This window comes from Bidens hawaiensis, unplaced genomic scaffold (genome assembly GCF_021521415.1).
Source record: "Bidens hawaiensis isolate Kalapana, Puna unplaced genomic scaffold, B.hawaiensis_p1.1 tig00026817_1, whole genome shotgun sequence".
Taxonomy (NCBI): Eukaryota; Viridiplantae; Streptophyta; class Magnoliopsida; order Asterales; family Asteraceae; genus Bidens; species Bidens hawaiensis.
The window spans coordinates 46,949-119,037 of record NW_027494309.1 but is presented as its reverse complement, the minus strand read 5'-3'; the positions used below and the strand labels follow the sequence as shown (position 1 = coordinate 119,037).

At 36.6% G+C, this 72,089-nt stretch overlaps 2 protein-coding genes across 2 annotated transcripts; one reads left to right on the top strand and one right to left on the bottom strand.

Annotated features, from left to right (window-relative positions):
- Positions 1-26,184: 26,184 nt before the first annotated feature.
- On the bottom strand, positions 26,185-31,367 carry LOC143573980 (FACT complex subunit SPT16-like). Its single transcript, XM_077058726.1, has 2 exons — positions 31,224-31,367; positions 26,185-29,483 (listed from the first exon to the last, which is right to left on the bottom strand). Exon 2 carries the CDS (start codon positions 29,476-29,478, stop codon positions 26,284-26,286), a length of 3,195 nt encoding a protein of 1,064 aa, XP_076914841.1. The 5' UTR covers positions 29,479-29,483; positions 31,224-31,367; the 3' UTR covers positions 26,185-26,283.
- A 26,979-nt stretch (positions 31,368-58,346) lies between these two features.
- On the top strand, positions 58,347-58,882 carry LOC143573982 (calcium-binding protein CBP-like). The gene is made up of 3 exons (XM_077058728.1): positions 58,347-58,486; positions 58,549-58,724; positions 58,816-58,882. The coding sequence occupies exons 1-3, from the start codon at positions 58,418-58,420 to the stop codon at positions 58,865-58,867; spliced, it is 297 nt and encodes a 98-aa protein (XP_076914843.1). The 5' UTR covers positions 58,347-58,417; the 3' UTR covers positions 58,868-58,882.
- The last annotated feature ends 13,207 nt before the right edge of the window (positions 58,883-72,089 follow it).

Genomic DNA, 72,089 nt, shown 5'->3' with positions numbered 1-72,089 from the left:
TGGTGCGTTTGATTGATATATATTACGGGTTCTTTAAGCTAACAATCAACCTATCAAATGTTAATGGATTTCACTGAGAATCATTTCGTTTGTTTAGTCTTTATCATTTGTATAGATCTAGGGATACTAAACGAGCCAAACAAGTGTTTCGTTATAAAACGTATCTTTAAACGAATCGGTTTACAAACTCGATCTAGTCTTGATGTAGGTTTTTCTCATCACGATGCTCTAACGCCCACCAGTTCGGGTCTTTTCCTTCAGATCTTGGTTCGGGATATAGGAGGGCGTTTGTGTGTGTTTTTGAGAGTGTATGGAGGCTTAGAGATAAGAATGAGGGTTTTAGGGTGGTTTAAGGGGTTTATATACCCTTAAGGCTCATCACCATCCCTTATTCCATCTTCTTAATGTCCAAGCCGACACTCAAATATTTCATTTATCTAAACTGAATAACGACAGTAGGATGTTACATTATCCTTGCTCGTGATCATGTGATCTTCAATACTAGATTCGGAACATGAAAAAATGAATGGGGATATATTCAGAGTGATTAGAAATGGCCATTATCTCATTTTTTTCTCTTAAAAAGTCATCCAAACTAAGCTAAATACAAAACCCTAGAAGTTGGATTTAAATTGTAAAGGATCTCCAAAGATTCGGCCCAACGACCCTAGGCATGTCATACACTGCCAATCACGGTATCATATGCCAATTCCATTCTTGATACGCATCATGTATTTTGTATCTCTTTCACTTAAAAACTCGTTCAATCAAAGATGATTTCATAACCCTAGCATAGTTGGATTTGAACAGTGGGAGATCTCCAAAGATTCTTCTGGCCAACCAACGTTTGGAGTATCATACACCAGGTCCACATAATCATATGACAATCCAATTCTTGATACACCTTATTTTATTTGTACATAGTGCTCCAATATGTCACCAAATAAGTTGCCAACATACCAAACGTTGAGAGTGATATCATACGATACGTAGGGAACCTTTTGTTCGAAGTTATTGGATTGAGCAACACGAACTACATCGATAATTTTGTGCTAACTCACAACTACTCTTTCAATATTATTAAAAACGAAAATCGCACTTTACACTTACCCTAGGCCATTTATTTGTATAGAAAAACTACACTAATTAATTAATTAATTAATCCTACTCAAATATTTCTCTCAATTCAATCTAGTACTAACATAATCTCTTACTAATTAATCTCTACTAATTAAGTCAAACTAGATTACTCGAAACATTATACGACTATTAAGTTAAACAAAATTTGCACCTAACCCCTTCAAGGTTCTTTTAACTCGTTTAAAGATAACTATTATCATCCCCCCTTAATTTTTAAATTTATTGCACTCTTTAACCCTCTTCTTTGTAGTTTACCCAATTTTCCCTATTCACTGTTGAACTATTAGGATAAACCCTTCATCTTCCCCCTTGATCCTAATGTGTTCCTCCTAAGTATTGGATTCCAAGTGAAGCTCGTCTTTTATTTTATCAACCCACCAATTAAAATAATTCAACTTCTTGCACCTGACAACACAAAGCGTCACTTTCTTTTCATGTAGGCCTATCATAATTGCTAATTGCTTCTCTTCTCTGCTTGAACTACTTGGTACATACTTTGAACTAGTACTTATGACATTAAAATGCTACCGGTGTTTGTTTCAAGTCTCTAATAAGCTGATCTAAGAGATTTAGATAATCTCAAATGGATAAACCAACATAATCCTCTATTCTAAACTAAAACTTCACCTTCTAAATTCAGGCGCTTAGACGCGCTACCACTGCTCAGACCCACACGCGACTTCCCAGACGCCTTCATCTTTCTCGGTTTCATCTCCTCTTCACTATCCTAATCAACCCTTATGAGCTTGAATTTCATTATGTTTCTCTAAAATTCAAAAGAATTTTATGTCGATAATTTTGTTAAATATAATATCTACTGCATTATACTTTTCAGTTCTATGTTAGGTTTCAAGTTTACTCTTCGCCTTCCATGTTACTTGATTTATTATAGTACAAGGCCATAAAAATTAAATACAACGAGATGAAAAAGAGCTCTACATAATTGTAGAATACTAAGCATATAAATACTAACAGATAACAGATTATCAAATGACATAAGAACGACGATAAAACTGAAATTTTCAGGGTTCTCTAGTGCAAGTAAATTCATCCATTCATACAAACTTTATTGTTGTAAATATAATTTTATTTACCGGATCTTGAAAAATCATAAAATCACATTTTGTCCCACGTGTTGTATCACATTCATTGCTAGTTTCAGTATCACACTCAGTTTCACGTTCTGTATCACATTCAACGTATATCCTAAATCACTCGAATAATCTTAGAATTAATTCATATTTTCAAAGAGGAAGTATCATACCTCCTGCATGCCTTCTTCCTAAGTCTGAGCTTCACCCACGTTTTTTGCTAGCTCTCGAACATGTGTTCGTTCACGTTGTGATATATTTAACAAACATATATAAAATACAAAGATAATCATAGCGTCTAAATTTAATGAATGGATTTCAAAATGTAGGACGCAAGACTGTTGGGTCAATTGTTGTTTGGTCCAAGTGTAAGGCCTAACCCAAAAATTAGGGTTTTATTATGTCTTGGCTAACAAGTTATGGTTAATCTATATAAACCGAGTTATGGTTAGACATTAGAGAGGGTGAAGTTGGTGTAACCGAGTTAGGGTTCATCAAGAGTCAAACCGAAGTAGGGTTTGAGAGATTGTAATCATTTTTTAGAGTTAGATTTTCTGATTAATATAAACGAGAGTTATTTGTTTAATTCGTGTGTTGGTTATCGATACGGGACTTGAAAGACATCATGAATCCAATCATCATAACAAAACCAAAAAATTGTACGGAAAAAGAACGATAAAAGACTTTAATTTCAGTTTGGGTCTATATATCGATTTGATACGAGCAACGCGACATTCTTAGAACGACATAACCCTAATTTCTAAGTAATTTGTATCTAATTACAATCTTAACGTATTTACAGCTAATTACAAATGTACGATAGACTTTAAAACATATTAAGTTAGAGTAGATATACCTCATGGCCTAAGGTGCTTCATGTTCAACATCATCGGTGTGGATCAATCAAAAAGAGTGTTTTTGTATAAGTAGCATAGAAAAGCATCTACGTGATCTCTTAGTTCGTAATTAGTTTTTATGATAAAAGTGTAGATTATATTTTCAGCATAGCCACTTTTGCTATTCTATGTGATCTCACTTTTTTTAAACGTCTATAATTTTTTCTTAAGACATTATTATTAAAAAAAATTGCATCATAAACTCGAGAACTTTTATATATCTTTAATTTGAGTAACATATTGCTACATAAAAATAAAAATTAAAATATACAAAAAGTGGGGTTTTTCCTATGTCGTAAACATTTTTGTATTGAATTTTTTTAACTGATAGCTCGCCAATGGTGGTCTAGCCATGAGAAATTAACGAAGAGACCAAGGGCATGCATAGTTATTTAATTTCCTTTATTTCTAAGTGCTTCATGTTCATCGTCATCTGTGTGGATCAAACAAAAAGAGTGTTTTTGTATAAGGAGCCTAGAAATGTGTCAATGTCTCTTAGTTCGTAATCAATTTTTAGGATAAATGTGTAGATGGTATTTTCAGCATAGCCACATTTTCTATTTTTTTTCAAAGTCTCACTTTTTTTTAAATGTCTATAGTATTTTCGTAAGAGATTATTATTAAAAAAATTGCATCATAAACTCGAACACTATTTTTATCTTTAATTTGAGTAACATATTGCTACATAAAACTAACATACAACGAGATGATAAAGAGCACTACACGTACAATTATAGAGTACTAAGCATATAAATACTAACAGATTATCAAATGACGGATATCCGAACCTTAGTCATATAAACGACGATAAAACTCAAATTTTCAAGTTCTCTAGTGCAAGTAATTGCATCCTTTAATACACACTTTATTGTTGTAAATATAATTTTATTTACCGGATCTTGAAAAATCATAAAAATCACATTTTGTCCCACGTGTTGTATCACATTCATTGCCACTTTCATTATCACACTCAGTTTCACGTTTAGTATCACATTCAACGTAAATCCTAAATCACTCGAATAATCTTAGAATTAATTCGTATTTTCAAAGACGGACTTTCATACCTTCTCTCGAATAATCTTAGAATTAATTCGTATTTTCAAAGACGGACTTTCATACCTTCTTCCCAAGTCTAAGATTCACCCAAGTTTTTTGTTAGATCTCGAACATGTGTTAGTTCACATTGTGATATAGTTTAACGAACATATAAAAATTCAAAAAAAAAAAATCGTAGCCTCTAAACTTAATGGATCCATTTCAAAATAGAACGCACGACATCGTGAATCCAATCATCATTACAAAGCCAAAAAAAATTGTAGGGAAAAAGAACGATAAAGGACTTTAATTTCGGTTTGGGTCTATATACCGACTTGATCCGAGCAACACGACATTTGTAGTACGACATAACCCTAATTTCTATGTAATATATTTCTAATTACAATCTTAACGTATTAACCATACAACTTTACAAGTATACGATAGACTTTTAAACATATTAAGTTTACAATAAATGCTTGATTTTTCATCCCGACTTGAGAAAAAATTAAGGCCAAAATGAACCAGCCAAAACAAATTGATCGGCTTCATTCAAGGGCAAACGTCTCATTTAAGTAAACAAGTGTTTGGCGATAATGAAAATGGTGTTTTACACAAACGAACTTTCCTATTGTTACATGTATAATACGCATTATTAGAAACTATTACTTTTAAGCAATCACATAAATCTTCATAAAACACTATTTAAACTCTAGTTCACTAACTGATGAGACGAATTTAGATTCGTTAACAAAATAAACTTATTAGATGATAAATGTAATAAAAGAATTCATTAACATTACCATGTGCAATCAAAAAGCATGTGATTCACACTATAAACAATCAGCATGTTACGAACCATTAACAAGCACTGTAAAGAGCTAATAACATGCCGATCGTTCATGGCGAAAACACATCCATTTTTTACTGCATTTGATGATGTTTGCGGATTATTTTATTTGTCGACGACTAGAGAAGAATGAAAGATGAGTCAATTAGGGATTTATTTGTTAATGGTGAAGTTTTCAATTTAACATGTTGCTAGCTTTATTTGTCATATTATATAATTACTGCAAAATATATTGTATAATTAATTCATGTTTTTGTTGAAATAATAAGTAATTAATGCATCATTTTATTTATAGTATATGGTTAACGCGTCTTTCATTATTACATCATTTTAAATTTGACCACTCTTTTTCACATATAGTTATTTAATTTCCTTTATTTATAAGGATCTTCATGTTCATCATCGGTGTGCAAAAAAATAAAAAGAGTGTTTTTGTATAAGTAGCATAGAAATGCATTTATGTCACTTAGTTCGTAATTAGTTTTTAAGATAAAAGTGTAGATTGTATTTTCAGCCTAGCCACTTATGCTAATTCTTTTGTTCAAAGTCTCACTTTTTTTAAATGTCTATAATTTTTTCGTAAAAAATTATTATTAAAAAAATTAGCACCGTAAACTCGAGCACTTTTATATATCTTTAATTTGTGTAACATATATCTACATAAAAAATAAAAATTAAAATATACAAAAAGTGGGTTTTTTCCTATGTCGTAAACATTTTTGTATTGAATTTTTTTAAATGGAAGCTCGCCAATGGTGGTCTTGCTATGAAAGATTAACGTAGATATCAAGGGCATGCATAGTTATTTAATTTCCTTTATTTCTTATGTGCTTCATGTTCATCGTCATCGGTGTGGATCAAACAAAAAGAATGTTTTTGTATATGTAGCATAGAAATGTGTCTCTGTCTTTTAATTCTTAATCAATTTTTAAGATGAAAGTGTAGATGATATATTCATTATAGCCACTTTTGCTATTTATTTTCAAAGTCTCACTTTTTTTAAATGTCTATAATTTTTTCGTAAGAGATTATTATTAAAAAAATTTCATCATAAACTCGAACACTTTTTATATCTTTAAAATTGAGTAACATATTGCTACATAAAACTAAGATACAACGAGATGAAAAAAAAAAAACACTACACAATTATAGAGTACTAAGCATATAAATACTAACAGATTATCAAATGGCGGAGATCCGAACCTTAGTCATAAGAACGACGATAAAACTCAAATTTTCAAGTTCTCTAGTGCAAGTAATTGCATCCTTTAATACACAGTTTATTGTTGTAAATATAATTTTATTTACCGGATCTTGAAAAATCATAAAAATCACATTTTGTCCCACGTGTTGTATCACATTCATTGCCACTTTCATTATCACACTCAGTTTCACGTTTAGTATCACATTCAACGTAAATCCTAAATCACTCGAATAATCTTAGAATTAATTCGTATTTTCAAAGACGAACTCTCATACCTTCTTCATGCCTTCTTCCCAAGTCTAAGATTCACCCAAGTTTTTTGTTAGATCTCGAAGATGTGTTTGTTCACGTTGTGATATAGTTTAACGAACATATATAAAATACAAAAAAAAAAATCGTAGCCTCTAACTTAATGGATCGTAGACTTTAAAAACATATTTAGTTTACAATAAATGCTTAATTTTTCAACCAGACTTGGGAAAAAGTTAAGGCCAACATGTACCGGCCAAATAAATTGATCGGTTTCATTCAAGGGCAAACGCCTCATTTAAGTAAACAAGTGTTTGGCGATAATGAAAATGGTGTTATACACATACGAACTTTCCTATTGTTGCATGGATAATACGCATGATTAGAAAGTATTACTTTGAAGCAATCACACAAATCTTCATAAAACACTATTTAAACTCTAGTTCACCAAGTGATGAGACACGAATTTAGATGTGTTCACAAAATAAACTTATTAGATGATAAATGTAATAAAAGAATCCATTAGCATTACCATTTGCAATCAACAAGCATGTGATTCACGCTATGAACAATCAACATGTTATAAACCATTAACAATCATTGTTAAGAGCTCATAACATGTTGATTGCACATAACGAAAACACATGCCTTTTTACTACATCTGATGATGTTTGTGGATTATTTTATTTGTTCACGGCTATTGAAGAATGAAAGATGAGTCAATTAGGGATTTACCTGTTGGTGGTGAAGTTGTCAATTTAACATGTTGCTAGCTTTATTTGACATATTATATAATTAATGCAAAATATATTGTATAATTAATTCATGTTTTTGTTGAAATAATAAGTAATTAATGCATCATTTAATCTTACTAATATATTAAATCAATGCAATTCCTCCACATATCCTTCTACTAGGTAGTCCATCTAGTCCTCCAACTCACCATGTTTCCATTCTCATGGTGTCTATTATGCTACCACATGTCATTCACCACACATCAAAAAAAACTTATTTAAACCTTAAGATTTTTCCACTATAATTATTTAATCTCTCTCTCTCTATCTCTCTTTGCGCTTACTAACTCCACCATTTTCTATATTCCGGTAATGTGGATCGAGATTAATCATTTTCCGGTAAAGTTATATATTATACTCTACTGGCCAACAATGTTATATGACCTTCCGGCAAGGTTATATCTTTTTCCGGAAACATCATATTTTCTTCCGGTTATTGTAGATCTAACATTTTTATCTTTATTTTCATTGTTAACTGATTTTTTTAAATCAGTTTAGGTTCTAAATCAAAAATGGCGATGAAGCTAATATTTCTACGTATTTACGGTTTTCTGGTAAGTATTGCCGGTAAGTTTTTCCGGCTATGCGTTATACCTATAACAATGATTGTTTTATATTTGTTTGAAGTTTTATATTTGAGTGTTTTTTTTGTTTTACATGTTATTCTAGATTCTAGATGAAAAGTCGGTTCATCCATCGACGGTATCTTATTTCGTTTTTCCGATAAGCTACATGTAAATTATCCGGTTATAAATTGTAATTATAATCTTCCATAATATCAATGTTCTAACAAACCTTTCTTATTTCAGGTTATTTACCCGATTAATTTACTGAAGATTTCATTTTACTTTGTTAATCAAAATCGGAGATACAATGGTTATTGTCATTAGTTGTTATTTTCCGGTAAGACATTCAAATTTTCCGGTTAGAAATTAAATATCAAATGTTCAATAATATCAACATTAATATTCTACTTTATTATTTTAGGTCAATGTCCAGACTGATACAAGATCATTTCTCTTTAAATTCTACAAAAAAAATCTGAGATTCCATGGTCATTCTCACAATTGGTTATTAATTATATTTTTTTTAATTATAATTCAAAAATCCATAATATCAATATTAATTTTCGATTTTATTATTTCAGGTTATTGTCCGACTCATATAATATAATTTCACGGATCGAGTGACTTTATAAGATGTATTTTTTATATATATTCAAGTATATTTACTTTTTTGAATATTCATGTATATTCAATTTCATAAATTTTAGTTACATGTAAATATTCATGTATTTCGGAGACTAGTTTGAGGCCCGTGTATTACATGGGTAATTATTAAAAAATTTAAACTTTAACTATGAAGTGAATTACAGTCAACAAAATCATCATTTATTGTTTATACAATTTATATAAAAATTACAGAAATTACATAAATAAGATTACACAAATATGTTACAAATAAGCAAAACTTTTATTGTACACTACATTTGTGATTGTATTGGTTGGAATACATTGTTTATCAAAAATCAAAATCTTTAGTCCATGTATGCTTGTAACTCTTGTTAAGATAACATATATGTCTGCTTATAACTCTTGATATAGTCATGTATAGTTATCTGTGTGACAAATAAGGTTATTCATGTACATACCGCGACCCTAAATAAATGATAATATATATCCATGATACTAACAAAAAAGATATTCATACACATAAAATGTCATACCTTTTGATCAATTAATATATATGATGTCATTTGAGATCACCCGCTCATGTTTATCCAAAAAAACCCGATTATTCCAAAAAAACAGATTACCTGAACTTTGATGATATAATCATGCTTAGAGTCTTCAGAATCTGAAATTGATTAATCATGATAAATTATTTGTTGTAATTAATATACTGCATATGACAAATTTTAGTTAATTTTATATATTAAAATTAACAATTATATAATCAAGAAACATATAAAACCCAAAAATTAAATTTAGCAAAATGATTTGTTTCATTTCATATGAGTGGAAAATGACAACGAAATAATAACCTTAAAGTCATGTTCAACTAACAGTAACTTTTTTTAAAAAAAAATTGTGATAGCTTTATTATTTTGAATATAAACTTTAATAGACACTTTAATTATGTATTAACCAACATGTAACAATAACATAACCTCAAATCGTTGTATTTGTATAAAAATAAAATTACCAAGTTAATATAATATTGAAATGATGTAAATAACTGATGAAAACGATATTCTAGGTTTCCATATCCTAAATGATTTTTGGAAAGCGAAAATAATGGAAAATGATTGAAACATATTTTTTGGTTTAAAAATTTGAATGCTTTTAATTAAGTAATTTGTCTTATAAGACATATTAAATTAAATATATTTGAATGTATAAAAAAAGTATAAATCAAATAACCTGGAACATTTCTGTATGAGTTATGAAAGAAAAATATTGAAAACTAAATATTGATCTTCTTGTTGCTAGCCATTTATACTACATAAAAAAATTATATAAATAAATGATAGATAGTTCATATAGTAAATCATTATTCATATGGATTATAATTATAATATTCAACTTCAATGATTTAATGCTAAACACCAAAATATATAATAATTCTTCATGTTTGCAATATTTATATAAAATGTTTGGAGAAATTAAGAAAATATATATTTTTTTGAGTTCAAATACGTATGAGAAAATTTTAAATCCAAATTTGAAACTAATCTTATGTAAAAAAATTATGCACTACTGCTCCAATCCCAATTTAAAAACAAGTTATAGTTTGCTATAATTTTAATTATCTATGATTTTAAAATTTGTTCTAATAGATCTGCAACTTCAGTTTTGAGATTTTCTTGTTTTCTTATCTTTCACCGTTATTATTAATGAATTAATTGAATATGATTTACGTTTAATAAAAATTAACTTGAATTCATATATTGAAATAACTTAAAATATAAGGATAATATGTTGAAATGTTGAAAAATGGTGAAGATGGTTATGAGAGTGACAAGTGGCAAAAATGAGTAATTATTTATTAGAATAGATAGATACCTTGATGTATATTTTTTTTCCGGCGTGTTATAAATGACTCAATTAAGTATCTTATTAATACAATTTAGTTCGTTTGACTTTCCTAATTTGTTTAAATAACCTAATTAACATGAATATTGTAACTTTTTTGATTGATTGATTTGTTAGATGAGATTGGGATTTATAGATGGTCAAATTCAAATTCAAATAAGTTATGATGGTCAAACTCATATTTATAGTACTTTGTTACTACCATTTATAATATAATTATTGTATTTCAAGTCAAATTTCACCCAAGTCAAATTTAATCAATCTCAACGAATTATAAATTAATTTAAAATCATTTCACCTAAGTCAAATTTAATATGAGTTTACCGTAATTGTATATAGTTTTTTATATCATAAAAACTTAATTTGAAATTAATTAGTCATAATTTACATAATAATAAGTTCTCTAAAATTAATGGTTCATAATCGATACATAATAATAAGTTGACTAATTTATATTTTACATAAATAAGTAAATGAAGATCTCGAATTTGTCTAGGACATTTCTCTACATTTTTGGTGTATGATTTAAATTTGAATTTCTTATTAATGTCTATAATAATGGCTTGACTAACATTTACATAAAATATATATCAACAGGCTTCCTATTTAAACCGTATTTTTATTTAAGGAAGTTGTACTGTTTATACATAAATTGTATTTTTATTTGGAATATATATGTTTGACTAACATATTAATGTCCTGTTTATACTTTCCAACATTTTTGTATATCCAACTGTTTTTCCAATATTATATTTATGTGAACAAAAAATTCTGATTCAGATTGTGTTAAATTTACAAATTATTAAAATTATAGTTTACAAGTATGCTATTATTTATATTTTTGTTACAAAATTACAACTTAGCGTTCATACTATTACAAATTCAAATTTCGTTCTAAATATTTTAAAAGTACTACTTCCTAAAATAAATTCACGAAACAGAAATAAGGTTTCAACATCTATTATGCAATGCAAGTCAAATTTTGCATATGATTTAACCTTTAATTTATAAGCAATGATCCATAATAATGATTTGACTAACATTTAAATGGAATATATATTCTCTTTACAATAATAACTTATATACATTTAAATTTTGATTATAGTGTTAAAGATGGTATTTGACTAACTTTATTAATGTTTAAATGTTACTCATTATTAAATATGTTAATATGGTATACTTAATTTGGATACTATTATTTTATTATAATTTCAGGTGGTGAAGTAAAATGAGTTTCTTTTGATATAATGTTTGAAGAAGTTGATGGTGGTTTAATATGAAAGAACATGTTTATGTCTTTTTTGATGTTTTTTGGTTGTTCGATGTACATTAACTTATTGTAATTTTTAACTTTTAATATCTAGACAATGTAAATGGTTAACGTTTTGATCCGAAAGTTTGAAGAATTTTTGTTTTGCTTGAATTTGTTGTTTAAATTTGTTATGTTTGTTGACATGTTTTTTCACCCGTGCGTAACACGGGCTATACCCTAGTTTATAGTATATAATTAATGTGTCTTTCATTATTGTATCATTTTAAATTTGACCACTCTCTTTAACGTATAAGTTATTTAATTTCCTTTATTTCTTAGGAGCTTCATGTTCATCATCAATGTGGATCAAACAAAAAGAGTGTTTTTGTATAAGTAGCATAGAAATGCATCTATGCTTCTTAGTTTGTAATTAGTTTTTAGAATGAAAGTGGAGATTGTATTTTCAGTATAGCCACTTTTGCTATTTTTTTTTCAAAGTCCCACTGTCTATACTTTTTTTGTAAGACATTATTATTAAAAAAAAATTGCATCATAAACTCGAGCACTTTTATATATCTTTAATTTGAGTAATATACTGCTACATAAAAAATAAAAATTAAAATATACAAAAAGTGGGTTTTTTCCTATGTCGTAAACATTTTTGTATTGAATTTTTTTTAACCGGTAGCTCGTCAATGGTGGTCTTGCTATGAAAGATTAACGAAGAGATCAAGGGCATGCATTGTTATTTAATTTTCTTGGGCTTAAGGGAGTATAAATAAAAATTAGGTGTTTGAGAAAATAACCCACAAAGACACACTTCTCCAATAGTTATTTCAATTTCTATCCATCTCTACACCATAGACTACTCCTTAAAAAACACACACTTCTCCAATTCCCGTGTTTGAGAAAATAACCAACAAAGACACGAAGATTCTCGGATATCTAACCGTCGGATCGGTCTCAAAATTTAACTGAGTGTTCATGGCATATAAATAAAAATTTCTACCAATCCGATCTTCGATCAGAGACCTGAAAGTCTGGTTATTATCAGCAAAACCGTAACTGCAAAAATGGATTTTTTCCGACGATGGTTTCAGTTTTCAGGAAACTGTAGTGGCAGCCTCTGGTGGAGGAAGTAGGCGGCTTTGGTAGATCTCGGCGAGACGGTTCTGTGGTCGCTTGAATCACTCAAATCCGAGTTCGTTTGTTATGGTTTTGGTCTATTCTAGTGAATTCAAACATAAAACCCAAAGGTACGTTTTCGTTAAAAAGGTTTACTTTTCGTGTACGGATTTACATGAAAATTTGTAGGATGATAGAACGGGCCACGATTATCGATAAAGTAATGAAATTGCGAGTAAACGGGTTAGTTGGTTCGTTTCGGGTAAAACGAGTAGTGTTTGGTTTGGGAAAAGGACGGGTAAACGAAGTCGGTTTTACATGAAACTTGGTGGGGTAGTAAATCAGATCTTATTATGTGAGAAAAATGTAAACTTGAACATAAACAAGTTGTTTGGAACAAAATGGGTTATACGGGCGCATATGTTTGGACGCATATGATGTTAGCGTATAAGTGTGTGTACTCGTATAAGTCTAAGCAGCGCAAAAGTAGAAGAGACCGTATAAGTATATAAACGTATATGTATGCATGCGCCGTGTATGTATATATGTAACGAATATGTATGCATGCACCGTGTAGGTATATAAACGTACATGTATATATGTAGCGTATATATATATATGTATGCACCGTGTATGTATATAAATGTATATGTATATATGTAGCGTGTATGTATATAGACGTATATGTATATATGTAGCGTATATGTATGCAAGTACCGTGTAAATATATATAGACGTATATGTATGTGGGTGTATATGTACGTATGCTCGTATATGTATATAAAACGTATATGTAAGACTTTAGCGCTAGACGACTTAAACGCTGGATGACTTACACGCCAGTAAGGACTTACACGTTAAAATGATTTTCCAAATAAACGAAAGATAAACAGAGTACGTACGTAAACGATAGATATGCACTTATATGATATATATGAAGATAAGTAATTAATTAATAAGGAAATGTAACGTTTATAAAACGGGAAATATAATATAATTATGATTATTTAAGTGATACTTATTAACTGATACACAGTTAGTCGTGCACAGCTCAAGAAGGGCATAAACGTAAATTCAGAAAGGAATCTCTTACATGTGAGTTTACGTATGTGGTTATGTATAATTTTATCTTCTTCCAAGATAAAGAAAAAAGAATATACCACAATATCGTTTACGTCTTGAATGCTTGTATGATATTAAACGTGCTAACTTTAGAGCCCGTGTAATACACGGGATGTCCAAATAATATATATATCAATAAAGTTAAACAATAAGTATATAATACATATGAAAAAATATATTATATTTATACTTCTTATTACTAAAATTACAAGACTATTTTCCAAACACAACTTTTTAAACGTTTAATCATATGGTATAATAATTCTTTTTATATGAACCAATCTTTTTAAAATTAAAATGCCTCCATTTCATCTCATTTCCGTTAATAAAAAGATTCAATTATAATAAAGAGGCAGGTAAATAGGCAACAAGCTTCGCGACCACCCCTTTTTGAATGGCAAAACCGATCTTACTAAAATCAAAGTTATCGTTCTTCGGAGTCGTTGAGTTACTGTGCATGACCCGCTGAACTCTTTTCAGAAATGTAGCCGCATCGGGGGAAAGAGACCCAACTGTATCGAAAGCAAAAGGAATGAAGGCGTGTTGATTCTCAACACACGTCTTCTCGTGCTTAGCAATTTTTTCTGATTATGCCTTTAACATAGCTGCCTAGCAACAAACCCGGTGTCCCTAAGCCCAACAAGGGGGAACACCCTAATAAGGTCCACACAAGCATCCCCCCCCCCCCAAATGCTAGAATGTTCGCTGGTCGGAGGGTAGACCTTGTTTCACGCGGATCTGACAAGAAATTCACATGAGCCTCTTTTTTTGCTGAGATTCCTGCCCGCTATAACACATCACAAAGGGCATCACTGACCAAATCATGTCTATATTTATACATAGGAGTTCTTTGCAATGAACGGTATCTTCAACAAAGTTATCTGAACAAGCTTTACGGCAGACCGGACAGGGTTCATCAACTGGGAACAGGGGATCATTAAACGATATTTAAGAATGGCCCGGTACTCCGCTGCTAACATGTGTTGACCTAACCCTTCAATGGGGATGACAGTCAAAAAGTCTTAAGCATAAGGAGCTTGAAGACATTCTAATACCGCTCTGTGGCGAGGGGCCATACCAAACTTTTCTCCAAAAATTTGGACAGTTTTACTATAAAGGGAACTCGCCAAAGCATATTGGGCTTTAGGGGGCGGAGTCCTAATTAGCGAGCCCGCCAAGATCAAGATCGGAAATAGAGTTGTGCAAACAATCCAACACACACCCAAAATCGAAATCTAGTCCATCAATACCACAATCACACAAAACGTGGTCCTGTAACATTGTCTCGTTTAATGCACTTAGCTAAACTATTGATGCTTATTGGGGATAGACTCCTATGCTAAGTTAAGTTTCTTTGTTTAGTTTTATTTGTTATGATGTGTTTAGTTATTTGGTTGGTCTATGTGTGTCGGTGTATGTAAGCTTCCTATTGGACGATGACTTTACAAACATATATAGAAGAAGTGGAATGCCCACCCCCACCCCAATTAGTTATGCCCAACATGTCACATATAAAAACACAATAAATCAAGCCTCATTAATCCATAAATACTTGCATTCTTACATTTTACAAAATGAATCTCTTTTACATTTTCAGTTTTCTTTTCAAACTCCCACGCACTCTTCGATGTCATACATGAAAGAAATGTACGTATGAGCTAAGTTCAATGAGCAATAGCAACTACAACTACAAAATATTCATAGACATAAATTGAACTAAAGGTACCAAAATCATAAAATATAGAAATTTTAGTATCATATTAAGTACTGAAGAAGCACGGATCCGAACCGTGAATGTGATTAGATTTATGTTCCACTCAAATACAGGTTTAGGAATGTGGTTCAGTCAAACAAGTTTTAAGCAAATCCGGACCCTGCAAAACAAACCATCATGAGCACGTTACGAGAAGGACAAGATGGGGAGTCTACTCGTAACCACCCTCTGGAGTGAGAATCATTCCACTATTTTTAGAGAGAGAAAGTCAGGGGCGGACATACCTTAAGCCGAGCCATAGCCTCCGCTACGGCTCAAATTTTTACGGGTAGTGTAAAAAAAATTGGTCGTTTTTCGTTTCGTTATGGCTGGAAAAAATAACGTTACCGCTAAGATTTTAAGTCAAACTAATATATGTTTTAAACCCAATCAAAAGATAAATCCCAAACAAAAAAACCCATTAACAATCACAAGTTTTTTAAAACTATTCCTGGAAGTTGTTGAGGTGCTTCAATCTATTAATAGATGGAGATAGTGTGCAACAAAAATACAGTGAGAAAAGGTATTCTATTATATTTTAAGACTCTTGAATTTGTGTTTTATATACACTTGTTGGACGAAATTTTAGGCCTCACAAATGCTTTATCAAAACATCTTTAAAAAAAGAGTCAAGATTTGTTGGAAGCGTCTAAGTTGATAAGCGGGACAAATCGAGCATTGAATAATCTAAGACAAACCAGATTTGACAAAATGTTGGCAAAAGTTACATCTTTTTGTGAAAAAACAAGATTAAGATGTTAGATATGGAGGAAAGTTATGGTAATCAAAGAAACCGGAAGTATGTCATTACTAATCGACATCATTTTGATGTTGAAGTTTTTAACACGGTCTTGGATATGCAAATTCAGTAACTTGGAAATAGATTTAGTGAGGTCTCAACTAATTTGTTAGAAATTATGTCGGGTTTAAATCCTTGTGATTCGTTTTCCAAGTTTGACATATCTAAGATAGTGGTTTTTTCATAAATGTATCTGAATGATTTTACTAACAAAGAAAGAGGGTGTATTCTGGGTGATCTTACGACCTTTTATTACACTTTAAAGGAAGATGATAAATTTGCAAAACTTGGTGGAATGGGTGATCTTGCTCGTGTAATGGTGGAAACCGGAAAACACACAACTTTTCCTTTGGTTTATCGGATATTGAAGCTAGCATTGGTTTTACCGTTTGCAACTGCAACCTTTGAAAGATGTTTCTCTAAAATGAAGCTTATCAAGACGGATTTGCGCAATCAAATGGGTAATGAGTATTTGAACAATGCTTTAGTTTTTGTGGTCGAAAGAGAAACGTTTGATAAAGTAAATGAAGAAGATGTAATGGCTCGGTTTCAAGGTATCAAAAACCGAAAAGGAGATATTTACAGCATAATCTAGATCCGCCACTGTTGGTTCGTTAAGGGGGTTAGTTTAAATTTATTTGTTGTCGTGTTTTTTATATTTGTTTCGTTAACATTGTATTAAATATGGGGGAAAACAATTTGAGCTCTACGGCTCGGTTTCGAGTCTAGATCCACCACTGGAGAAAGTACTAAATGTGAAGTGATGTAATTTTGGGTGTTGAGAGAATGAATACCTCTTAATAAATATGAGGGTATTTATAGCCAGGGGTGGAAGAAAATGATTTGTCAATTTGTCATAGTCCAAAAGATGCTTTTGTTCACCTGGAGACACACGTGAACGATTTTGATAGGAATTAATAGTTGGCCATGTGTTTGGCCATCAGGGAATGTCGAGCTGGCTCTTCCTTATTGGTTACATCTTCACGTGCTCTTTGTTGAGAGGGTTTTACCATCTTTTTCGCCTTACAAATATGAAGTCATTCTTTCTTTTGCCCATGGGTGTCCTCCGTAGGCTTCTAAAAGAATTATCAGTACTTATTCGTTCTTCCGCATGCGAGTGTCCTCTACATGCTTCTAAAAGGATTTATTTATGTCTTGGCAAGTGCCTTCCACGGATACTATTCTTTAGCAGGAGTGATCAGTGGAAGCGTTTATTGGGCTAAGAGCTTTTGGGCCTATCTCCTTGATTTATGACCCTACCTCTATAATTAAGTGACACGTTCAGTATCACATTCAATATCATGTTCGGTATCAAGTAATTTATTATCACATACAGTAACACTTTTAGTATCACATTCGATAACACGTTCAAGATCAGTTCATATAGAAATATCAATATGTAACATCCCAAATTTCCGTTCGGTTAATATAATAATATTTGATGTCATAAGTCGGGCTAGTGTTGGGTTAAATGGATATGGTAATGGACTTGGGTTAATAAGGAAGAAAGATGGACCATGGGCTCAAGCCCATGACCCATAATATATAAGCCATAAATCACCCATTAATTCATTCATTCTACACATATTCCATACACCACCCAAAACACACTTAGCTCTCTCTCATCCTACTTTCTCTCTCTAGCCGAAATAGAAGAAGAATTGATTTCCGACACGAGGTAATGATAGTATGATATTGTAGAGATCTAAACCCGTTAGATTTAGTCACGAAACTACGAGCCGACACCGTTAAATCGTTAGAGTCACGAGATCCGGTGGAATCGGGTATAAAACGAACCTAAGATGAGCTTAGGGGTCACCCTAGCTCAGATCTGGATCAAACGGGATGAAAAACAGTGAAAACGGTGGTGAAACGGTGCTGAAATACGTTTTTCCGGCCACCGCCCGTTTTTCCGGCGATGGCGGCGCCGGGAAGTGTGTACGAGGTAAAGGGGAATGTCAGAGAATGTTTCTGACATTCTCTTACCTAACCCTAATTCATTACCGGGAAGTTAACGAATTAGATGTAATTCGTTAACGGGGAGTTAACGAACAAAGGGTGATTCTTCATGTGGTTCGCTAAGGGAAGCTTAACGAACTAGCCTTAGTTCGTGTCCCAGTTCGCTATGGAAAAGATAACGAATTAGACCCAATTCGTTACAGTGATTCATTACAAAAGATATAACGAATTAGAAGGTCAAATTCATTACATGGACTAATTCATTATGTGGACTGATTTGTCAATGGATCAGTTCGTTATAAATTCCAGTTCATGTTAAGGACCAGTTTGTTATAGGGTCCAATTCGTCAGAAGGACCAGTTCGTTGTAATGGTCAATTCGTTATAAAGTAACGAATGGGTCATTCATTATGTAGTCCAATTCTTTAAGGACTTGATAACGAACTAGAAGTTTGGCAGAATTGCAGAATGGTCCCTGGACTTAGAAAAGAATGATATAATTACATAATAGCCCTTGGGCTTTGATAATTTATGAAAGATACCTTTAAAGGTTAGCGAGTAACGATTAACTAACCGGGTAATGATTCAATGAAGTAAAACCGACCTAGACGTGTAAGACTAATTAAGTAGCAATGAGAATGTCTTAAGCGGTAATTAATATATGGTATTACTAAACAGTCAGTCGCGCACAGCCGAAGGAGGAATAACCATTAACGCAAGAAGTAACCAAGTTCAGGTGAGTTTCTAGCCCCCATTCCTTGTTATGTTTTCGGGGCTGTGTGCATACTCGATGTGATAGTTAATACACTTACCTTAAATGGTAAGTGTATGCCATGTACGATATATGTGATAGATACAAATGATTGCTTGTCGGTACGTGAACGATCTTCGGATATTGCACGTACTGCCAGGTTATAAATAAAGATATGAATATTGTACGTAATGTAAAGATGATTGCTTGTCGGTACGTGAACGATCTTCGGATATTGCACGCACTGCCAAGTTATATATAAAGATATGAATATTGTATGAAAAGTAAGGATGATTGCTTGTCGATACGTGAACGATCTCGGATATTGCATGTATTGCCAAGAATAGTGATTGTCTCCTTATATGGATATTAAATTAAAAATTATGTACAGAGTTCCTTCTACGGATAATATATAGAGTGTTCCTTTAATGGAAAGTATAGTTTTCCTTTAATGGAAAGTATAGTGTTCCTTTAATGGAAAGCACAGTGTTACTTTAATGGAAAGCATAGTGTTCCTTAAATGGAAAGCATAGAGTTCATTCTATGAAAATATATAGGATGTTCCTTCTATGGAAGTATATAGGGTGTCCTTCTATGGAGAATTTATATAGAGCGTCATTCTATGGAGAATATATAGCATGGGCAATAGCCATGGTCCTTTAATAGATATTACGCGACGTTCCTCTTATAGATATTTATACAAGGCTAAGATATTAATAAGTATCTTCGGATACGTATGTAAATGAGGCCATGGCTTTAGGCCTCCATTTTTAGAGGGCCTCCATTTTAAATCAGAGTTATGTATTATGAAATTTTGAAATTAGAGTTCTTCTAGAATTAGTAACTCATTGATAGGCCATAAGCTAATGAGGATTGCTTTATATCCATTATCAGTGCATATCATTCATATTTTGTAGTTCTTGTATACTCTCTAGCGCTATACACATAAAGAAAAGAAAAGAAAAATGTCTCACACATTTTAGTTAGTTTTAGGCCTCCGAGGACGTTGAGTCGGCCCTGATGGTATGATGTATGATTAACTAGCATTCACTCAGCGTAGCTGACTTTTAGTATGCACGCAGGTAAAATGAGTTTAATGGGCTAGCAAAAGGAGGGCACATGGCATGGATCGAACGGCTGGCATTTGAAGATGGGAGAAATGATGTTTTAAATATGGTGTCGTGTATTATGTTTTAAAGAAAAGATTAAATGTTTTGCATTGAATGATTAAAGTTAACATTTTCGCGAAAATTTTAATAAACTCGGATTTGTAGGACTGCGTTTATGAGTAAATCCAACGCTAAAGTAGGGCTACCGGGAATGAGGCCTTACACAATATGATAGTAGTAATGTAAAAATTTTAACAGCACGTTGTGGGTTCTCTAACATATATTTAATAACACCATAGTAATTACTAATTAGCGACGCTGTACTCGTTACACATTTACATCTCATGCAAGACCACTTCCTAAAACATCAACTAAAAGTTTCTTGAACAAGAGAAAATTAATTTTCTAAATAGGACAAACCTGGAAATAAATTATTATTTTTCCTAAAACCATGAACATTTTGTGACAATTTGATAACCATATTTACAGAACCGTGACATGTTTGTATTATTGTATATCAGTATATATGACCTCGATAACCACATTTACAGAACATGTGCTTAGCAGGACATAGAACATGGGTCCGAACGAATACCTAACATCAAAGTCTTGGTCCGTTGATCAGTCACTAAACTTGTCGATTGCAATGCATAGGTAGTTCGTCAATGGTGGGCTGGCTATGGCAAATTAAGAGATTGAGAGAACACATGTTGATCAATTCCTCATGGTGATAATGGAAAACATGATAATATGATAAACCCATTAATCATATGCGTACATATTATAGCATGGAGAGTAGTAACCGCATCGGAGAATGATGTAGACGACATAGTTGTCAGCTTGATCGAGTTCCCCTTTAGGATGTATAGTTAAGGATGGTGTTAAGGTTCTTGAGAGGAACCCGGTTTAGGAGAGAGTAGGCACACAAAATTGTTATGTGTGTGAGATTAGGTAATGATGTTAATATTTATCTCTCTTTATATACACCCAATGGGAAACCCTTTATTAGTTATTTAAAGGTAATATGGTCCATCAACAATTACCAAACTAATATATAATAAGGTAAATTAATATTTTGATCTAATATTATATAAATAATAATGATGGCCATATAAATATATATATATATATATATATATATATATATATATATATTATATTTATTCTTACATTCTCCCACTTGGCCGAATAATCATTTATTATGAGTATTATATTAGTCTGATCAGAAGTTAATACTCATTTTAGCTTTAAACTCAAATTGGAGCAGAGAAATACAGTCATTGAATTGAACACTAGATCAGGACTCCCATTAATCATATTGCGGTCCTAATTTAAAACCTAAGTAGTTATGATCAAAATTTTCAAGTAAGCCCTTCAGAACGTTTGATTTGTATATTAATTCGTCTATATGTCATTATGCATGCAGAACATATTAAGAGACGTACAAAATCAAAACTGATGAGGAAATTTAATAGATAATCATTCATATTATGATATGTAGTTGCGCATAGTCATCAATAACCCGTCATTATTGTAAGCTTATTATAAGCGCTTTCATAATATTTATGGGCGAGACTTTTAGTTATCGGATCCTTAAGCATATCATGAATGTATTCGATACAAAAATTTAGATTCCTCAATTCGTTCATAAACGAATAATTAGTTTCAAATCGAAATTTAATGCAGCACCTCTCGAACTGTTACTGTTTAAGGAAACATGGTAGTTGACTTTATCACAGTAAGTCTTCAATATATAATTTATATAGAGTTAATAAACTTATGAGTCCACTGATAAATTTTCAACAACATTTATTGCTAATTGCGTTGTGATTAATCAACATATTATGTCATTATAACTTAGATTGTTGTTATTAGCTCATTATGACTCCTCAATGAGATAGATTTATCTGCTGACATAAGAATATATCCCGAAAATTACATTATGTTATCTTTGAATATAACAAAGTTTAGTGTAATCAATCATTTGAGTTCTCACTTCATTTTAAATTATAGTCTCTCGTTTCCTTTAAAGATATTTTAATACTCTTTTAGATGCTTCACATTAGCCTAGACATATCTAGTGTGTTGCAATTTGAGTAATATCCGAAAGAGTATAGACTTGAACCTACATGAGGCTTCTACTTAATGAAATCATAAGGTAATACTCTCAATGATCATTTATCCTCTAAAGGAGAGCAATATTTCTTGTTACATGTGAAATGACCCATTTAAGCTAAAACTTATGGAACTAACTAACGTCCATTCGGGTCTATCTCAGAATCTTATTATATCTATTACGTAAGAGATATCTCTGAGATCTATCATATCAAATTATGTACGAAATGCTTTGACTTATGTAACATATACTTGTCAGAAGAATGTCAACTATATAAGGACAAGTTTGTTTTTAGTTGCTCCCACTCATCTTGAGGTAAGTACATTAATCCACTTGGTTTTTGATGAAAATATTTGTATAAATATTTCATCACATTTTGACGTTTCCATTAACCCATATATGGATTTTATTGATTTACATACTAAATGTTCTTTGACCTTCAGTTTATAACTTTTAGGTTTGTTTTATGAACATATAAATATGTAAGCCGATTGAAAGTTTGTTTTAATGTTCATCTAATATAGCTCTGAACTACTATAAGCTACTAGAACAGTAATGATCCTTAAAGAAATCTTTTGTAATATAGGTAAGAAGATTCTTTGATAATTGATTTCTCTTTGAATATAACCTTTAACAATCAATCGTGCTTCTTAGTATCTTAACTTTTTTTATTGGGATTCAGTTTAGCTATGAACACTCTTAGGTGATTCAACCAAATCTCAAAAGTTATTCTGACTTATGGAGTCAATTTTGCTAGTAATAGCTTTATTCCATTCAGAAGATTGATTGATATTAATGGTTTAATTAGAAGATGTATGATCAGTAAAATTTCCAACATCCATTTCAACTTAGTTAAAGAGGTTACATAATCATCGAAGTTAGTTGGCTATAAAACCTAGATAACCTCTTAAGTTGATTATTGGGTTTATTAGAAGTTTCCTTGGTTAGGTTGCTATCATTTTCAGGATTCTAAGTGTGTAAGATTTTGTGCAGTATGGTGTACAAGAGGTGTGATTGGAGTTAAATTTGGAGTAAAATTTAATGACTTTCTTCCCCCTGCCTCTTGTAATTTTGTCAAGTCATTATAAGGACTTTTACTGCTCCCACCAGCCTTAGAAACCTTTAAGAAATTAGCATGCTTAGGGTCAATATTTAAAGATCAATAAATTCTAATAGAGAAACAAGTTAATAATATAAGTTGTTGCAGTTTCTCTTGGTGAGGATTAGTTTAGTAAGAAATCTGAATTTGCCCACGTTTAAGCAACAATGAAATTTTTGTAAAAGTAGTAGTAAATTCTAAAGAGATAAGTTTTGATGGAATAGTGTTGTGATGGAGCAGTGTCTTGTACAAGAGGTGTAATTGAGCTAATATCAAGTTTTCACTCCCCCACCTCTTGCAAATCTTGTAAGTTATGATTGAGACACTTAAGGCTCCCACTGATCTTTAATATCTCTAGAAAAAACTACACAATGAGTTTCAGTGATGTACGTGATATGGGAATTTCTCATATATATGTTAGGCTTGATTTGATTTCAATAACGTCCAGATGTCATAATAAACTTACGGACATATTTAGAAGAAATCGTATTAGGTATATATGAATTGATCTCTTTAAAACCATGGGCCATAGAAGTCACATTAGATACAAGTAAATAGCATTTTAAATGATAAAAGAATTATGTCTGAATATTCCGTTTTGAATAAGTTCCACGAATGTCAGTAAAATATAACTTATGGTGGACCCACACTTATTCCTTAAGCCAAATAATGTTTAGGGCATCTAACACATGATTAAAATCTCTAAGAATGAGATTAGATGAAAAAAAACACCCTCATTAACCATGTCATGATTTCTCATGAAATTTAGTTTTAATGGATGAATTTTATAAGTCTCATTTGTATTTTGTTAAATTCTTATTTGCATGATAACAAAATTTTTGAAAGTATCTAGCATCATCTAGTTCTATTTTATAAATGTTTCAATCCAGATATTGATAACAAATAATATGAGAGTTTAAGGTAAGAGTGACTTTATTTTAGCTATGAAAACCTCACAACTGTCATAATGTAGCTTAAGTATTGATACAAAATGCTGATTAATCTCCAGAATATTTAAGGTATCATAAAACGTAATTAGAAGATAGTTTTTCATGGTTATAATAGCCTTAACATTTAAATTTTGTCATTAACCCTCATGTTAGTTATTTGTTGATATATGTAAAGAAACTTATAGAACTAGACTCAACCTATCATGTGTTAATTGGAATATTAGGATTAATAGACTAAAATATCACTAATATACTGTTTTAGCCAGATATTCTTTTGAATTATGGATAGCATTGTTACTGATATCTAATATAATGGCATATTTTTACAACGAGACTTTTCCTTAGAAAACTTAAATCTGAAAGTAATACTTGTATTTTGTCTATGAACCTTAGAATTATCCTCTTTTAGGTTTTAATAGTGTGAGTTGAATAACATCTTATTTCAGTACCATACATTTCTTTTCTTGTACATATGTTGCTGATCAACACGCTTATTTTCCTTTGGTACTTCTAAGTGTTATAGTTGATTCTTAAGGCACCAAATTGTACTGCTGAAAATTTTAGTATATAATGTACTATAAAATTGTACTTATTTTCATGTTTGAACCCTTAAGTTTATGGGTAATGGTATTGTACATTATGATGTATTCAGGGATACCATTTAACCTTATAGTTAGATTTAGAAAGAATGCATGCATCTTAGGAGTTATTTTAATTATTTTATAGATATTAGATTAATTTTAGGAAAAACTAAATCCAGAATAACTCTATTTGATAGCATGAATTTATTGATTATCATAAGAGACATTATGTTTGACTCATCTCATTTTTCATGCTCTAAGTTTCTTTTTTATTACTATTATTAGAAGGAGCAACGAGATGGTCATGTCTTGAGGATAATCAAAAAACAAGAAGAACTAAAAGTTAATGAAACTCTTTATGAAACAAAACATATTTGGGTTTGAGATTAGAGTGAAAGAATTGAATGAGATAGTTATTTATAGAAGAAAATTATAGTGAGTAATGTTATGGGATATCAAAATAATAAATATTAAAATTTATGATCATTAGATTAATGAAGGATCATTAATGTACAAGAAACTTTTAATAATTTAAATTATAGTATAAGATCTCCAAATATTCGAAACCCTAGGGTTGGGATTTAATAGTACAAGATCTCCAAATATTCGAGCACCGAATCATATGTTGATCCGATTCTAGATACACCTCATTTATTTTGTATACGATGCTCCAATACATCGCCAAATAGATTACCATCATACAAAATATAGTGAACGTATCATAGCAGGGCACTTTTCAGCATCCAGCTTCTATAGCATTCAAAACATATACTTGGCATCCAAAGACATGGATACCATCTCAAAGTACCAATATATATAATTAAGCATGGTACTTGGGATAAAATAGCACGGTCATCAGAATTCAATCACCAGACTAATCGGTTGGGACGCATAGGTGGTCTTTTACGCAGCCTAGTAGTCGTAAATGGAGGCGTGGCAACGACGGTAGAACTAAGAGGTCGAGCGAAGACAATGAGAGATGAATAGGTGGACTTCCAAGTCAACTTATTAAAATGTGTTGTCAATATTTGTAATATCCAAAATTTCTAGTTATTATAAAAGATAATGCATACACAAAGTTTTTATATTTTATTTTAGGATAGGACTGACTTGAGAAACAGTCAGAGAACTAAAAACCGGAATCGACCGACCCGACCCGACCCGACCCGGCCCGCCAAATATACTGAAAGACAAACCATTTTAAAAACTAAAACAAACACCGTTTTCCATACAAGTCATACCAGATCCAACTACCAAGTTCACAAAAGACATTCCTACCAACAGATTCCCACCATTCTAAAAGCTATAACCTCCTCACCTTCTAAACTTCGGGCGCTTAGACGCGCTACCACCACTGGGACCCGCACGCGACTTCCCAAACGCCTTCATCTTCCTTCGTTTCCTCTCCTCTTCACTATCCGACTCAGCCCCTTTCTCCTTATCTGCATTACTCGCTTCCCGCTCCAACTCTTCCCAGGTCTTCCCTTCTTCCTCTTCCGAAGCATCATCATCCGATTCCGAAGCGTCATCTTCCGATTGCACCAATGACGCACTATCCGACCCTTCATCTTCCGACTCCGACTCGGGCTCCGCATCAGACGGTTCATAACCCTGGTCCGACTCTTGTGACCCGTCTGACTCAGAATCATCCGCTTCCAAATTCAAAAACTCCCACCCGCCTTCATCTATGAAGTTTTGTGGGTCATCGGTTATCGTCTTCAATATCGCTCGCCAGCTCATATTCAACCTACTTTCATAATATTTAATATCAGTCGTGTCGAGCCACTCCTTAATCCCGTCGAGTGACGTGGACGGGATTGAATCGATCCGGAGCACGTCACGTTTAAAATCCTTGAACACAATCGCCATGTCAAAATTCTTCTGGCCCAACCCGACACGTTCGAGATTCACGATTTCAATCTCGCTTAACGTGACCACGAGAAACGGAATTTCGAGAAGCTCGACTAAACAGGTTGAAGTCGGGACGATGAAAGCCGAAGCTTTATGTGGGACCCCGTGAAACCCAAGCTCTCGTAACGGCTGGTCAAACTCAAGATCAAATGCTTTGAATTTCGGTTGACACCATAAATCGTTAACTCGGTTGACAAAGTTTTGGAAACCCATATTGATTTTGTTTTTACGATCACGTTCTCGTTGTTCTTCTTCGATTTCGTCCGGGTCATACGCGGACCGTTTACCGCCACCTAGTGTTTGCACAACATCCATAACCTCAACAAAAAACTGAACATCTTTTGATTTTTTTTTTCCAACCATGATGTGGTTGTGAAGATGAAAATGAAGTAAAGTTATCATTTCCTTCTCGGCTGCTTGAAAAAACGCGTGTTTAATATTACCAAACAGAATATCAACACGCTCGTCTGATCGAGATGTCGAGTATCGAAACCCATTGTCGTGAGCTTCCAAGGTACCCGGGAGCTTCCGTCCACGGTTGAGAAACGTGGGACGGATCGAAAGGTCGGTTAATCGTATCGGTTTGAACTTGTTACCGGCAAGCACGAGTTTCTCTTGTGTAACGAGTGATGCACGTTCGGCGCGTTCGGATTCTCGAGAAACAACGTTTCTTCTAAGCGTTTTGATTTGTTGTACCACCTCGCTTATATGCCTCGAGTCCTTCGAACGAAACGATACCTCTTTCAAGAAAATATCTGTTTGGTTTTTTAACGAATTCGGGTCTTGAGACGAAAAGGGTGTTCCTGGAACATTAAATATAATACGAATATAGCAGTTTCCGCTCGTGTCAGCTTGACTCGACACAGTTTTCACAGTAGCAATGTGAAACGGTACCATACTTCCATATAACGGGATTAGAATCGCTTCGTTTCTTTGGTCAACTAGAATCATCAAGTCTCGAGGAGGTGGCAGGTCGTTAATATTCTTGTAAGCGACTAAATCGTTAGAAGTTCTTGAAGACGATCTTCCATAACCCGTTGCGTTTTTCCCGCCCGCTAACCGTTGCGCGGTTTCTTCATTCTTTTGGCGCGCAAGTTCCGCTTGATGTTGTCTTCTAAGTTCTTCTTTAGACATTTCATGGTTGTCAGATCTTAAAGTTGCTTTAGAATACAACGATTCATTAAGTTTAGGACCCACTTTCACTTGTGGCCTTTCGTCTTCTTCCTCACCATCATTAAACGAATATGCAACGTCTTTAAACGCTTTCGAGCTTAACGCCGTCACTACTTCATGACCATTAGCGGTTAGAATAACCGTATCAGCAATCAATAAAGCATAGTTTTGACTTTTTTCTTTGCTACTTTTAGTCTGCATGTTTTGAAACCCGAGTGAAACATTAAAAACCATACCCGGTTTCAAGACTCGTTCGTTTTTCTCGTTTAGGTTCAAACCTGGCTCGCGAAACTCGAGACCAATCCCAGTCCCAGCCGATTTGGTCAAATTTGAAGTCAATTCTGGAGCTTCTTTTTCAACAACTGTAAACGCAGCCTTGTAAACGTCACTCGCTTTATTACCGGGCTTTAACGCACCAACCGCAGCCTCATGGGCTTTTAAAAGAACCTGATAAGCTTTACTCTGAGTCGTATTTGAATCGATAAGAAATGTTCTCGCCACATTGGCACAATAACTGTTGTACCGGGACCCGAGAGCACAAATAATCACACTGGCTGGATCATAATACAAATGTTCATCATTGCTTGAGGCGCTCGGTTTAAGATCAAATTTCCCACCACTTTGGAAAATTGGCGGGTAACAAATATCAACATTATCTGCTTTCAGTTTCACTTTAATCCTAGCTGGCTCCAAAATAGCCTTTTCGGTTTCATCCATCAAAAACGAATGAGCCACTTTCTTTTCTTCATCAATTACCCTTTCAAGCTTCGGTACAACAAACTGTTTCATTGCAGATGCAGTTAAATAAGCAGCTTTTTTTACGTTTATCAACTCACCAGGATCCTTAGAAGCAAAAAGATCTGCTAACCCATTTGTGACATCACTAAGCGTTAAACCCGATGACTTAATCTTCTCAGACCATGTTTCTAGAAGCTTCCCTTCCGGAAGCTCTTTTGCTATATACCCAAGAACAGGTGAGTCAACAGAATCAATGGAGTTTAGAATGGCCTCCATTTTATTCACCCCGTTGTCGGTTTTGGCTTTAGCATGCATCACAACTTCCACATTTATAGCTTCTTTAGCTGACTTTTTGACAACATCAAGAAGTGATGCTTTTTTCTGACTGCATAAGAAATGGATTTGTTTTTCTGAGAAAACCATGATTGTTTCTGGAAACTCGTAACCGAGAAGCCAGATGTTTAAAGCTGATGACTTTAGATAGCGAAGATCATCAGATGGTGGTGGGGTGGCTACTGCAAATGAGGTACAAGATCCCCACAATTCGTCTCGGTGGGCCCGCCAATGAGAGTATAGTGATTGTAACCGTTTGGTTAAAGTGGTTGCATCAATAGTGTACCCACCCGAAGATCCAGCTGCAGTCTTGCTGGCAGTTGGGTGGGTTCCACCGTTTCTATGATCAGCCATTTCACCTGTTCAATGTAAGTCATTAGTTCCAATACAAAAAGATTCATCAATTTCAAAATGAAGACATAAAAGAAGTTATCGACTAATGAGGATGAATTCATCTGACTTTATAGTAAGCCATGTTTAAAACTAACAAATGTAAGCACTTTGAAACATACAAAAAGCATTTTGCACCACAAGCAAATAGCATTGAGACAAATCATTATAAGAATTAAGAAACGTGATTTCTAAAGCTTCACTTTTTCAATGTAACTCAACACAGATTATTAAGATAAGGCTTTAATTGTGTCCACACACCATAAAACATTTACAACTGCGTATGCGTGTGCATGCGCATGTGCGATAGAGATAAACAATCACACCTACACTGAAAAAGATATAAACATAGAAGCGTATGCTATATTTATAGCAAGTAACACAGATAATTAAATTAGGTATGTATCATTTTTTACATATGTCAAAACAATAAACCATTTTCATACCTAATATCTTGATATGACTGGTCATTACAGTTTATCATAATCGAATGTCTACAATTTATCATTGCCTCTACATAATCAACTTGACCTAAGCTTTCATTTACATCTCATGCTTGTTGATTATGTTATTTGGTTCTCTTTTTTAACAAAATTCACAAAATGCCAAACATTCAGCATAAGAATTTTATTAGTAACTGAGCCACAAAACTTCACCAGTTTATACCTAATTTTAAATATACAACACATTATTATGCTCAAAAGTGCAAAATCATTATATGTTCGTGTTAATTGGTTCCAATGGAAGGTTAGGTCAACTACGACTACAAAACAAACAAATAATTAGAAATTTTCACCTCTCTTGCATGCAGTAGGTGATTGGAGCAAAATTAGGGTTTCCAGAGGCTCACACATTTACTGGTTAACCGACAAAAACCTATTGAAATTCCTAACCGGTTCCTAACTTATGTTCGGTTACCCGGCTTCTATGCTAAAATCCCTAACCGGTTCCTAACCATCGATTAGTCATCAATTTCTCATACACCAGCTATTAACCAGTTTCATAAGGTTACGGTTCGATTAGCAAGTTACGATTTGCACCTCTAACTTGAACACCACTTTTTCAACATTCGAATAAAATCCATATTCAATAGCAATATCAAACTATCAACATATCATACGAATTCTGTGAGTAATTGAGCCTCTAAATTTAACGAGTTTATACCTAATTCTAGACATACAACACATTATTAAGTACAAAACTGCAAAATCATAATACGTTCGTGTTAATTGGTCCTTATGGAACATTAGGTCATATACACGACTACAAACAAACAAATTGTTAATATCATGCAGAATTATATACATAGCAATTTAATACTAACAATTTAGTATACTCTCCTACCATTAGAAATTAAACTTTTTTGCAACTTAAAACACTAACATTAAACACTAAAAACTGACAACACCTAAAAAACTGATATCGGGACAATCGGTGATAAATCGGTCGAATATCGGTCAATATCTCCAGCATTATCGGTACCGATATTCTGCTAGAGGTCCGATATTAACATATCATACGAATTCTGTGAGTAATTAAGCCTCTAAATTTCATCAGTTTATACCTAATTCCAGATACACAACAACACAGCACATTATTATTACGCAGAAAACTGCAAAATCATCATACGTTCATGTTAATCGGTCGAAATGCAACATTAGGTCAAATACACGACTACAAAAACGAACAAATTGTTAAATAATTTGTACCTCTGTTGCGTTGAATAGTTGATCGGAGCGTAATTAGTGTTGTATTACAGCCGCCGTTAGGGTTTCGAGAGGCTGAAACATTTACCACGGAGGAGACGTGTGATTTAGGTTATTCGTACGGCGGACGGAGGTTCCAATGCTCGTCGGAAATCGTATGGAATGAATGATATTATGATTGGAGATGAGAATGAGAATGATGAATGAACATATATATGAATTGTGAATTAGGGTTCTTAATTATTGGTTATATTGTTAAGTTTGTTTGGGTACGGGTTGACCCGGGTTGATTTCTTCTCGAGTCGATTACTTTTCATATGGAAACGGTAATGACATAATCACATAATGATGAGTAATTAGAGGGAGTAATTACTTAATAATTGTCTATTATAATGGCTCATTTATAACAGTGTCCCTTAGACATGTTAATTTAAACATGTTAATGTGTATCATATATTACGTTGAGTTATAATAAAAATATTAGTATTTTTTAAAAATGATAGATAATAATCTTGTCTATTTTTTTATACTTGGATAGTTAGAGATAAGATTAAAGAGAAAATTAAGTGTAAAACAAGGGTAAGGGCATAATAAGGATAACACATTTGTTGACTTTTTCTTACCAAATGCAAAACACATGTCAAATTCCTCTATTATTTTAAAGCGTTCATAACTTTTTATACGATATTTTTTTAAAATCAATTTCATCTTAATAACGAATGTTTTTTTATCTTTTATATGAGTACCATATTGTTATATAAAAATATAAAACAAAAATTCGGGGGTTTTTTACAAATTATGTTTTACCAAAATTGTGTTTTACAATTGTGTTTTATTTTTTCATATGTTTTTTGCATTGTGTTTTTTACATTGTGTTATTTAATTGTGTTTTTGTCATTGTGTTTTTATTTTTAAAGTGTTTTTTTCATTGTGTTTTTTCATAGTGTTTTTCATTGTGTTTTTTCCGGTGGCCATTTTCGGTTTATCATTTCCGGTAATTGTTTTTTGGTGAATTTTCGGTAAATTTTTCAGCAATTTTTCCTGTGAAATTTTCCGATGATTGTTTACCGATGATTTTTCGACGAATTTTCTGGCGAAACTTCCCGACGAAATTTTCGAAGACTTTTCCGGCAAAGTGGTGACGGTGGAAAATGGTAGCTGTAGGAGATGAGTGAAAGTTTAGGTGGGTTTTAAAATTAAATTTAGTGCATTTTCAATATTATGATAGTAGACTAAAATACTTTTTTTTCTAGTTTTATTAGGAAAATCAAACTTCTTATTTGAACCCAACTTTCATATATTATTAACATAAGAATTCAAGATGATATTATATCGGTACTGAAGGACCCACATAATAATTTTTTGTAAATATGCAATATGTTTTTTTGTAACTTAGGTAAATAAGGGTTTTCTCATCTTTGATATGTTTTCCTTTGAGAGTCAATGGTTAGAATGTTAGTCTATATTACTTGATATATTTTTTATGATTTTTTCGATATCTATATTATATATAATACATGAAACATTAGTAAATTAAGACACATATTTTTAAGTAATTTACAACTTGAAAAGCATAAGGTGCACATTTATAACATGTAAGATAAGGACAAACTTATCAATTAGAAAATATGTATAGAAATAGTTACAACATTGCCACCTCATCTTTACTTGACTTTTATAAATTTAAGAAATATTTATAACTTTGAACATTTATCTTTCTCATGTATTCTTTTTAGTTTTAATTGGAAACCAACTTCTCACCAACGATTTTCCAACGGCCGTAACTTTTTCATACGTTAATATATTTTTTAAAAAATTACACCATAAAACTAAGAATTTTATTATCTTTAATTTGGGTATGATATTGCAATAGTTTTATTTTTCAATTTAAAAAAATTAACATGTTACGTATGGGTATTCACACTTTGGTTTTAACGGTTTCTAAGTTAATCGTGAGTCAAACCGTTAGTTTGATTTTTTTTCATTGAAAACCGAAACTGAACCTTTAAAAACTTAAACTGAACCATTACAAATGGTTTTATTTCACGCATTGAGCTTCAATAATAAGTTTACCATCCGGTACGGTTTTACATAGCTGATTTTCGATATAAACCATAAATCAAACCGTTTGCTATGTTTGAACATTCAAAAACCAAGTGAGTAAAAGTGGTGGTTGGTTTAAACGTTTTCAATGTTTCAAACGAACCCTAAACATCCATAATTATTACATGAAAACTAGGGTTGTTATTTCCCGCAGCATCGCGCGGGCACGTGTCTAGTATTATTACACCTTAGGTTTGTGTTTTCCTTTGTCGTAAATTGTTCTGATAATGGTAGTCATCTCATCGACCTTTTCATTTTGTTTGTGCATGGTTTATGCAAGCTGCTTTAATAACTTTTCATTTTCTTCTCTTTAAGTATTAATAAATTTTACTTTTATTTCCTTAAAGTATTAGTAAAATACAATATAACCCTTATGTTTGAATTTTAATAAACGCTATACTTTATAAGTTTATATTGTCTTGACTTAGTTATTCCTTTTTACGGTAATTCTTTTATGTTTTGATCTAAAGTATGCGAGTTAGAACGTCGCAATGCATTAACATGGTTCAACGTTTTTACATCTATTTTATGTGTAGTTTAATGGCCCCATCACTTCTTTTTTATGTTTTACATTCGGTCCATTTTTTATGAGTTAACGTACATATGTGGTTTAACATTTTTGTGAGTTAATGTAAATGTATGGTTTAACGTTTTTTACTTTTCTTATATAATTTATAACTTCTATAGTTATCACCAATTTTTTGAATGTTCAACTTCTGATAATCTACATAAGTTGATCCAGCACCTATGAACCTATGAATAAATGCTAATCTATATTCTATATTACATTATAATACATATAGGCAACCATTTAACTCCCTTCACTCTCTCACTTGAAGACGCCGTAATATTCAATGCCCATAAAGATCTCCGGCATATTCTCAATGTTTTCCGGCGACATCAATCAAACGACGACTGTTAGTTTATCGCAAATTGAAACATTAAATTATGGTAATTAACCAATTCAGGGGGAGACACCGTTAAATTTAATGCTTTAACCTCCGGTGACTTTCCAACTCCATCTCAGGCGACTCACAATAAGTAAATTGATTGCCCAATTAATAACAAGGATTTCAATCATGGTGCAAATCAAGACTAACTTTACCTATTTAGGCGTTACAATTCATTAGCGGCTTATTGACAGGTACTTAATTAATTTCGTTGTTGGTATTCTTAATTGTTTTTTTAATCCATTTGTTGCTCCCGATTAGGTATGCTCTGATGACAAATATTAACTTTTTCGGTTGATCTTCAATATTTGTCTCTGATTCTGTCTTGCATCTTCATAATCCTTTCGTACGTATGATGTTTCTAATATGCAGGTGCGTTTGATCATTATATTTGATTAAAATATCTTACTCCGGTACCATTGAGGTTCAAAATATGTTGCCTATAATTATTGATTTGTAGTGACTCAGATTGATTCAGTTAGTTCATATTTGTTTAATGACTTGATAATACTACCTCTATTCCAATCTGAATTAAAAGAATATAACATTTCTAAAACATGTCATTCTCAGTCAGAGGGCCTGAAGAGGTATGCACCCGCCTTAACATCGAGCGGGGCAGGTCAACCCACAAGATATAGACAAGAGGCTTGAAATCAAGATGTCATTAAGGCACAAAGCCAAAACCTATGCGCATGGCGCATATCACATATGCTCACGCATATCACATATGCTCACGCATCACATATGCTCACGCGTATCACATGCTCACGCACCATATATGCTCACGCATATCACATCTGCGCGTGGCGCATCTGCGCGTGGCGCATATCACATATGCTCACGCATCATATATGCTCACGCATATCACATCTGCGGGTGGCGCATTTGCGCGTGGCGCATATCACATATGCTCACGCATATTACATATGCTTGCGCATGAAACATCTGCGCATGAAACATCTGCGAGTGAGAATAAAGAGAAGACCTCGCGCATCCTCAGGATAGGCGCATATCACACATGCACATAATCAACCTCGTCCTTATCCAAATCAGGATAAGGACAACCCTGATTGTGCTCATCAGACAACCTTCCAGAAGGTATCCTTTAAGGAATAAAGAATATGCTGATGTTGACAGCTGCCAATGAAAGGTGGACAACTCAGCAAAACCCATGTGCTACCACGTGATTGCACATGGGTCAGGTGAAATACCTTGGTCAGAGAATAATCAATAAAAAAGCACCAGGTGTCCTAAGGACACGTGGCGCGAAGCAATAGGAGGAGGCCAAAACGGCCCTAATTGGGTCTGAGCCCAATCATTGGAAACCCTAACACTATAAATACCACACCACCTCCACAAAGGGAGGTAAGCAAGAAAATACACTCTAAATCCTTACTCACTCTCAGATTATTATTATCTTCTTCTACAATCTCTTATTCTCACACCGGAGGGTTAAGAGGACCCCTCTGTCCCTTTCTGAGGGGTAAGTTCACGGTGCTGCTCATTTTGTAGGTGGAAGAATTCATACTCCGGAGAACCATCGGTGATATAGCACACTCATACCCGAGGAAAGTTGATCGTCTACCAGTGAGCTGATCCACGTTTCTTCATTGGCGCCATCACCTGTTACAACGGCAACAAAACCACTATCTCATCAGTTCTCTCTAAAAATCTTCACCATGGTTTCCGGTGTTCGAAACAGCGATTAAGTTCTGGAGGATAATGAGCTTGAGGATGTTAATGAGGGACAGCAGTTTCTTAGGGCGCCGCGTGATTCTGCGCGCACCACCAGTAACCATCTCTTCATCACAACTCCTCATAGCCAGACTGAAACTCCTCCAGACGATCTCACGTTCCAAAATCTGACGGGCGCAAAACAAAAAGGACCAATGGGTCTGGAAGTTGAAAACAATGACCCTAAAGAATGGCTCATAAACGAACAATGGCGTTTAATGGACAAATACAATGAGCTGGTCAAACACAAAAAGTTAGCTGACTTAACACAAAGGCTCGCATTTGACAAACAAACCATTCAGGGGACAACAAAAAGGGCGCGCGCGCCGGAAGATGGTCACTCTGTTCACACCGAACACGCTGATTTTAGTGATGAAGAAGTGCACAGCATGAGGAAGACGCGAGATACTCATGCAGGAGGCTCACAGCTCCGCGCGCACATGAACATAGCGCCTGGAGCCAAAGCCGATATGGATCTATACACACCGTACAACCCACCAGCGAGAGGGCAGGTGGACGTAACCACACCATATAGGCCAGCCATCTTGGTGAAGCATTCAAAATTCGCTCCCATTCAACACAAAACCAAGATGCCAAGTGGTTTGGGCAAGTACGATGGCACAACAGATCCAGACGATTTCTTACAAGGTTTTTACAACACTGGAAACCTAGAAATCTGGACGATGCCAACATGGTGTCACATGTTTGCTCGCTGCCTCACGGGCGCAGCGCGTGTCTGGTTCGAAAGCTTGCCGACTGGACAAATCGATGGGTTCGAAGAGCTATTGGAGAAGTTCCAGGCTCACTTTGTACAGCAGCGCAGACACACGCGCGACCCCGATGACATCATGCACTGCGTGCGCAGGAATGATGAAACCATTGAAGACTACATAACCCGTTTCAATCAGGAATCTCTTGCAATTGGAGGTATCACTGAGCAACTCTTGCGCGTGGCCTTTATACAAAGTGCGCGCAGTGATCAACTCCGCAGAGCTCTCGTGAGCAGAGATGGCATGCCAACCACTTGGGCTAAGCTAATGGAAGCATCGCGAGTCTTCGCGCGAAATGAAAAACAAATTGCCCAAGATAGAGCAAGAGATAGAGGGCATCAAACAGAAGCACCACGCAATAATAAAAGGAGGGGCAAACAAAACTCCGTATGGTCCAGGTTGCAACGAACCAGTTTTTCTCCCGCAGAAAACCAGGCGCAACCAAGTTCACCCCAGCCCCAAAAAGACATTCGTAATCGCGGAGAAAGTGACAAGAGGGAAGGCGGCAGAGAGCCTAACAGACCTCTACCAAGAATATGGACTCCCCTCACTAAAACGCCTTCACAAGTGTTAAGCACAGAGAATGTCCAGTTTAAAAGCCCCAAGCCATTACTCCATAAGGGACCACCAAACAGTGGCAAGTATTGTGAGTTTCACAAGTCCACAGGGCACAACACCGATGCATGCCACCATTTGAAGGATGCGATTGAAAGAGATGTGAAATCAGGCAAGTTGGCTCACCTGGTGAAAAACCCAAGACCAGAGAATGAACAACCAGATGGGGCCTCAGCCAGTAAAAAATTCAAAAGAATCTGTGTAGCCGAGGGAGGAAGGCAAGGGCAAAGATCGAGAAAGAGAAGCGCGCAAGTCCAAGGAGATTGGCGCGAGTAACAAGTAATCTTCCCAAGAATCAGAGGAGGCCCGTCTATCAGTAGTCCTCTAGTCATCACTACACACATTTCTCATTATGAGGTGTCAAAAGTCCTGGTGGACACCGGCAGTGAATCAGACATCATGTATGAGCAATGTTTCAGGAAGTTGGATCCAGCAGACCAAGCAAGGCTCGAAATTGTGAATGCACCAATCTCGGGTGTCTCAAATGAAATTATTCACCCCCTAGGTCAGATACAATTCGAACTAACTATGGGGGATGAGAAACACAAGCGAGCTGAAATTGTCAACTTCTTGGTCTTGCCCACCACTTCATGCCATAATATGATCTTGGGTAGAGGAACGATTGCCCAATTCAACGCCATACCGTCACCAGCGCACGGCGCGTTGGGGTTCCCAACACCAACAGGTGTAACATTTGTATACCGAGATCATTTGTGCGCAGTGACAAGTATACCGCGGGAAGGGAGAATGAAACTTCCAATGGCAAACAACGCGCCAGAGGAATGGATTCTCAACCCAAAATTCCCAGAGCAAACAATCACAATTGGAGCTACGATATCAGACGACACAAGGTTGAGAATGAAAAGATTGCTCACAACGTATATGTCGGTCTTCGCGTGGCAACATTCTGATATGACCGGGGTTCCGCGAGACCTGGCACAACACTCTCTCAACACGTTCAAGTCTGTAGAGCCAATTGCTCAAAAGAAGAGAGTCATGGGGGATGAGAAGGCAAAGGCCATGAATGAGCAAGTAGAGGACCTACTGCGCGCAAATATCATCCGCCCAATACGATACCAAACTGTTGGGTTTCTATGGATATTTTAAACTTAGTTAACCATTTAACTAGTCATTAAAATGGCGGAAGCGTGATATTTACAAACTAAACATATGTATCCATGTGTTTATATATGTATATATTACAAGTTTATATAAGATGTGTTCATGAACAACCTAGTTTATTCATGTCATAAGATTACCAATAATCTATTTAATAGAAACCCGAAGCAAGGATCAAATGATACGGAAAAACTAAACTATCAAAGCTATAAACACTTACATTCTTAACCCTTTAAGAGTGTAGTTGATGTTGAAGAAGATGATGATGTTGATGCTAGACTTTCAAAAGGAAAATCCTCAAACAGAATATACCCCGAGCCTCCAACACACACCGAGCTATGTTAGGAAGCTTGAACACGAGAAACCGAGACCCGAACCTCCTTTCTTGACTTCCGGCCGAACCAAAAAAACAAGAAAGAAAGAAAGAAAAGTGGTTGTGTCTTTTGAAAGTATGTTGAACCATATGTTTATAATATGAGATCATATCTCAATCAAGTTCAATCAAGTCCATGTTAGGTTTTTGGTCAAGTGTAATCACACTCAACCTCCATCCATTCTTTACCAACTTTGACCAAAACTTTTGGGGTGTGGGGCCCACCCAAAACCGGCCCCAAAATATATATATTTTTTTTTTATTATTATTTATTTATTTTATACTTTATAAAATATATAAACACCCCATCTTTTATAAACCATTTTATAAAAGAACACATAGTTAAATAATCATTCCAATAATAATTATTTGAATAAATGAATTAACCAATTAATTTATTTAACACTTTCAAGTAGGTATTCAGAAACCCGATTTTCTGAATGTATCGTGTTCTGTATTTGTCTCATAGATCTTATCTTAACAAATACATAATTGGTGTGTGTCTAACTCGTTATTGGGTATGACCCGACTTGGATCAAACACGGCTAGCCACATTAACCTAATTATGTATCTCGGGCATACGGTATTCCAACAATCTCCCACTTGCACGAGACTCATAGGAAGTTAATGCTAATAGTGAATACCGCCTAACAACAGGTCACCACCCCTAGTGTGTTTGACTAAGTGCCATTCAATAACATCATCCCCTTCAAGTCCATACTTGATATGATATAGGTAAGTCTTATCATTACATCCCTTTATTACTAGATGTCCTGTCAAATCGAAGAGACACAGAGTGATCATTCTCTCAATGATTTAACTTAACAGGCTTTAGACATCTAAACTCTCAACACATAAGAGGAACAAATCCCATCTTGACTGCATACATCCTCGTTGACATCTCATATGATATCTGAGCTCTTTCTTACACGTCATCGTGTTACTGAAATAACAAAGAAGAGAGTCAAGATATCAGACTTGATGAAAAACCAGATCCAATATGCATCTCAGGTCAAAGGACGCAATGATACTCGCCTTTACTCAAGGATTACTTATGATCAGTTGCACTAACTCCATGCAGTGATCCTTGAGAGCGGATCATGTCCAATATTTGTATCCCACAAATATCTATGAACCTTGGTGGCAAACCTATGCCCTATATTCATCACATGAATATCAACCAATCCGGGTTCATAATAGTCTTACCTTCATACTTGTTCCCACAAGCATGATCGACTACGGACGTTTAGAACAACATAAGTCATTCATGGATTAAACATGAAAATATAGAACATAACTCATTGAAAAATTAAAACATAATTAATTATCCTAAGATACCCATTACATTTGTTCTTATACAAACACTAAACACAGATTAAATCCACTCACTAGAATACCGAAGTCCTAATGCACAAACATGACCCTCATGCTTTGGCCTATCGAGGAGCTTCGTGAGTGGGTCCGCAATATTTTGATCGGTATGAACTTTATGAATACATATCTTTCCCTTTTCAACTTCATCCCTTATGTAGTTGAATCTGCGCTCAATGTGCCTCGTTTTCTGATGAGCACGAGGCTCCTTGATCTGTGCAATAGCACCCTCATTGTCACAGAATATCTCTAGGGGCTCCTGAATGGTAGAGATAATCCCTAGATCCATGATGAACTTTTTCATCCATGCAGCCTCTTGGGCTGCCATTGAAGCGGCGATGTACTCAGATTCTGTAGTGGATAACGCGACAACATCCTGCTTCAAACTCTTCCAAGAGACAGCGCCTCCATTCAAAATGAAGACATATCCCGACTGTGACCGAGAATCATCTCGGTCAGTTTGGAAACTCGCATCCACGTAACCCTTTACGACGAGTTCCTCCTCACCAGACCCATATATTAAAAACATATCCTTAGTCCTTCTAAGGTATTTTAATATATTCTTGACAGCCATCCAATGACTGTCACCTGGGTTGTGCTGGTATCTACTCGTTATGCTTAAAGCATACGAGACGTCCGGTCTGGTGCACATCATTGCATACATAATAGATCCTATTGCCGAAGCATAAGGAACATGCTTCATCCTATCCTGCTCTTCCTTAGAGCTAGGACTTTGGGATGAGCTTAACACGGTTCCTCTAGGAATAGGTACCAAACCTTTCTTAGAGTTTTCCATCCTGAACCTTTTCAGGATTTTATCAATGTACGCACTTTGATTGAGTCCGATCAATTTCCTTTGTCTATCCCTATAGACCTTTATTCCCAAGATATATGTCGCTTCTCCAAGATCCTTAATTGAGAAACGACTACTTAACCACGCTTTAACGCTCTCCATACTTGGTATATCATTTTCAAATAAAAGTATATCATCGACATACAAAATAAGGAACATGATTATACTCCCACTAGCCCATTTATACACACACGCCTCATCACCGTTTTGGACGAAACCAAACGCTTTGATTTCTTCATTAAAACGATGATTCCACATCCGTGATGCTTGTTTCAACCCGTAGATTGATTTCCTTAACTTACATACTTTATCAGGATTAGATGGATCGACAAAACCTTCAGGTTGAACCATATGGACATCTTCCTCAAGATATCCATTAAGAAAAGCGGTCTTGACATCCATTTGCCATATCTCATAATCAAAATGAGCTGCAATGGCAAATAATATCCTGATCGACTTAAGCATCGCGACCGGTGAGAAGGTTTCATCATAATCAATCCCTTGAGTTTGCGTGAAACCTTTTGCTACAAGTCGAGCTTTGTAAGTATCTAAATTTCCATGCATATCGGTCTTCTTCTTGAAGACCCACTTACATCCAACCATTTTGGAGTTAAGTGGACGATCAACCAATTCCCAAACTTGGTTATCGTGCATGGATTGCATCTCGGCGCTCATGGCTTCAAGCCACTTGTCACAATCAGGTTGTGACATAGCATCTTTGTAGGAGATCGGTTCATCCGAATCGACCAAGTAGCAATCATCCACAAGAAATCCATATTTCTTGGGAAGTCGACTAATCCTACTAGATCTGCGAGCAACGTGTGTATGATCAACCATTTGATCACCTTCAACATCCTCGTGTTGAAAACTAGTATCGACCAACTGTGTATCATCCAGTGATTCTTGAACCTCTTCAAGTTCCACTCTCTTTTCACTAGGTCCTTCCATAAGGAACTTAGTTTCTAAGAAGTATCCTTTGCGTGAAACAAACACTTTTTGTTCACTAGGATCATAGAATATATATCCTATATCATTCTTTGGGTATCCTATGAAGATACACCTGATGGATCGAGCCTCAAGCTTATTTGGGGTGTCACGTTTAACATAAACTATGCATCCCCATACCCTTAAATATGAAAAGGATGGAACCTTTCCATGCCACACTTCATAGGGTATTCGATCCACCTTTTTGGTCGGGGCCATATTCAAAATACGAGCCGCTGTAAGTAGCGCATATCCCCAAAATGATGGCGGTAGTGAGCTTCGTGCCATCATTGATCGAACCATGTCCAACAGTGTTCTATTCCTCCTCTCGAATACTCCGTTATGTTGAGGAGTTCCAGGAGGAGTGAACTGTGAAATAATTCCACAATCTCTAAGATGACATTGAAAAGCATCACTTAGGTATTCGCCTCCTCTATCGGAGCGGAGTACCTTGATTGTTCGGTCGAGCTGATTTTGTACTTCATTTTGAAATTCCTTGAACATTTCAAAGGCTTCATATTTGTGTTTCATTAGATACACATACCCATATCGACTAAAATCGTCGGTAAAGGTAATGAAGTACCTTTCACTATTCCTACTAGTGGGCTTGAGAGGTCCGCATACATCCGTATGTATGATACCTAACAAGTCCTTAGCCCTTTCATTTGTACCTTTAAAAGGTTCTTTGGTCATCTTGCCTTGAATACAAGATTCACACTCATCAAACGAACCTAACTCATTTGTTTTCAAAAGACCATTCTTTTGGAGAGTATTTACACGATTCTTGTTTATGTGTCCAAGACGACAATGCCAAATGTAGGAATCACTCAAATCCTTTTTGAGTCTTTTAGTGGAAGTTTGATATAATGAGCTATTTGAGGTATTGTCATGAACCAATTCATAAATACCGTTGTTTGGTACAGCTTTAAAATAAAAGATACCATTAGATGATACATGCATTTCTGATTTTACAAATTTAAAGTCAAAGTTACATTGTCTAAGAAGGTGCACGGAAATAATGTTCCTAGTCAAACTAGGAGCATACAAAACATTTCTCAAAACAACTTCCAAACCACTTGGAAGCGATAAAGTGAAGTCTCCTCTAGCGACCACGTGTACCCTTGCACCGTTGCCCATGAAAAGACTCACTTCGCCCTTCTTTAAGTCTTCATTCCTTTTGAAGCCCTGCAACCAATTGCAAATATGAGTTCCACATCCGGTATCCAATACCCATGTGTTAGAAGAAATAAGATTTAGCTCAATATTAATCATAAAGACATTACCCGAGGCATGCCCCGCATTCCTCTTGTCTCTTAGCTCTTTTAGGTAGACCGGGCAATTGCGTTTCCAATGTCCGGTCTCCCCACAACCAAAACAAGGATCATCCTTATGACCCCTCGGTTCCACAACCTTTTGTTTCTTTGCCATAACCGGTGATTTGCCCTTACCCTTAAGATGCACAGGAGGACCCTTTCTTTTTGCTACCTTAGCCTTAGAATTGGGTTGAGATCGATTCTTGGATTTACCTTCATTGATCGCAAACACGGGTAAAACCCTTTTACCCATGCTCGCCTCGGCTGTTTTAAGCATTGAGTGAAGTTCTCCAATGTTTTTGTCCCACCCATTCATGTTATAATTTAATACGAAAGTGTCGAACCTTTTCGACAGGGAGTTAAGGATCAAATCCATTGCTAACTCTTTTGAGATGGGACAATTGAGCTTGGCGAGGCGATCAATGTAACTTTTCATCTTAAGTACATAAGTTGAAACTGGTTGATTATCATCCATTCTACATGCATGCAAGGCTCGAACCGTTTCGAACCTTTCAACTCTTGATTGCTTAAGGAACATTTCCTTAAGTTGAGTAATCATGTCGTACGCATTATGGTTTTCGAAATCCTTTTGGATTTCGGGAACCATAGTCGCCAACATGAGGCATGACACTTGAATGGAATCTTCCGTGTGTTGGACCCAATTCATATATTCGACCTCACTTCCCTCTTCCGGTTCGTTGGGGATAGGTGTTTCCAAAACATGATATAATTTTTCTTGTTTTAGAACAATCCTTAAATTTCGGAACCAATCCGAAAAGTTATTGTGGTTAAGACGGTCTTTAGCGAGAATAGATCGGAGAGATACGTTTTGGACGTTAGGGATTATGTTGTCGTCGACGTGTGCGGCCATCTGCAGAATTTTAATTAAGTTCATTTTAGTGTTTTACTTATTTTAATTATTAATACCCTTTAATATATATACCAAATATAATTAATAATTAAAATCTAGAATCCAACGATAAACCCGACTCCGGTTAGGTGACCTTTTTCCTATTGTCGGTTTATCAAGGTAGTTATTCATAACAATTGCAAACCCTTTTGCAACTTCCAGAGTTTATGGGACCGGTTCGAAATCATATTTCGTGTCGGCATGTTTATCCCATCAACACCTATTAGACCCCATGCTTGGGTGACCCTCTTCACATGGTTCCAATTTAAGTCGTCCTACTTGTATCAACTTGTAATATTAACATACAAACGGTTAGGTGACCTTTTTCCCATTTATATGCCAATATTACCTCAACATATTAATTTACTCTACGCAGTTAGGTGACCTTTTTCCCACTAAGAGCTTACTAATATGTTAAGCATTATACAAAAGGATGGTGTTTAACTTGTTATCCTTAATTTTAAAAGGGATTTTTAGTTTTAATAATTCTAGTTGTAAAACTTTAAATCATGTTCTAACATGCATTTAGTAACATGATTAATTTGAAACCATTTTCAAAATTCTAATTTATAATAAAACCATTTTATTATGGGCGTGAGACGGCTAGTTAATAAATCCATTTTATTAAACTACGTGTCACGTAATTACCGATAATTATTAGAACCCGTTTTATGCTTTGTTAATTAATTCTATGTGACGAAGTTGATATCCTAATATCTAGCAACCACATAATCAAACAATCATTAACAAGCATACACAATTATACTAGACACGAGCCACTAAGTTAGACCACACTTGTTAGCCGAAACAAGTGTGTGTCTTAGGTCCGATCCTAAGGGACACATGACACATGGATGTTGTAGCTCCCACTCGATCCCGCATCCAAAAACGTCGAGCATCTTCTTCAACCCCTTTTGTGATCCAATGGGCTTGTAATTTGGACCTTAGCTTCCAATTTTGCAACCTTCTTTAATTTTACAAAACAAATGTCCTAATACATTTTTCTACAAAATAAAGATATTGCAAATAATCTATTTATTACATACCCATATGAATAAATAATTACAAAATTGCCCCTAATTAATTATTACAAACCGAAACTTTGAATAATTAATCACAATCACAACAAACATCCATTTGGTCTACGGCTCGGTCTAGTTTTAACAAACATAACCCGTTATGTCTTAGGAACCCGTTCCAAAACCCCTTGACTTTATCGAGCCTAGCCCAACCCATTTTGGGCTTGACCCAATAACTTGATTATGAGCTTCGGCCCACATGTCCAAAACACATGGGCTTCGGCCCAATGAAAGTTCTCATGGGCTTCGGCCCATTCAACCAAAATGGGCTTCGGCCCATTTCACTTTCTCCCCTTTTTTTTTCGGTTAGCCCAATAACCAAAACAAGTGGGCTTCGGCCCAATATCATCCGAATTGGGCTTCGGCCCATTTACTCGGTTTTATATTTATTATTATTTTTTTTATTTTTTTTTTTGAACAAAGCCAAAAAATATAACAAGATTAAATACAAAAAAAATTATGCATGTTAATTTTTTGTATAAAATCTTTCAAGGGGAAAATATAAAACCGAAAACCCGAAGCTTAGTTTCCCGTATCCCGGCTCTTGATGCCATTTGTTGGGTTTCTATGGATATTTTAAACTTAGTTAACCATTTAACTAGTCATTAAAATGGCGGAAGCGTGATATTTACAAACTAAACATATGTATCCATGTGTTTATATATGTATATATTACAAGTTTATATAAGATGTGTTCATGAACAACCTAGTTTATTCATGTCATAAGATTACCAATAATCTATTTAATAGAAACCCGAAGCAAGGATCAAATGATACGGAAAAACTAAACTATCAAAGCTATAAACACTTACATTCTTAACCCTTTAAGAGTGTAGTTGATGTTGAAGAAGATGATGATGTTGATGCTAGACTTTCAAAAGGAAAATCCTCAAACAGAATATACCCCGAGCCTCCAACACACACCGAGCTATGTTAGGAAGCTTGAACACGAGAAACCGAGACCCGAACCTCCTTTCTTGACTTTCGGCCGAACCAAAAAAACAAGAAAGAAAGAAAGAAAAGTGGTTGTGTCTTTTGAAAGTATGTTGAACCATATGTTTATAATATGAGATCATATCTCAATCAAGTTCAATCAAGTCCATGTTAGGTTTTTGGTCAAGTGTAATCACACTCAACCTCCATCCATTCTTTACCAACTTTGACCAAAACTTTTGGGGTGTGGGGCCCACCCAAAACCGGCCCCAAAATATATTTATTTATTTTTTTTTTATTATTTATTTATTTTATACTTTATAAAATATATAAACACCCCATCTTTTATAAACCATTTTATAAAAGAACACATAGTTAAATAATCATTCCAATAATAATTATTTGAATAAATGAATTAACCAATTAATTTATTTAACACTTTCAAGTAGGTATTCAGAAACCCGATTTTCTGAATGTATCGTGTTCTGTATTTGTCTCATAGATCTTATCTTAACAAATACATAATTGGTGTGTGTCTAACTCGTTATTGGGTATGACCCGACTTGGATCAAACACGGCTAGCCACATTAACCTAATTATGTGTCTCGGGCATACGGTATTCCAACACAAACATGGGTAGCCAATCCTGTGATGGTAAAGAAGAGCAACGGGTCATGGAGGATGTGCATTGATTTCAAGGACCTCAACAAAGCATGTCCAAAAGATTGTTACCCCCTCCCAAACATTGACGCGAAGGTGGACTCTGTGGCGCCATTTAAGCTCAAATGTTTCCTGGACGCCTATAAGGGCTATCACCAAATTCAAATGGCACCACAAGATGAGGACAAGACTGCCTTCAGAACTGACAAGGGTGTTTTATGTTACACAAAAATGCCCTTTGGTTTGAAGAATGCAGGAGCCACTTACCAAAGACTCATGGATGCGGTTTTCAACGAGCAAATTGGAAGAAACTTAGAAGTCTACGTGGATGATTTGGTTATTAAAAGCAGGGAGGAAAACAAATGCTCAAAGACATCGAAGAAACCCTTTGGCGCCTAAAGGAAGTAAACATGAAGCTCAACCCGAGCAAATGCACATTCGGCGTAGAAGAAGGGAAATTTCTCGGTGTAATAGTCACCAAGGATGGTTTCAAGGTGAACCCAGAGAAGGTGGAGGCTATCCTTGACATGCCCTCACCATCCACCATGAAGGAAGTTCAAAAGTTGAATGGTAGATTGGTATCAATTAACAGGTTCCTAGCGAACCATGCAAGCAAATCTACTCCATTCGTCAACACATTGAGAAATTGCTTAAAGAAAAGCCAATTCAAGTGGACGCCCGAGGCCGAGCAAGCTTTCAGTGAGATAAAAGAATGTCTGATAAATCTGCCGGCGCTCACAGCTCCACTTCCTGGTAAAACTTTAACGTTGTACCTGTCAGCAGGAGAGCGCGCCATTGGCGCAGTATTGTTGGTGGATCGCAAGGGAATCCAAACACCAATCTATTATGTAAGTCGGGTGCTGACAGATCCTGAGACGCGCTACACCATCATAGAAAAGTTAGTTTTATCACTAACACACGCGTCGCGCAAGCTTCATAGATATTTTAATGGTCATCCCATTGAAGTCCTGACTGATTACAACATCCAGCAAGTCTTGCGACGTCCCGCGCTCTCAGGAAGGCTGACAAAATGGGCGCTGGAATTAGGAGAGCACACGATCGCCTATAAGCCTCGTCCAGCAATCAAGGGACAAGTCTTAGCTGATTTCATCGCAGAAATCCCTGAAGGAAAAATTGAAGAGGCTCAGCGCGAGGTAGACCCTCCGCAAGCCAATAATGAAGAAAATGTTTGGAGATTATTCACTGATGGAGCTTCAAACAACGAAGGGTCCGGCGCAGGCCTCAAACTGGTGGATCCAGAAAATCATGAGTATACTTACGCAATCAGGCTGGATTTCAAGAGCACCAACAATGAAGCTGAGTATGAAGCCCTGCTGGCTGGTCTGCGCATCGCGCTCAAGTTCGGAGTTAAAAAGCTAGAGGCCCATGTTGATTCATACTTGGTAGCAGCACAGGTCAATGGCCTTTATGATGCCAAGGAGAACACCATGCCTCTGTATCTAGAGCAGGCGAAAAAACTCATCGAGCAATTTGACTTCTTCAGAATCATACATATTCCGCGCAGTGAAAACAAGTCTGCCGACGCGCTGAGCAAGATGGCATCAACCAGCTTCGATCACTTTGGCAAAGATGTCAGGGTAGAAGTAATGAGCAACCCGTCGGTGGGAGCGAAGTCTGTCCTTGTAATTCATACAACACCTTCATCATGGATAACTCCAATAATAGAATTCTTGAAGGAGGGAAAGGTACCGGACGATCGCGCACAGGCGAGGAAGATAAGACACAAGTCGCAAAACTATGAACTGCTTGATGGTACGTTATATCGACGCTCTTATCTTGGACCGCTCATGAAATGCCTGGATGCCGAGGAAGCAAGCTATGTGATCAGAGAGATACACGAAGGAATCTGTGGAATACATGCTGGCCCGCGCATGGTGGTTGCCAAAGCAATGAACGCAGGTTACTATTGGCCAGGCATGTACTTGGACGCGTTAAAAGAGATCCAAAAATGCAAAGCGTGTCAGAGCTATGCGTCAAACACCATGCGGCCAAAGAACAACTTGATTCCGGTGACCTCCGCATGGCCTTTCCACAAATGGGCAATCGATATTGTGGGTCCCTTACCACAAGCGCAAGGGCGAGTAAAGTTTTTGGTAGTGGCAGTAGACTATTTCACAAAATGGGTTGAAGCCAAGCCACTAGCAAAAATCACAGCCGAGGCAATGAAGCAATTTATTTGGAGCCACATCATATGCCGTTTTGGCCTGCCAATGGAAATTGTGAGCGACAATGGCAAACAATTCACTGACAGGAAGATATCCAGCTGGCTCAAGGAATTGCGCATTAACCAAGTCTTCACTTCAGTATACCACCCTCAAGGGAATGGCCAAGTGGAGCGCGCGAACCAAAGCTTGCTGAATGGGCTGAAGAAAAGGTTGGAGGGAGAATCCCATTCATGGGTCGAGGAGCTACCTAATGTCCTGTGGGCGCACAGGACATTAAGCAAAACCAGCAATGGCGAATCCCCGTTCAGCCTAACCTATGGAACGGAGGCTATGATTCCAGCAGAGATTGGATGCCCATCCCATAGAGTGCTCATGATAAGTAAGATGGATAACGAGCGCGAAAGGAGGTTGGATCTCAACTTACTTGAAGGGCGCAGAGAGGCGGCTATCATCAGTGAAGCCAAATACAAGAAAAAACTAGAAAAATATTACAATCAGCGCGTGAAAGAGTGCCACTTAAAGAAGAATGATTTTGTCCTTCGGAACAATGAAGCTAGCCACGCAATACCTCCGGGAAAAATGTCCCCCAACTGGGAGGGACCTTATCAAGTCTCGGAAGAATTGGGAAAAGGCGCATACGCTTTAAAAGATTTGAATGGAAAGAAGATCCCGCGCACATGGAACGCAGCGCAGCTTAGAAAATGTTTCATGTAAAAATTGTCAAGTTTGTAATCAAGGCTTTTTAAGCCATTATGAATAATGATACGCGTTATATTCTCTTAATGTGTGTTCTATTACCTTTTGCATACATGTTTCACACTTCCCTTTATTAATTTTGAGCAATATGACAACATTGTATTGACATCAAAACTAAAAATAAAACGAAGTAAAATATACATGCGCGAGCTTCAAGCTCAAACGCGTTAACGAGTTTTAACTCTAAAACGTCAGGGCCTTAGCCCAATAATATGAGCCTTAGCTCAGGGCTTTAGCCCAATAATACGAGCCTTAGTTCAAATTACTCACAACATCCATCCTACATGCTGCGCAGCTAGACCATAAAAATACCTAAGCACAGCTAAGGCAAAGCACATGCCAAAACATAGTTGTTAAGGTCTCAGGTCGAGGTCGCGCATGAGATTATAATGGATATCAGAGTAACACATACTGACACGTAAAGGCTAAAAAACTCATAATTCCCTATAATAAATGCGCGATAACGTCGCGCAAAAGAGGAATAATGAAATGCCAAAGCACGTGTCAACATATTCGGAATATTGCAAAATAACTTGAAATATGACAAGGACTAAGTAAAATAATTTCCTTACAACCTTGTTCAAGTTTCAATGTGCAAGCATATCTTATATTCAACAAGCAAACACATGCAATATAAAGAGATGAATTGGGAATGCGCAAGATGCGAATAAGGGAAAAACAAAATTTCATTCCAAAACATAGAAGTTTACAAATTTACAAAATGATGAGATACAAACTACAAATAAAAAAAAAACATGAAGGGCTTCTCAAGTCTCTATATCAACATCAGCCTCTTCATCGCCCTCATCATTACCTCCCGCAGCATCTGGCGCAGCCCGCTCCTCGTCATCTCCAAACTTACCATAGTCAAGCTGTTCGTCTTGAATGGAGTCGTCTTCTATCACGATAGTGTCAGGAGCGGGTCCTTTGGCCACGCCAGAGCCGCTAGCAGAGGCAGCATTGCCCGCTCCATCATCGCTGCCACCAGTCCCTTCACACTCGTCAAGTAATTTCTTTAGCGCGCCGAGATCGGGCTGGTCAGCAAGCGCGACTATCTGCAAGTCATAAGGAAAAGTATGAGTACAAAAGACTAGGAAAATAAGTCAAGATAAACTCATTAAGGTTAAAATACCTGCTCAAGGATGGGAATGGGAGTATTCAAATACTTCTCCCCCACCTCGGCCATGTCAGCGCAGACAACGTCGAGCTGATAAGGGTAGTCGGATGGATTCTTCTTCAGCATGCCATATTCATAGTCATCCTTAAACCCTTCAGCTCGACCCACCAAGCGCGACGCAGCATTGCAATCCATCACAAGGGTCTGAAACTCGTCTGAGTATTTCATCGCATAAGCGCAACGAGTCATACCCTGTGAGACTAGCCATTGGCGTTCCTGCGCGAGGGAAGAAACAGACGTCTCAAGAGCAGGAATCTGAGAGTTTAACAACTCAACAGTTTCCTTGGTCTGTTTTAGCTCTTCTCTGTCGGACGCTGCTGCCGCCAAGGCCTCATTCCTTTCCGCTCGCGCAGCATCGAGCTCTTCCCTGTTAGACGCTGCTGCCGCCAGGGCTCCATCCTTTTCTGCCCGCGCAGCTTCGAGCTCTTTCTTCAGGCGCGCAACCTCACTCTCGAATAAAGATTTGTCAGTGATAGCCTGCACAAGAGTTTGATCACGCGCCTCTGCCTCTAACTCCAAATCACGCGCTCGCCGCGCGTACCTGGCCGCATCCGCCTCTGCCGCCTGCAGCTTCTCCCGCGCAGCCTGCAGCTCATGCCCGCGATTCACAAAGGCAGCGTTGGCACTTGCTCGGTTCTCGCTAAGTTCTGCTTAGAGTTTCTCAGCTCTCTCTCGAGCGTCAGAAAGATTCCAAGCGGAAACCTTAGCCTCTTGCTTGGCCTCCACAAGAGCATCACGCACTTTTATATAATCATTGCGAAGCTCTTGGGAGGCAGCAAAGAACACAGACCCAGCAAAAAGATGGTCGTTGAGCAAGTCCACGCGGGCGCGGTCCTCCTGAAACCTCCTTTCAGCCGGAGGCACAGAGTGAGCCCAGAAGTCTTCACACACACCCATGGACTGAAATGAGCTATCCTCAGTAATATTCCATCTCGGGCGGTATATGTGATCGGCTTCCTGCAAACACAAAGCAACGTTCTAGTCATCTAAACACTAATATGGAAGTCCGCACAGCGGAGCAAAACGAACTTATACCTGCGGAGAGCAAGCAGAAAAGTCAGCGCCAGCCCCACGAGAAGGCTGCGCCACAAAATCTCGTGGCGCTACAGGGCTTGCGCGGCCGCCATCGGAGTCTTCAAAATTGACCTCCTCATCATCCTCTGTAACAGGTCTTTTCTCCTACGACTTGGAAAAATCAAAACCAGTCTCGCGAGGAGGGCTGCGCGCAGGAGGAGGTGAGGGAGGTCTCAACGCCGCTAGATCAGCGCGTAAAATAGTCTCCTGCTCCTTAGTAATCCCAATGAGAGGAGATTCAGTGCTTGTCGGAGCAGGAGCAGAACTAACGGCGCCGGCGCCGGCGCCAGCAGTGCCGCCAACAGCCTGCGTGCCAGCTATAATTCCTATGAAAAAACCAACAAGGAGAAATGATTCATGACTTGATCCACAGAAAAAAATCATAAAATCAAAGCGCAATGAATACCTTGGCGCACCGCCGTCCGAGAATTGAGCATCGCCATGAAGTCCATTTTCCCCCTCTTCGAGGGTAAAACAGGGGACTTCAAAGGAACCTTCGGCGCAGCCTCGGTACCTTGCTGCGCCTGAGATTGAGCCACCAAAGTCGCCGGCTCTACAAACATTTGAGCGAGCAAAGATTCATTAATAACTCTATCGGAATCACGCTCATAAAACCACAAAATATAAACAAAGTATACATGTTGGAGAAGAGGAAACAGCAGGCGCAGCGCCGCTTCCCTTGTCCGCCGCGCGAAGAGATGAGGTGGCGGCACCATACCTCGTGTGGACAGGAGGACTGCCCACACCTCGAGGCAAAGATGACGAGGAAAACTTGGAGGTAAACCCCTTGGTTTTCTCAAGTCCCTTCGCTTGAGTAGGAGGATCCTGAGCAACAGGGGCATCATTTTTCTTCTGTTTTTTACTGGCCCCTACGCCAGTTTTGCCTTTAGCTTTGCGCTTGAGTTGTGGCGCCTCAGCTTCTTCCTCCACCTCTTCTTCCGCGAGCTCCAGCTCATAGTTCTCGAGCGCATCTACAATACGTGCAACAGAAATGTTAACCAAATTTGGTATTCTAAAGGCATAAGCATAAGTACAAAGGCTTACCAGGCGCATTGCTGTCAAAGCAAAATCCCAAATCAACAGGGATGAACATATCATCGAAGCGATCGGGGAAAGCAACTTCCCCAGCGCCCAGCGTGACAGAGCCACCCTCCATATGCTCATCATAGGCGGCGTGGACGTATTCCTTGCTGACTGCGTAATACAAGACAAATGATATCAGTAAAACGAATTATATTCGCGCAGAAATAATGCAATGAGCTAATAACTCACATAAGCCATCAACTTGGACGACAGGCTCAGTCGCGCTGTCGGTCCACCTCTTGCTCATACCAACCCCCACCAGCGCCTTCTCGCAAATATTCTTGGCGGGGGATGGTTCAGCAGTTAACTTGTTAACCCATGCGCCCGTTGGGTTCTTAAGAACATTCTCATCCGCGGGCGCAGAAGTGATCGCGCGCATGGTCATGCGGATGGGAACCACACCAGCCTTAATATAAAAAAATTTCTCAGACCAGTCATGAAGGCTTTTGAAGGAAACAGTGCAGCACTTGACCTTCTGACTGCGAGGTATAAATGAGAACCAAGAATCTTGGATTTTTGGCTTGTAAAAATATTGAAAGCGCCGAGGGGTGGGCTCCTCGCGCTGAGCTTTGCACATGAACTCAAAATGAGTCATGCGCACTCACACCGGAGGGTTACCCCAAAGAGGACCCCTCTGTCCCTTTCTGAGGGGTAAGTTCACGGTGCTGCTCATTTTGTAGGTGGAAGAATTCATACTCCGGAGAACCATCGGTGATATAGCACACTCATACCCGAGGAAAGTTGATCGTCTACCAGTGAGCTGATCCACGTTTCTTCAGGGCCAATGGAGGGGATAATTGAATAGTAACCAGATCTTATCAGTTTGGGAGTGGGTTTGTTCTTATGTGTTTTCCAGTTTTCACAGTTATTATGATGTATGTTTTCGATCCTTACGCAGTTATAATTGCCATCCAAAGTATAATGGGTCACAACTGAAGATACAAAAACCCGTATTCATGGAAACCAAAGGTGTGTTTTAATAAAATCTTATTAATGTTAACATCGTGAATTTGAACCTTTTGTGGTCCAGACAAAAGGATATTAAGTCAGTACTTGATGTAAGTAACGTTGATTGTTTATTGTGGTTGTTAACTTGTTATTTAATCATGTTTATTGTCAAAGTCGTGTATTTACATTGTGCTGTTAATTTTTAGGTTCCGATAATCAGGAAGAAATCGTGGCTAAACGCATCAAACACGCGACAAAAGCTATGAATGTAGATGTCAAGGATGGAAATTCATTTCTTAGATTCATTATGTGGTTTGTGTCTCAATCTTAAACTTTAAATTAATTCACTATTTAGTAATTACTTGGTTTATGTCATTAGTTCTGAATTTTTTTATTTATGAAAGGGTAAAAATTAGTATTACATTAACAGGTCCATTTTGTGTTTTGATTAATGAAAAAAATAGCCTGGTAACGGGTCAACATAACTTCTATATTAACGGGTCAAAATAAATAAAAATAATTACTATTCGTACAAGTGACCCGCCCGACTGACCCGTACTTAATTTTTATTTATTGACTCTTAGTGTTTAATGTTTCTTCCATTTACTTTAACACAATTATGTAATATTACTTATTCTTGTGGATTTCTAAAACATCAGCTTATAGAATCCATTCTTGTCCCTTATGCAACATCAACTGACCTCAACTCAAATTTGTTAGTTTTCCAACTTTAAATTGATAAATTGCATTGCATGCTATATTTCTGTCATTATGCAACTATTTGGCAACTAATCAGTTATTTGCTCTCATTTGGCGACTTTTGACCCGTACGACAACTCAACATTTAATATATTAACTATCTTTGTTACATGTTATTTACTGTGTGACCTCGTAAAGCCAAACCATGCGTTTTAACGATTTACCCCAGGTTTCTTGTTGTTTTAGACTTAGCTTGATTGGTTAATAATGCAAAATTTTTACTCACATTAGCTGATATACGGTGACGTTAAATATACTAGGTCTAAAAAGTATACTAATAACAATGTTAAATGGCCTATTGGGTTTACAAGGGTATTTCAAGTTTTAACTGTTTCAATGTCAATCAAATTATGAGAACTGTTAAATGATTGTTGGAGAGCTCGGTGATTGACTACTTAAGTAACATTCATCAGCTCTTACTGTAACCGGACCAAAACCAAAAACTGAAACCGAACCGAAACCAAAACCGGAAAAACTAAAACTGAACCGTAACCAAAAAACAGTAACATTGAAACCAAAACAAAACACGAAACCGAACCAAAACCAAAACCGAAAAAAAACTAAACACCTAAAAAACCAACTGTTTTTAAATAGCCAAAACAGATATTCCGATTATTATTTTGGTTTGAGTCCAACCTTAGCCAAACCAAATTGTTATGTAAATATCATTTCATGATATTATAGTAAATATCATTTGATGATATTATAGTAGACTTTAAAAAGTCAAACTTGATTGTCATGGCCATTTGGTACTAACTTATCATTAGGACGAGTAAAGTTTCATCTCTTTAGGGGTGTGCATGGTGTGGTTCGGTGCGGGTTTTGGTTAAAAACGAATCGAAAACCAACACTTCGGTTTTTGTAGTATTTGAAACCGTTTGGTTTGGGTTTTTTCAGTTTTTATTTTGGTCTCGGTTCGGTTTCGGTTTTCTCGGTTTTTGCAATTTGATCTTGAAATGTTTAGGTCAAAAGAAAGTTTTCAAAAAATAAATGATTTAGGTATAAATAATATTGTTAATTGTAAAACAATAGACTATTAAACATTTTACCAAAAATATTTGAGTTACATGTTTATTAAATTCTTATAAATTACTTACTATAAAATATAAAAAAAAAACAAAATTTTAGGAATTTGGTTCGGTTTCGGTTTTTATTATATGCAAAACCAAAACCGAACCGTTAGTTCGGTTTTTACAAAAACATAAAACATAAAACAAAACCGTCGGTTTTTGTTTCGGTTCGGTTTATTCGGCTTGGATTTTTCGGTTCATTCGGTTCCGAATTGGTTTCTTCGGTTTCTTGCACAACCCCTACATCTCTTCGTGTTTATAATGTCTATTGGTGCTAATGCTGCAAGAGCTATTAATAATATATACATTTCTCTTTGTTAAATGGGCCATATTATGTTTTGTTTAAAAGTATACATGGAATTATTCATGAAACTATTATACTAAATATTTTGTTTGTCCAAATGCAGATGCTTAATCGACAAGTAGTAAAATTCGAGACTGCCATTATCAAGGCACTTCACATGTACTTTTATTTTTTTCAAATCCATTTGTATAAATATACTCATCATATTTGTGGATTCTTCAATTGTATTTTAAGATACCTCCTGAAGCACAATTCAATTGTTTAATTGTATTATGGAATCTTTTTTAAATGGGTTCATTACCGTCTTGCATATTAAGGTGTATGGCAAAAAGTGGGGCATAAAGGCATCAGGTTCGACTAAGAAAGTGGTGTCATCTTTGACTGTTTGAATTAATCTCTTTGTATTCATGTTTAGAAGCAGCTGTTTGAATTAATCTCTTTGTATTCATGTTTAGAAGCAGTTTATGCCGTTATGGTGTTGTGATTTGTCTTTTGGCAGCAACTCCTTTAGTTAATATGTTACTTGTTTTTTAGGATGTGCTTCTTTAATTTGTATATTCCTTAACGAACAATTTCTAAACTATTTGAATTAATTCCAAAAACTATAGAAATCGATCAGGTTGCTAAACCAAAACACGAAATGGCGCCTACATTCAACCGCCATTAACAAATTTACTTATACTTGTGTTATCTTCACAAGTTGCAAATAGGAAAGAAATTGGCGCATTTGACATCGAGTTGATTCAGAAACACCATCATTAGATGATGCAAGAAATCATGTATTTAGTTAAAAAAAAAATAAAATAGAATAAAAAATGATGAATTGAAGTGCTTTAACACATAATGATAAAATGATATGTTTTAACTGAACTAACAATTCCTATGGATACCCCCCCTCCCTCCAAATTTTGTTGCTCAATAGTGTAACTTTACTCGTTTTCGCCCTAAACTCTTTATACGTGGTGTAAATTTACCCGGTTTTTTTTTTTTCAGAAAATTTTGAACCCTTGCCCCCTTGTGTTTTCGTTCAAGCTTCGTCATTAGATATACCATGTAATAAATACGCCATCTCTAACACCCTCATACGACCCCGCCGCGAAGCGCTGGAAGTTGCTTGCTAGCTTCAGGAAATTGGGTGAGACCGAACGACCTTTTCCTGTTCGAACCAGAATGTTTGGGCGAGCCTGACCTTTTTGGGCCACGGTTAAGGCTGGTTATACGCATTCTTGGCCCGAGTTTCTCAACAGCGAAGCGTCCAGTGTACTGTAAATCTTCTTATTTTAATTATGTTAATTTGAATTGTGTTTTATTGATAACCGTTCAAATAGGTATAAAACAAGCGGGTCAAACAGTTTAAAGGTCGTTAAAACTATATTCAAGAATGTAAAATAATAATATTAATATCATACATTTTTTTTAGGTTTTAAATGATGTCAATCTTGATGTGTATTTTATTGATAATAGTTCAAACAGTTTGTTGAAATTATATTCAAGCACTATAAAATTTCAATTTTTGGTATCGTAAATTATAGACAAATTTATTTATCGTAAATGTCGGTAACAAAACGAGCTACTACTAACTGAATCACAATTGTGTCCCCACCGGACACTTTTACTGATCCATTATAATACATTTAGGCGTCTCTTCATCTCCAACTTTTTCTCTCTCTAAGACGCCCGAAAATTAATGGCTAATCAACCTCATTCTTTACATAATCCGGCAACATTTAAGCCATTAGTTACAACCTTAACAATCATTGAATTAATCATCGAAGATATTCCTCTCTCGCATTAAAAACCCCTCGGTATCATCAATTGAAGCCTTTTATTGCAACGTTCTGCTTTCCCCCAACCCTAATGAAAGCGTTCTCAGGGGCTATAAGTCACACATCTTCATCGTCAGCTGGCCTCAAATCCCTAATCAAAATTGAAATTACGAAATCAGTTATTGAACCAATCCACGCACATTATTAATCAGGCCTTTAAGGGTTTACTGAGTCAAATGTGCTTGACCTGACCCATTTTGACCCGTCTAAAACTAAACGTTCATTAAAGTTTTTGTATTAACTTTTTATGTTCTTGTTTATTATATTAGGACCTAAAGAGTTCACTCAAGTTTTCTACAGTTTGCAGAGCTGGAGGGTGAGTTTTAATTTAATATGCTAATTTATTTATCATCATTTTGAAACTTTTATTTGTTTTAGGCAAATTTTGAGAAATTAGATCGAGACCGAAGTGGCAAGATCGATATTATTGAACTAAGAGAGGCACTTATGACTTTCGGGTTTGCGGTTTCTCCTGTGGTTTTGGATTTATTGGTTTCCAAGTTTCACAAAAGTGGCGGAAAGAATAAGGCGATCAAATATGATAAGTTCATCGAGTATGCTTATATAATTCATTATTGTTTTTGAATTTTGTTTCTTTTTTTGGAATGTCTAACAATGTTTATGTTTTGTGTTTGATGATTTCAGGTGCTGCTTGACTGTTAAGGTATGTAACAAACTTTACATATTTGAAAATTGATATTCTCTTCACGGAAAGTCGGGTTGTAACGGGTTGGGTAATTTTGTTGACCCACAAACATTTTTCTCCATTTTTGGTCAAACTTATCCGGGTAAAGGGTCATATGTGTTTTGGTCAAACCAAGTCGGGTCATATGGGCTTGATCAAATCTGGCTGGGTCATTTGAGTTTTGGTCAAACCAGGTTAGGTAATAATGGGTCATATGTGCTTGGTCAAACCAAGTCGGGTAACGGGCCATATGTGTTTGGTCAAACAAGGTCGGGTAATGGGTCATATGTGTTTGGTCAAACCAGGTTGGGTCATTTGGGTTTTGGTCAAACCAGGTTAGGTAAATGGGACATATGCGTTTGGTCAAATCAAGTCGGATAACGGGTCATATGTGTTTGGTTAAACAAAGTTGGGTAAATATTGTTCAAATCTGCAAAATAATAACTTTTCTACTTCATCAAGAAGACGATCAATATCATAGAAATTTCAGTATAGGAGTAGCTCAGTAATAACCGCGAAATTATATGTGTTTCAAAGGTCAACCAGTAGGTTGACTGATGGGATATTGTTGACCAAGTTTGACACCATAGACGATAAGGTAAACTAATATATCTTTTCTATAGTATGTGAAAAGGTTGTTAATACTTTTCTAAACATTTTTTTAAAATATTTTGTGTAGGTTGGAGCTGCACTTTCGATGGTTTACGTATCGGGAGCAAGTTTGACACCGCAGACTTTAAGATCATGGAGTTTATGAATTTGTTGTGAGAGATATGGAGAGGCACCCTCTTAGTGGACAATCTGGCTTTACAATTTTATAACGATCTCTTTTATCTTCTAGAGATGCAGTTTATCATTCATAAATCATAACATACTTGGATATACACAATAGAAGCACGTAAATATATTTGTTGCCGGGATGCGACTGCTTTATAAAACAAGATTGTAATGAGTTTTGTATGTGTAGAGCAATAACTTCATAAATTATGATGAAAAACTTATGGGTGGTTTCTTTGATGTATCAACAATTTTTTTAGTATAAGTCTGCAAGATGATGATGGTGGCAAGTGTCATGTTAACATAACAAACTGATAAGTATATTGTGCAACTAAGAATATAAACGTGTCATGTTAACAAACTGAGCAAGTGGCATGCTAAATTTACAAAAGAAGTCTTAAATCAATTTTTTATTTTTTATATCGTAAACACTAAGAATATAAATTTTGGTATAGCAAATGCGGTACAATAACAAACCAAATTGTCATTGACTGAATCTCTGATAATCTACATAAGTTGATCCACCTAATTGTTTTTATTGAGTTTAAAAAACGGTGTTATTACAAACAGGTTTCATACATAATCAATTTCTTTCTTTTCATAATCAATTTGTTTCTTACCCCAAGTCTACCAAATTATTAAGATTAGGCCTTAATTATAACATAATAAATAGAATACCCACTTATGTAATGATCCTCATTAAGTCATGTAAACACGTGGTTAATAAAACATGCATTTTTTATTATAAAAGTAAATACAAAAGGTTTGATTGAATGTTGAGTTAAGCTAAAGCTAAACAAAATTTAATTGAAATTAAGAAATAATAACACAAGACATGTTGAATCGACTATATAAACACATCCAAGTTTAATTTCACTGCTATTCTAGAGCACGGTCCATATACTTAGACACAAAATGTCCTATCATTAACTAACATAGCTAGAGGTGTATTGGTACGATTGGATAATGTATGATAAAATGTCTGTCAAATTAGTGTGAAACTAAAAATTGAAGTAGTTAATCACATTCAGATGTCACTACTTATAACTATTCAATGTTTGAATATAATATCATTCGGATGACCGTGTTGCGTCACCTCCGATCACGTTAGAAGAAATTTTGGGAAGAAAAAAGTTAAAAGGGCAAACTGATGAACTCACTCTATCTAGGGCTGTCACTTTTACCCGAAACCCGACCCGAGAAAACACGTACCCGAACCCGAACTAACCCGAACCCGAGAAAAGACTAACCCGAACCCGAACCGAAGTAATTCGGGTTGGTTCTCGGGTTTGATTTATTAGTTTCGGGTCAACCTGGATAAACTTTTAGTATTGAAATTAAATATATTTTTAGGTATAATAGGCTTAGCCTTAGCCACTAACGTTATCAGAATTTGGTCATAATCGATTGTTGTCATTACAACTATTATAGATCCATTGTTTATTGCTAATTTATGTTTTTAGTTTATTACTAATAGCAACCGTTATCGAACAACCAAATCACGTCTGATAGAAGATAATTATGGTTCAAGTTAGTTTTACTATTCTTTTGAATTGCTTTATCAAGTTATGCTGGTTTATTATTTGATTATTTGCTTACGAGCAAAGAATAATATGTTGTTTTAGTTTTAGCATTTATTTTTTTTTTTGTTTTTTGGTTTGTTTTCTAGGATACTCGAAACCCAATTAACCCAACCCGAAAAAACCCGAACCCGAAAAACCCATGAGAGATTCGGGTTGGGTTTCAGGTCAAGATTTAAAACTTTGAAACCCGAAGAACCCGAAACCCGAAAAACGAACCCGAAGAACACCCCTAACTCTATCAAATGAATAGATTTTTTTTGAAAGGGGGGGGGGGGTTCTCATTTTTTCGGAGGTCAAAATTGTCATAGTTAAAAGGAAATTGTGTAACCACCATGAAAGCTGGCGTTTAAGTGATCATCAATGTCTAAGATTTCATATTAGTGACTTTCTTTGGCTAAGATTCAAGGAAAATGCAGTTGTAACTTCACTCACTATTTTCTGACCATATAATATATAATTGTTAAGATTAGGCCTCAACTATAATAACATATCAAATAGAATACCCACTTATGTAATGATTGTCATTATGTCATGTAAACAAACTAAATAACCTAGTTAGAGTAAATAAGATAGTGTATTCATAAAATACGTGTGGTTAATAATAATTACATTTTTTTATTATAAAAGCATATACAAAAAGTTTGATTGAATGTTGAGTTAAGCTAAAGCTAAATAAAATTGTATTGAAATTAAGAAACAATAAAACAAGACATGTTGAATCAACTATATAAACACATCCTAGTTTAATTTCACTTCTATTCTAGAGCACAGTCCATATACTTAGACACAAAATGTCCTATCATTAACTAACTTAGCTAGGGGTGTATTGGTACGAATGGATAATGTATAATAAAATGTCTGTCAAATTAGTGTGAAACAAAACACATTGAAGTAGTTAATCACATTCACATGTCACTGCTTAAATGTTTAAATACTATATTATTCGGATGACGGTGTTACACCGCCGCCTCTGCTTAGGCGCTCATGTTAGGACAAATTTTGAGAAGAAAAAACAGACTAAGGAAGTCATTCTGTCAAATTAACCATTTGACTAACTTCTCAAACTTGATGATAGAATATGAAATTTATTCAAGATGAAAGCTAGCTAATTGTTAAAATTTATATCCGTTTCCTTTTGATAAATATATCCTTTTAATTTGATAATCCACTTTTATATTTCCTCTTTTCTCTCCTTTTATTTTCTCTAATGCCTGTGTCCGTTTCTTTTTGGTTTTATGGATCGTGGGCCAAGTGCATGGGTTCTTCAAGTTGGGCATATGCTTAAAGACCAACCCATGTCTTTCCTTTGTGTGCCGGACCATTGCTTGCTTAGTTCAGATACGGTAGTAGTCTAGTAGAGTTAGATAAAATACTCAGTTACAAACCCGACCCGACCTGGTGTACCCGACCTTGAAGGTTTAAGTTTTCCAGGAATATCGTACCCGGAACTGAAGCGGACCCACCAAAACCTGCTCCACCTCTACTTGGTCAAAACCCGGACCCCACCCGACCAAAACCTGATAAAAATGATAAAAACCTAGCAAAACCGGTAAAAAGCACAACTATACCCGGAACCGGTTCCTAGCCTACTCGGTTCATGATTTTTTTACCATACCCATAACCGATTCATGATAAAACCACAGTTGTACACCTCTATATGGTAGTGCACGTAAATCGCTCTGTGATTAGATCTTTAATGGTGATTCTTTTTCCGGATTTGGTTGTATGCCATTGTATATTAGTCGTTGCCCTCCCTTGTTCAATGACACGGCATTCTCACTTCTCTCTAATTAAAGAATATATTTGATTTATATTCGTGGTCCTGTAAACTTGTATTAGGATTTTCAACCCGGGTAGTCATCATTTTAGTTTCACTGTAATTTCAATTTGTAACATTAACTCCTTAAAAAGGATCGAACCCCTGCCATTTCAGAAATATCAAATCACCATAACATATTCATCATATTTAGATTTTCTTTAAAAAAATCAGCAAATGTTTTACTTTTATGGAAAATTACTAAAATGATCCAAAGTAAGATAGAGAAAAAAAAAATGATCCAAAATGAATCCAAATTCTCAAAATAACCCATGGAATTTGTACCGTGGCGACACATTGGTAGTATAACCGACGAGATTTTCCAACCAATCAAAAGTTGACACTTGGAAAGTTTCTGACATTTCCGACGAGATTTTTAAAAATCTCGGGGTTTCCGTCCATATTTTAAAGTTAAATCATTTTTTAGAAAACAGTCTATCCAGACGGTTTTTTTATGTTTCTTGTCTGGTCCGTTCAAATTATTATTATCCCTACCTTCTCCCACATCTTCATCTTCATCTTCTTCATCCACATCCACATCCACATCCACATCCTCATCCTCATCCTCATCCTCATCCTCATCCTCATCATCTACTTAACGTTTTCCAATGCAACAACAACGCCGTAAAAAGATTATGAATTTGCATACTCATGATATGTATGAAACTGAGAGAATAAGACCTTCTTCAAGTGTTGTAGGAAACTAAGAGTGTGTTGAGATTTGCAATATTATAACTTAATATTTACTAAATAGAGAGAGAAAGATCTGGTTCATCAAACAATATGGAGAAACAGATTCTTTAGTCTCAGATTCTTTAGTCTCAACCCACCGTAGCAGATCTCAGTCCACCTCCAACCACCGTGTAACCCCAACAACACCCTAGAAAAACACTTAAAAAACGACGATCTCTACATCGGCAGCTTCTCCGACAACGCACCTCACGGATCTGACAAGTACTTATGGTCCGGTAGCAAGTAGATGATGATGATGATATTGATGATGATGAAGATGAGGATGTGGATGAAGAAGATGAAGATGTGGGAGAAGGTATGGATAATAATAATTTTAACGGACCAGATAAAAAACATAAAAAAACCGTCTGGATAGACTGTTTTCTAAAAAGTGATTTAACTTTAAAATATGGACGGAAACCCCGAGATTTTTAAAAATCTCGTCGGAAATGTCAGAAACTTTCCAAGTGTCAACTTTTGATTGGTTGGAAAATCTCGTCGGTTATACTACCAATGTGTCGCCCTAGTACAAATTCCATGGGTTATTTTGGAAATTTATATTCATTTTGGATTATTTTTTTTCTCTCTTTTACTTTGGGTCATTTTAAGAATTTTCTTTTTACTTTATAGAACAACAAACATATGATGGGTGCTCTCCTTACCAACAAATACACAAAAAATAATATATTAAAGATGAAGCAAATAAGGAAAAGACCTATACACGCGTGGTATAATTTGATTGTTGATTTGGTAGTGCACAAATAAAGAAGAAAATAACTTATACAGGTGGTTGAATTTTATTGTTGTTTTGATAGTGCACAATCATTTTTTTTATAGCCATTTGAAGTTAGTGTCATTGACATACACAATCATATTCACCCCATAAGCCATCAAAGGTAAGAAAATCTTTTGTCCTCGATTTAAAACCCATATTTTTTTTATCACAAGTGGAACATGAACCTAAAACCTTTCTATGTAGCATTATAAAGATGAGGTAAAGTTAAAATAAAAATGGGGACAAAAATAAAAAGTGTGAGAAGAATTTGTGACCACACAAAAAACCCTTTAAAAATAAAAAAAAATCATAACTCAAATATAAATAAAAAATGAAAAAATTATAAAACTAAATCATTCCCGTTAAAAAAAATAAAAAAATAAAAAAAAAATAAAAAAAATTGACAAAAAGACACAATGCCAAGATCAAGTACACAATGACGAAAATGAACAGAAGACATAATTATAACTGAAAAGAACACAACAAATCGTAAAATATAACACAATGCCTAACAAAATATAGCACAATGTTGAATAATATAACACAATACAAAGAAAAAAAGACACAATCAATGACGATAATAAACACAAAACACAATGATAAACAGAAAGACACCAGGACTTTTTTCACTTACCAGTGTGTTTTTTTTAATTGAGAACGAGAAGACGGTGGAAACATTTTTTTGTTTTTACTTTGTTTGTTTTTTTATTAAATTTTGAGTTATGATTTATTTATTTATTTAAAAAAAAAAATTAAGAGGTTTTTTTTTGTGGCTACAAATTCTTTTTATCATTTTCATTTTTGTTTTCTTTTATAGAATAACATAACTCATATAAATGAAGACTTTGAATATATTTTGTTAACCACTTGGGCTGAGATCAGTGACGGGATGGCATTTTGTCAAGTGAGCGTTAATTATATAATATATATTCAGCTTAAAAGTTATGGATAAATGTTTTGATAATTTATTGACTTGATAGAGTGGAACAACATTTTGTTGAGGCATCATTATGCATGAGAACAACCCTATAAATCATCCCACCCCATTAACAGACACCATCAATATGGCTTCTCCACATATTATTGCACTCATCTTCTTCCTGTTAGTTCTCTTTGTACTATCAACACCCCATGTGAAGCACAATTATCTTCTACATTCTATGACACTACATGTCCCGATGCTCTACCTACAATCAGATCCACAGTCCGAACCGCCATATCTCATGAACGTCGCATGGCAGCTTCCATCATTCGTCTTCATTTCCATGACTGCTTCGTTCAGGTACTAGTTTGATCAACTATATATTAACACTGCTATAAAAGGGGGAAACTAGAGACAATTTTTAACGACGAAACGGTCAAATATCTAACGACTGAAACCAAATGGTTGCAGTGTTAGTGAAGAGGTAGGTCCCAGCAGAGCCCAGTTGGACCCGCAAGACTCACCTTGAAGAGGGACGTCTGCGCAAGGACCAACTGCTTCCGCAGGACCCACCATGCCCAGAGATGAAGACCTTACGCACAGTACGCCAGCTGTTCCCGCAGGGAAAGCCTCCCAATGGTGAAGTACCCCGCTTGTTCCCGCAGCTGCGGATACAAGCCATCAGGGAAGGCTACCCGCACTAATAGCAATGCTACACGCACAAGGCACCAACTCTTGATACTTCAGTAATGTCACCTGAAGGAATGAGCAAGGCGGGAATACTCCCGCCCAAATGAGCCAGTCCGTATGCTTCTGGAAGATCTTTTGTACTATACCTGCCAAGGTATGGGCAAAATAGACGATCTGACCAAAACAGCCCATGAACCAATCACAGGGTGACAGCTCACCGACAACAGTACGAGGAGGAGCACCCTCTAGTACTGTTTCACTATTAGCCGCTGCCTACTCACCAACCCTCACTGTGGGACGTGCGTAGCCTACAGTTGGTGGAACAGTGCATAGCCGGCAGTAAAGGAACAGTATACAGCCGGCCTTGTCACTATCGGCCGCAGCCTATCCACCAACCAGCATGGCTTGTGCGTAGCCCACTGTTGGTAGAACAGGAATACTATTCAGCCGGCTGTACCTTCTTGGAAACCTACCTTCGGCTATAAATACTCCAACACCTTGGAATGGTAAAGGGATGATCTGATATCTCATTATCTTATCTTCTCTAGCAATCTCTTAATATACACTTATATTCAGAGCAATCTAGTCTGATTCTCACACAGGAGGGTGGTCACAAGGAGGAACCCCCCCTTCTCAGTGACGAGCTTACGGTGTCTGTTTTGCAGGTCACCTGAAGAACAACTTTCTTTGCTGGACCTCATCCTCGTGGGAAACATCTATTTAACCCCCAGATTATCCGTAATCTGCCCGGGGTCAATTAGTGTTTCTTCATTGGCGCCATCCGTGCATAAAAGCTAGAACTAATTCTTAGTTTTTTCAAAATTTCTGAAGAAATGGTTAACGTTACTCCGGTCCCAAGGCCAGTAAGTGACAAAGAAACCCCGGTAACCACAACCCCAGCAAATGGGGGGAACACCGGCGGTTATACAAATTTTACGAACACTCCGGTTACTCAAGTCGGGACAAGTGCAGTAAACAATATTTCACTGGGGTTCACTGATGCCTAGTTGGAGAAACGGGCGAAGCTCCCTCGCCAAACACTCGATCAAGTTAAGGCGTGGGCCGAAGCACGTCAGAAAGAGTTCCAAGCTGAGTTGGATGAACGCTTGCGTTCACTTCAACAGGCTGACGAATTGGGCAGTACTCGCCAACATCTCAACATGAACAGTGAGTGCGAGTACTCGGACGATGAGCGGGAAGAATCCGATACCGACGCAAACCCTCGCCATAAGGCGAAAGGGAAGCGTAAGGAAACGGACTTCCAACCGACAAGGAATTTTGGAGAAACCTTTAAACCAACGAACGCGGGGAGAAACCCACGTGACTTCTCCAAAACCTTTAGACCAACTGCTGCAAATGCAGGAAAGTCCAAGTTTGCAAGGGACATTGCGGAAGCAATCGCCCCGAGAAGTGCCAAACAAATGTCCAACATCGGCACTTATGATGGTCTATCCGACCCAGACGATCACTTGAACAGATTCATTGCGGGGGCAACCGTCAGCAACTGGACGAAACCCACGTGGTGTTATATGTTCCAGATGACACTGGTTGGAGCGGCCAGGGCATGGTTCGATCGTTTACCGGTCCACCACATCTATGATTGGGCGGACTTTTAGAACAAGTTCAGCCAACACTTCAGCCAACAGAGAAAATATACTGAAGAACAGTGGACGATCCTCAACTGCGTTAGAGAGGAGGATGAATCTTTACTAGACTTCATCACTCGCTTCAACTCCAAAAAGCTGAGTCTGGGCAACATAAGTGAAGATCTTGTTCGCGCCGCTTTCATCCAGGGCGCCGAATACCCAGAGCTTATCCGCACGTTGACGGGTAAGGACGGCATGCCATCCACATGGGATGCCATCATGACGGCGGCCAAGCGCTTTGCCGAGACAGAGAAGCAACTGGGTAGGGATCTTCCCCAGAGTACACACCTCTACACGCAGAGGACCAGAGAAAACAATGTTCGGATCGCCCGGCAGAACAAAAAGAGGAAGCTAGGTATTTGGCAGTCAAGGGTAAACTTTGACACCTCATCCAGCTCTCGCCCTCTTGTTGGCTGAAGGGATAACACACACCCTTCAAGCCGAAAAAACCGGTGGACGCCACTCACCAAAGCGTCACGGAGATATTTGCCACCGAAAAACTACCATGGCCAAAAGCTCCAATGATCCGGCAGCGACCTAATGCGGATCAAAGCAAATCCTGTGACTTCCACGGGACAAAGGGTCATAGTACGGAGGAGTGTACATCCTTGAAGGATAATGTTGAAACATTCGTCAAGGATAGAAGACTTGCACACCTTGTGGCATCAATCAAGAAGGGAGGAAGGAATGATAACCGGTACAGAGGCAACGGACGAAAGCCCGTTGACATCAGCATCAACATGGTTCATGGCAACATCAGAGGAAGAAAAAGGCGAACGACAGAACCATGCGCGTGGAAGGAAGCTGAGGTGCGCTTCCCGCGAGTGCCAGGAGGACCCAGCAAAGAAGGCCCTATCGTCATCAAAAGCCAGCTGGGGCACTACATCACTTCCCGCACTCTTGCTGACAACGGCGCCTCGTCAACGGTGATGTACAGGCAGTTCTTCGACAAGCTAGATGACGAAGACAAGGAACGCCAGGAAACGGTCTACGCCTCGATGGAAGGGTTCGACGGCAGCACAAACACCCCCTGGGTATCCTATCTTTCCCCGTCACTCTTACGGACGGGAAACACTCCCGCACAGAAGAGGTGGACTTTGTCGTGATGAGGAAGCCACACCACACATACGACATTCTCTTCGGGAGAGACGGGATGGCAAGATTCAACGCCGTGGTATCTTCAGTCCACGGCATGATGGGATGGCCAACAGCTGAGGGTGTAGCGATGATCACCGGCATTCCCCAGGTATGCATCGTGTTGGTTCAGCCGGGACCGAGACGATCCGAGCGCGTTCGAGACGGAAGGTTTGAAAACCAAAGACGGACAGAAACAAACACGAAACAAACGATTTCATTGATAAAAACGAAAGATTACATGCTTGTTTAAACACTGAAATCACGATCTATGGCAGGGGGAGGTCGAGCATGGCCTCCCCCCTCATCCGGACAGCACCTGGGCTCCGGGCACGCAAAAACCTTAAACTCTTACCTGTTCACGCCTGAAAGCTGGTATTTATACCCGCTGCCATTCGGTCAGGACTCATTCGATCGAATGAGTCCTATTCGATCGAATGGCAGACTCATTCGATCGAATCAGAAACTCATTCGATCGAATGAGTATCCATTTGAAAATGCTCTTTCAAATGGATCACTTTCAGCGTGAACCACTACCTAGGTGTACAGCATACAACATAAACATTCTAAACTATTCGCCAAGCGACGACCACAAAACATGCACCAACATATTCCCCCTTGGACGTTGCTTGCGAATTGCTGTAGACACCTCTTGCAATCTTCAGTCAAATCTTCTGCTATATCTTGATAATCACGTTGAAGAATACCATCATTGCAGCAAGATTCCCCCTTAGACTGAACTCTCGGTTAATGATGCAAAGTGTTCTCCATTGCTGACATCTTCAGACAAAACAATCTGTTTAAAAACAACCAACTATAGAAATTCCCCCTCAGACGTTGGCGTGTATCCCAATATATAGACGTGTAAGCTCATATCGTCTTCCGCTGACTTAATAATGTATTGGGCAATCTTTGATGAGGCTTCCGATCCACAGCTACTCCCCTTAAACAGATTAGTTTGTATGCAGATTCATCATCGGAGACAAAGACACATCATTAACTTCGTGATTGCGAATCACCATTCTTCAACAGGATGCAGAAGTTGCTTTTGACAGTACTTCGTTGACTTCTTCAACAGTAGCAGCTTCTGCAGGAATTGTTGAACTTGGAGATGATTGAGGAACATTTGACTCTTTTGCTTGATCCTTCTTAATCTCCACTGATGATATCTTCAGAATGCGGAAAATAAATTAAACTTGGTTGGCCCATAAATAGTCAGATGCTCCTGACTACCCCACAATAACTCATCAGTAATCACTTTTCTCTGTTCTTCTGTGTTCTTATAACAATCACCACTGTAGAAGCTCAATGAACAAGGGGTTATCCATTAAACTTGTAAACGATAATTCCTTCAGGTGATTGTGCTTTGTTCATTGCCCCAATTTGCCGCTTTAACCATTAAACATTTAAACGTTCTGACTTTGCCGGCAAATATCAGTGAAAAATTTCACTGTCACCAAACCTTTTCTGGATTGTGATCAACTTGTAGAGGATGTCCAGAAAAATCTTCATCACTGACCCGAAAATTAACCGAAAATTTCCCGGAAATTTTGTCGAAAAAATTTTATTTTTGCCAAACTTTTTCAGAAGACTTCCCGACTGATAAAAATGGCTTGGGTAAGTTTTCGTGTAAGCGGGCGTTCCAGACTCTTTTTTTTTTTTTTTTTTTTTTTTTTTTTGGTCTGGAACATGTTCGATCGAATGAAGCACAGATTCGATCGGATGAAGAACAGATTCGATCGGATGAAGAACTGGTTCGATCAGCTATTTGAATTTGACACTTTGAGCGGGAAAACCAGTTCGATCGAATACAATCTGATTCGATCGAATGAAGTCAATCGAATGGGCGGGAAAACTGGCGTTTGAATTTGACACTTTTGAGCGGGAAGACTGATTCGATCGAATCAGTCAATCGAATAGGCCTATTCGATCGAATGGGGAACTCGTTCGATCGAATGGCAGATTCGACTCCTTCATCGCCAGCCCAGAAAACGCGAAGAACACGAAGAACACACCAACAGTTTAACGTCCAGATCGCATAAAATCAAGAGCTCGGCTTGCTAGATCGGTTGTTAGACCTTTCTAGCGGTAACCGTGGCTCTGATACCAATTGTTGGTTCAGCCGGGACCGAGACGATCCGAGCGCGTTCGAGACGGAAGGTTTGAAAACCAAAGACGGACAGAAACAAACACGAAACAAACGATTTCATTGATAAAAACGAAAGATTACATGCTTGTTTAAACACTGAAATCACGATCTATGGCAGGGGGAGGTCGAGCATGGCCTCCCCCCTCATCCGGACAGCACCTGGGCTCCGGGCACGCAAAAACCTTAAACTCTTACCTGTTCACGCCTGAAAGCTGGTATTTATACCCGCTGCCATTCGGTCAGGACTCATTCGATCGAATGAGTCCTATTCGATCGAATGGCAGACTCATTCGATCGAATCAGAAACTCATTCGATCGAATGAGTATCCATTTGAAAATGCTCTTTCAAATGGATCACTTTCAGCGTGAACCACTACCTAGGTGTACAGCATACAACATAAACATTCTAAACTATTCGCCAAGCGACGGCCACAAAACATGCACCAACACATCGCATCTGTCTCATCTAAACCCAAACCAAAGATGGCTAAACCAACCATCACCGAACCGGAAAGATGGGCCTTCAATGGCAAATACCCTGACCAGGCCGTTACCATTGGCCCAACAGTCGTTGATCCCACGCGCACCTTACTCAAACGCTTACTACAGAAAAACGCTGACATCTTCGCGTGGACACCAGCTGACATGACTGGCGTACCCCGAAGTAAGGCAGAGCATAAGCTCAAGTGCGACCCAGCTGTTACGCCAGTCGTACAAAAGCGTAGAGTAATAGGGCCAGAACAAACTAACGCGTGTAGAACCCAAGTCAAGGAACTCCTTGACGCAGGCATCGTACGCGTTAGCAGATATCAAACATGGGTTGCAAATCCCGTTATGGTACCGAAGAATAACAAACAATGGCGCATGTGCATAGATTTCAAGGACTTAAACAAAGCATGCCCCAAAGATTGTTATCCGTTACCCGAAATTGATCTTAAGGTGGATTCGTTAGCACCGTTTCGCCTTAAATGCTTCCTGGATGCGTATAAGGGGTACCATCAAATCCACAT

Bases quoted from the DNA above. Each gene is read 5' to 3' on its own strand.
- LOC143573980 (XM_077058726.1), bottom strand. From the start codon at position 29,478: ATGGCTGATCATAGAAACGGTGGAACCCACCCAACTGCCAGCAAGACT.
- LOC143573982 (XM_077058728.1), top strand. From the start codon at position 58,418: ATGTTCTTGTTTATTATATTAGGACCTAAAGAGTTCACTCAAGTTTTC. The intron at 58,487-58,548 runs GTGAGTTTTAAT...TATTTGTTTTAG, and splicing joins ACAGTTTGCAGAGCTGGAGG to GCAAATTTTGAGAAATTAGA. The intron at 58,725-58,815 runs GTATGCTTATAT...TGATGATTTCAG, and splicing joins AAATATGATAAGTTCATCGA to GTGCTGCTTGACTGTTAAGG.